Source organism: Zophobas morio, unplaced genomic scaffold, assembly GCF_036711695.1.
Source record: "Zophobas morio isolate AGI-343-1 ecotype UQ-CSIRO unplaced genomic scaffold, CSIRO_AGI_Zmor_V1 ptg000325l, whole genome shotgun sequence".
In the NCBI taxonomy this organism is placed as follows: Eukaryota; Metazoa; Arthropoda; class Insecta; order Coleoptera; family Tenebrionidae; genus Zophobas; species Zophobas morio.
This window is the reverse complement of record NW_026972429.1, coordinates 18,285-86,027: the sequence shown is the minus strand read 5'-3', so window position 1 is coordinate 86,027 and position 67,743 is coordinate 18,285. Positions and strand designations below refer to the sequence as shown.

At 31.8% G+C, this 67,743-nt stretch overlaps 8 protein-coding genes and 3 long non-coding RNA genes across 13 annotated transcripts in view; 6 read left to right on the top strand and 5 right to left on the bottom strand.

Annotated features, from left to right (window-relative positions):
- The first annotated feature begins 5,038 nt into the window (after positions 1-5,038).
- On the top strand, positions 5,039-16,775 carry LOC135119971 (DNA excision repair protein ERCC-1-like). Its single transcript, XM_064044335.1, has 15 exons — positions 5,039-5,110; positions 5,180-5,274; positions 5,600-5,854; positions 5,909-5,960; positions 6,090-6,193; positions 6,684-6,783; positions 9,318-9,394; positions 13,886-13,985; positions 14,101-14,172; positions 14,663-14,731; positions 15,429-15,480; positions 15,538-15,632; positions 16,321-16,396; positions 16,467-16,558; positions 16,670-16,775. The coding sequence occupies exons 3-14, from the start codon at positions 5,640-5,642 to the stop codon at positions 16,481-16,483; spliced, it is 1,029 nt and encodes a 342-aa protein (XP_063900405.1). The 5' UTR covers positions 5,039-5,110; positions 5,180-5,274; positions 5,600-5,639; the 3' UTR covers positions 16,484-16,558; positions 16,670-16,775.
- A 6,496-nt stretch (positions 16,776-23,271) lies between these two features.
- On the bottom strand, positions 23,272-24,485 carry LOC135119982 (uncharacterized). Its single transcript, XR_010278458.1, has 6 exons — positions 24,432-24,485; positions 24,004-24,375; positions 23,757-23,872; positions 23,621-23,702; positions 23,521-23,571; positions 23,272-23,424 (listed from the first exon to the last, which is right to left on the bottom strand). It is a non-coding gene; the product is annotated as an uncharacterized LOC135119982 (long non-coding RNA).
- A 1,189-nt stretch (positions 24,486-25,674) lies between these two features.
- Positions 25,675-26,428, top strand: LOC135119973 (uncharacterized). Its single transcript, XR_010278456.1, has 5 exons — positions 25,675-25,763; positions 25,815-25,941; positions 26,000-26,105; positions 26,157-26,288; positions 26,350-26,428. It is a non-coding gene; the product is annotated as an uncharacterized LOC135119973 (long non-coding RNA).
- Positions 26,359-27,273, bottom strand: LOC135119972 (glycine cleavage system H protein-like). Of its 2 annotated transcripts, XM_064044337.1 has the most exons (6): positions 27,215-27,273; positions 27,082-27,158; positions 26,903-27,015; positions 26,772-26,835; positions 26,588-26,713; positions 26,359-26,532 (listed from the first exon to the last, which is right to left on the bottom strand). In XM_064044337.1, the coding sequence occupies exons 2-6, from the start codon at positions 27,149-27,151 to the stop codon at positions 26,429-26,431; spliced, it is 477 nt and encodes a 158-aa protein (XP_063900407.1). In that variant the 5' UTR covers positions 27,152-27,158; positions 27,215-27,273; the 3' UTR covers positions 26,359-26,428. The 2 variants fall into 2 exon arrangements, with proteins under 2 accessions (XP_063900407.1, XP_063900408.1); XM_064044338.1 differs by having other exon boundaries at positions 27,082-27,243.
- Positions 27,274-28,779: 1,506 nt separating this feature from the next.
- On the top strand, positions 28,780-29,923 carry LOC135119978 (alpha-ketoglutarate-dependent dioxygenase alkB homolog 4-like). The gene is made up of 7 exons (XM_064044342.1): positions 28,780-28,852; positions 28,909-29,016; positions 29,119-29,183; positions 29,240-29,289; positions 29,341-29,476; positions 29,525-29,762; positions 29,827-29,923. Exons 2-7 carry the CDS (start codon positions 28,994-28,996, stop codon positions 29,921-29,923), a joined length of 609 nt encoding a protein of 202 aa, XP_063900412.1. The 5' UTR covers positions 28,780-28,852; positions 28,909-28,993.
- A 6,056-nt stretch (positions 29,924-35,979) lies between these two features.
- On the bottom strand, positions 35,980-39,771 carry LOC135119970 (zinc phosphodiesterase ELAC protein 2-like). Its single transcript, XM_064044334.1, has 24 exons — positions 39,711-39,771; positions 39,568-39,662; positions 39,415-39,484; positions 39,306-39,350; positions 38,725-39,252; positions 38,613-38,666; positions 38,490-38,561; positions 38,355-38,433; positions 38,246-38,306; positions 38,036-38,188; positions 37,905-37,973; positions 37,772-37,841; positions 37,635-37,712; positions 37,524-37,586; positions 37,390-37,451; positions 37,142-37,338; positions 36,950-37,088; positions 36,831-36,888; positions 36,585-36,656; positions 36,465-36,519; positions 36,380-36,412; positions 36,242-36,316; positions 36,117-36,187; positions 35,980-36,056 (listed from the first exon to the last, which is right to left on the bottom strand). The coding sequence occupies exons 1-24, from the start codon at positions 39,760-39,762 to the stop codon at positions 35,989-35,991; spliced, it is 2,319 nt and encodes a 772-aa protein (XP_063900404.1). The 5' UTR covers positions 39,763-39,771; the 3' UTR covers positions 35,980-35,988.
- A 3,592-nt stretch (positions 39,772-43,363) lies between these two features.
- On the top strand, positions 43,364-44,228 carry LOC135119977 (ORM1-like protein 1). Its single transcript, XM_064044341.1, has 4 exons — positions 43,364-43,533; positions 43,613-43,682; positions 43,767-43,915; positions 44,099-44,228. The coding sequence occupies exons 1-4, from the start codon at positions 43,406-43,408 to the stop codon at positions 44,226-44,228; spliced, it is 477 nt and encodes a 158-aa protein (XP_063900411.1). The 5' UTR covers positions 43,364-43,405.
- Positions 44,229-46,214: 1,986 nt separating this feature from the next.
- Positions 46,215-50,741, top strand: LOC135119976 (glycogen [starch] synthase, muscle-like). The gene is made up of 15 exons (XM_064044340.1): positions 46,215-46,247; positions 48,453-48,538; positions 48,604-48,722; positions 48,776-48,862; positions 48,914-48,989; positions 49,056-49,133; positions 49,186-49,255; positions 49,302-49,398; positions 49,453-49,513; positions 49,579-49,638; positions 49,690-49,852; positions 49,904-50,060; positions 50,131-50,298; positions 50,355-50,419; positions 50,472-50,741. The coding sequence occupies exons 1-15, from the start codon at positions 46,215-46,217 to the stop codon at positions 50,700-50,702; spliced, it is 1,551 nt and encodes a 516-aa protein (XP_063900410.1). The 3' UTR covers positions 50,703-50,741.
- A 236-nt stretch (positions 50,742-50,977) lies between these two features.
- On the bottom strand, positions 50,978-51,715 carry LOC135119963 (uncharacterized). 2 transcript variants are annotated; one of them, XR_010278452.1, is made up of 4 exons: positions 51,630-51,715; positions 51,326-51,528; positions 51,105-51,258; positions 50,978-51,048 (listed from the first exon to the last, which is right to left on the bottom strand). It is a non-coding gene; the product is annotated as an uncharacterized LOC135119963 (long non-coding RNA). The 2 variants fall into 2 exon arrangements; XR_010278453.1 differs by having other exon boundaries at positions 51,105-51,245.
- Positions 51,716-60,164: 8,449 nt separating this feature from the next.
- LOC135119974 (pre-mRNA-splicing factor spf27-like) lies at positions 60,165-61,497 on the top strand. Its single transcript, XM_064044339.1, has 7 exons — positions 60,165-60,270; positions 60,421-60,617; positions 60,680-60,733; positions 60,803-60,918; positions 60,971-61,124; positions 61,185-61,318; positions 61,368-61,497. Exons 1-7 carry the CDS (start codon positions 60,165-60,167, stop codon positions 61,390-61,392), a joined length of 786 nt encoding a protein of 261 aa, XP_063900409.1. The 3' UTR covers positions 61,393-61,497.
- A 2,264-nt stretch (positions 61,498-63,761) lies between these two features.
- LOC135119965 (RNA polymerase-associated protein CTR9 homolog) overlaps positions 63,762-67,743 on the bottom strand; it is a 4,734-nt gene continuing 752 nt past the window's right edge. The window contains exons 5-29 of the mRNA XM_064044330.1: positions 67,652-67,741; positions 67,417-67,586; positions 67,239-67,365; positions 67,123-67,176; positions 67,022-67,067; positions 66,891-66,968; positions 66,772-66,827; positions 66,617-66,715; positions 66,434-66,556; positions 66,242-66,376; positions 66,066-66,192; positions 65,910-66,009; positions 65,773-65,843; positions 65,618-65,709; positions 65,421-65,564; positions 65,249-65,359; positions 65,075-65,191; positions 64,873-65,018; positions 64,706-64,808; positions 64,543-64,653; positions 64,376-64,483; positions 64,282-64,314; positions 64,132-64,223; positions 63,980-64,070; positions 63,762-63,917 (exon numbers count right to left, since the gene is read on the bottom strand). Of these exons, the coding sequence (XP_063900400.1) occupies positions 63,825-63,917; positions 63,980-64,070; positions 64,132-64,223; positions 64,282-64,314; positions 64,376-64,483; positions 64,543-64,653; positions 64,706-64,808; positions 64,873-65,018; positions 65,075-65,191; positions 65,249-65,359; positions 65,421-65,564; positions 65,618-65,709; positions 65,773-65,843; positions 65,910-66,009; positions 66,066-66,192; positions 66,242-66,376; positions 66,434-66,556; positions 66,617-66,715; positions 66,772-66,827; positions 66,891-66,968; positions 67,022-67,067; positions 67,123-67,176; positions 67,239-67,365; positions 67,417-67,586; positions 67,652-67,741 (2,517 nt within the window). The 3' untranslated portion in view covers positions 63,762-63,824. The remainder of the gene's footprint in view (positions 63,918-63,979; positions 64,071-64,131; positions 64,224-64,281; positions 64,315-64,375; positions 64,484-64,542; positions 64,654-64,705; positions 64,809-64,872; positions 65,019-65,074; positions 65,192-65,248; positions 65,360-65,420; positions 65,565-65,617; positions 65,710-65,772; positions 65,844-65,909; positions 66,010-66,065; positions 66,193-66,241; positions 66,377-66,433; positions 66,557-66,616; positions 66,716-66,771; positions 66,828-66,890; positions 66,969-67,021; positions 67,068-67,122; positions 67,177-67,238; positions 67,366-67,416; positions 67,587-67,651; positions 67,742-67,743) is intronic.

Here is a 67,743-nt window from a genome sequence, read left to right as displayed (position 1 = left end):
GCCAGGTCGCTATCCGTGCCTATAGTAAAACACAGTTTTGTAAGGTGGTTTCTAGTGAACTGAATGGAGTAGTCATTTAACTACCTGCTTCCCTGGTCTTGATCCGACACGCTATATATTCATCCTAGGACTAATTTTGCAGTGTAGCGTAGTGTTCGGACGCCCGATTGCGGTTTAATCACCCTCTACTATCCTTACCGGTCTTTGTCTTCAGCTAAATAGATTAAAGTAATCTATCGTATATTATTATCTTCACTTTAAAGGTATTATTTCACAACAAGGATCATGACTATGGTTATCGTTATCAGAGTAAACTTGAACCTAGGAGAGCCCTAAAGTAGCTTTTGACGCTCGATTGAAAACAACTGCTCTTGACCTTGGGTGGACGAGATACCTTTGGGAAGCCCTATATTCCCTAGGATCTTTACAAGTAGTACCTTATAGAACTAGCTCCATTGCTCGCGCTTTCATCCAAATGCTTAAGAGTCCCTCTATGTCGCGAGTCTGGGATAAACCTTCATTGTATCTACCTTATCTTAAATGTCTTATTCTTGAAAAGAGGTATCATGGCCCTAGATGAGTTATGTAAAGTTCGCATCTTAACTTGAATAATTGCAGCGAAACGAGGGGTGTCCTTTATCTTTGTATAACTTTATAAGTACTCTTTAGCGAAGGTACCTTGGCGGAAGTAAAAAGCGCTCATTTCTCATAAAGAAAATCCTTTCCCAAGGGAGTATTATTAGAGCATTAAACACATAGAGTTAGTTACTAGTATATTTATATATAAGGGGCGTTGGTCAAATATAGAAATAAAAAGTATAGTAGTCATGCAGGGGCAAGCACGAGCAACGAGAGTATGAGCACAAAAGCACCTGGCTCTTATACATCATTTTTCAAAGTTTAACTAGTAAAATGCTAGGGTCTAACTCGCATGTTGTCTCCAGTGGCTGGCTTCAGACTTCACCTGATGACGTTGTAACACTAATCGTATAGTGCCCAGTCGCCTTGTTCTTTGCTGTGTTGATAGTAAAATAAAATCAGTGACGAAAGAGCTTGGAGATAAGGCACCTGACCCGTGTACAAGGGTTGACTGGCGTGGACGTTGCTCGTAATAGCAGTGAGAGCGGAGGAGCCCATCCTGTTTAGTAGGGCGTGCAGCTTGTTATGGGTAAGAAATATCTTTACACCAAAAAAGAGGGACGCCAGTCTTAGAAACGCAGGAAATCATAATATAAGGTATCTATTCCTAAAAAACTCCTTATCTTTTTAAAAATGTTCATTATAATTTTCATTTTATTATATTTATTCAAGAGAAAATACTTTGCTTCATATAAATTAAAAATAAACTAATTTTTCTTCTAGGCGACGGTCTCTAGCCAGAGCAAGCGGTAGAGCGTCGGAATCTTAATCTGTTAAATTTTTTATCACGCTAAAAAGTGTATACCACATTAAGGACGAAAGAAGTTAATTAATAACTGTTAAACTCCGATATGAGGCGGAAGCGCCAGCCATCCTATTGAAAGTCCTGGGGACCCACGTGCTTTAACAAAAAGCTGCAGCATCTAAAATGTTATTGTAAATATTGAAACTGGAAGTCCTGTAGGGGGTCATCAACGCCCTTCTATAAACGTTTAAATAGCTTGCTTTAACCAGTTTGCTGACTGAAGGCTAATGAGTCAGTAGTTACTAGGCGCCGATGCGTCTGCCGCATTTTTATAAATCGTGACAATCGCCATCTCAGTATCAACTTGAAGTTTTTAAAGGAGTGTAAATCTTTATAATTTGACCAAATTTTGTTTAAAGTCGAACAAAACAAAAATAGGAAAGAGATAAATAGAACTTTTTGAAACCGGCAAGAGGCAGAGGGCAAACCGAATTAACAATGCGGTATAGGGCATCTATAGCCAATGCTGGCATTTATTTTTTCAGCTAGTTAAAGATGTCGACGGTGCTTGGCATCTTTCACCTCGGTACTTGACTCCCCGATTTCTGTATAGCTTTGCTTTCAGTTTTTCCTATTGTGTCCATGTACTTACAGCTTGCGAATTAGCTCTTTTAGCTTCTCAAATTATGTTCACGTGAAGTCATTACGATAGTGTTGCTTCTTTGGTTACCAATGCTAATAAATTAACAGCTCCACAGCTTATCTATTCAGGGGTCTTTATGTGCTAACTACCGTATAAAATAAAATGAAACAATCAAACATAAGCTGTCAAGCCACAGAGTACAATTTTAAAAACATCTTGCTTTATTATTTACTAATTTATTGGAGTTCATGGAGCTCGATCGAGTCAAAAAACTTCGAATACTCGAGCTCAATTTGGAGTGAACACAGACATGCTACATAATAGATTTTAACCGAACTGCTCTCGTTATTTTCTTGACATTAGCAAAAAAAAATATGGGCTTCCGCGCTTCACAAGGTAGAAAATATCATACCCCATTACATAGCTTGTAAATAAGCTCGCTCACCAGCAGGCGATAAGTGTGCCTGGGTATTCTGTCGTAATGGACTGGTATTGCGTTTGGGAGAGAACGTTAATTTTACATTAATAAAAAAGTTAAACAACAAATATAATTTAATTTTAAAACAAATGAAAAACTATCTGCTAATAGCAATAATAAAATAAAAATGATAAATAAAAATTAATTTTTACAAAAAAGTACTATTACTAGGAATATCTAAGGAGCTCAAAACTCCGTATATAGAGTACGGACTGTAACCGTCTCGTTGCTCCCGCACGTCCTGTGCACTCATTTAACTTACACATTTTACCTTGGCGCGGGACGTGTTGAAGCAACCTTTCTAGCGCTGTGACCACAGTAGGTAAGGCCTTTGTTGTTTTATAGTCAGACACCTTGGCAACTGTGTAGGCCGGCTACTTAGCGGGTAGACTAGGCGCGTTCAGTGACTTGTGTCTTGGATTGTTAGTCATATCTCAAGATTTTCGTGCTAGATTGTACGCTCTTTGACGGAGCGAGGTTGGCGACTTTTAGACTTAATTTTGACCTAGACTGTCATCGTAAAGCGGCCAAAAAAGATTGGCCCATATAGTACGTAGTTGATACGTTTGTTATTCCTTGCGTCTCCTGGTACGTGTTTCCACAGATGGATTAGTATTTATATGTAAAGGATCGGAACCTCGGTAGTGTCTAGTATCTATGAGTCCAGCTGAAGGTCCCTGTGAAGAGCTTCATTCGCAAAAACCATGGCACGTTTGTCACCACGCAACAAGTTGTTCAGTCGAAGGCTATTGCAGTGGAGTTGTAGGCCCAGGCAGCAGACGCGTACGTCATTATTGCCTGGATATAAGACTTATACAATTGCCATTTGTTTTTTCAGAGAAAGCTTTCTCTTGACGCATAGGAATGGGTAAAGCGCCTTAGTTGCTGCCTTGGTCTTCGTCACTAGATAGTACACGTGCGGATGCCAGGAAAGTCTGCTGTCAATGATGACTACCAAGTATTTCGTTTGAGAGCACCACTGAAAGGTTAAGGCGTCAACAAGGGGAAGCGTTTCTTAGTAATTAAAAGGCGCTTTTACTTTCCGTCACAATTATAGAAACTTTCCAATTACGGCACCGGCCAGGAAGGGCGTTAAGATAACGCTGTAGATGCTTGCAAGCAAGGCAAGGGACTTGACGACGAGTAAACGGCCACATCATCTGCGTAGAGGGCGATTCGTGTGTGTGAATTTGATGGCAAGGGCTTGCTATATTTCAAGAATCTTACACTATATACAAGAATTAAGATTAAATAGATTCTTATGAATATTATCCTCCTGTAGACCTCTAAATTTTAAACCACCCAATTTCCATCTGAGGTCATTTGGACTCATGTAACCGGCGCTCTTTTAACGGCAATAGAATTGATAAATAAGGTGAACGTTGCTGTCAGGGAGGTGGAATGTGCTTTCCAAATAATTTGGTAAATTATATATTTATATTTCACCTAAACGACTGCTGGAAGGCATAACCCTTTATAACGGGGGTTATAGCACGTCCGTTGTTTGTACTCCTCACCACGTCTGTCAGTAGTTGTGATCTTATGTTAGACGGTGTAGGCCCTAAAGAATGAAAAAAAAAAAATTGGGTGTGCGACCCAGTTGCTTAATGCAGGGTGTTTGCGGCTAATAAATTACATCTTTTGACCGAAGAACAGTTTTTTTTCAGGGAGAACGTAAATGTTCGGTTGCTGAAGCGCTTATTAATAGCAATCGCAGCCACGAGCCCTTGCCTGCCTGAATTAAGGGTAAGTTCTACTTGCTTTACGCTCTACAGAGCTAACCGCTACAATCGGTTCTGTAAGAACACTACGTTTAAGCAGGATAGCAGCGTCCATAAACGCTAGTAAATGCTGGTCATAGTAGCCGGCTGTCGTATTAGAAAAAAGCTGCGTTTTATTGACCACAGTTTTTTAATCTCTTTCGCCTACTAAAAGTTTTCTGCTCTTATTTTCTCTACAATTCAAAACAGTAATCGTATATGGCGACTGGGCTGTAATTTTAAGCCATTACAATTGGATTTCTCGCAGGCTGTAGCATACTTGAAGAGATTCCAGTTGCCACTGCTTCAGTTGTGACCGTTGCTCTTCCTCTTGTCGCTCTAGCTGAGCAGCTGGCATCATGGTTACCTAGTGAGTGGCTTATAAGGTTTGTAAGGAGGTTAACAGGTTTAGTAGGTAAAACCATCAAACCGGGATCAAGAGCTGTCGTCGTAGCTCAGTCGATGCGACTCACTTTTTCTGTCTTTGATGGTCCCGTATTTAACCTTCCTCATAAATTCCAGTAGAGTTCTTCTTTTTTCGTTTTTTGATAAAGGAGAGATATTCAAAATCGTGGCGCGTGAATTGAATGGTCGTCGGAGAAGTGAAGAGGTGTCGTCCCACCATTCGAGTTTGGCAGGTGTGTCTCATACTTTGATGTACTGTGCTAGAACTTTTATACCTTAATAAATTATTTCCTGCCCTTCCGGGAGGGGCGCCCACTTTTTACCGTAATGATATTTTTAACGTTTTTTATAGGTGACTGGCTCATCCACTTGACGCATCGTAAGGTTGCAGCGGAGAAACTCGCGCTGTGCTCAAAATAGGCAACGATGACGCTTCTCCCGTAGTTTTTTTTTCCTGCTAATTTGAAGCTTTTACCGTTGGTATTTTGGGTTTATGCACCCTCAAATAGGAAATGGTTGCTCCTTGCGTTTAGCGCTGGCAAAATATTCTGCGGAGGGTGCATGCTTTAGAGTGGTGGGGTTGCCGGGCTCGCAATTAGATTCCGTAAGTGGACAAACTTCTATTCTTTTATAAAAAAATATGTGCTAAAAATTATTTCATTTGCTTTCGTTTGAGTTAAATAGAGAAAACTTTACGATTATCGTAAACAACTAATATAGCGTAATTTAGTGAAGAAAAAAGGTTAAATTTTAATGCCGTGTTTGAGCCGGCAACTTCTTGGCAGTTGTTTAGCTTTTTTGCCTGCCTTCGTTATAAGGCGTCAATATTTATAAAGTTCGAATATTCTTTTTTATCATCTCATCAACTGTTTTTTTTGTCCGTAACACCTTTAAATTTGTTACAAAGATAATTATAGCTTAACTTATAGGGTAATATGTAAAGAGAAACTTTTTAACTCGAAAATAAAAATGGCGAAACGTATTTCTATACCTACGATGGAAGAAGTTTGTGGTGATTATCCCAAAAAAATGAATCCTCTTCTATTTAATGAGATAAAAGAAGCTAATATTGCTACCGAGCATGTTGAGATTGTTAATAAAATAGATGAAGTCAACTTTAAAAGGAGAACTGAAAACTATAATACTAAAGATGCCAGCATTTCTGAGAAGACGATAAACAACCAGTTAGTAGTAAAATTATTCGTTCTTTTACTTAACATAACAAAGTTTTTTTTTAGACCTTCGTTTTTCCCCGGTACTTCCAACTCAATTATTGTTAATACTCGACAAGTTAACATTTATACTAACCAATATTATAGGATATAGTTTACATTGTTGTAGTCGTCTTCCGCCTTCCTTTTGAGTTAATAATTAGCTTTTAGTATATAATATTTTTTTTAATTGTGTAACGCCTTTTAGAATGGGAATCCAGTGTTGAAGTGCATTCGTAATATTGCTTGGGAGTTTGGCGTAATAGTGCCTGACTTTGTATTTAATTCTTCTTCCTGTGCTTTATTTCTTAGGTGAGTATATTAAAGATTTTATAGAATATAAAAGTTTAATATGGAATATAACTATATAATAAAGCTGAAAAAAATAAGAGAAAGTTCAATAATAAATAATTAAAATTTACACTATTGTACTATATAATATTTTATCTAATATAATTGAGATTTAAAAATTATTAAATACTTGGAGAAATTATTTTTTATATATCTAAAAGTGTATTTTATTATTATTTACGTTAACGCTACAGTATTTAAAATAAATAATAAAAGCCCAAATATTATTAAATTTGTTAAATGGAAAAGTTTATATATTAATAGTTAGAAATAAAACTTTTTCTCACTTCAATACTTTTAGTTCTTTCTAGTTTTTATAGGTAAATAGGGATTTTTTATAATAATTTAAATCGTATAATTTTTTTTAATAATTTAATAGTTTTGCTTATAAGTTATTGTTTTTTATTATATTTTTTAGTTTAGTAAATTTAATCGAATAAATTTATAAAAGTCTCAGATATCATCTTCTCCATAAAGAATATATTTACCAGCGCGTGCGTGAATTAGCTAAACAATATAAACTTCGAGTACTTCTGTGTTTGGTGGATGTCGTAAGTTTTTTTTTGGTTTACTATATATAGCACACATAGGAAGGATAAAAAAGTAATAATTTGAAAAGATCTTTATTATATTTAAACTGTATTTATACTTTATTATTATAGTCAAATCTTTTTATATATTTGGCCTTCAATTTTATCCTTATAAATTAATTATTTTTTAATTTGCATTTGTAAGTATATAATTATTTATGTATTACTTATATACTTGATTTATGTTTTATTAATTTATAACTGTAAATGCTAAATTGAATAAAAAGTTGTTAATTAATTTTGCTATCCTTATAAATCTAGAAAGTTATCAACCTTTATAAACTTTTGTAATATATTCTGATTATTTATTTTTATTTAATTTTTTAAAAATAATTTTACTTTAGATGTTTTTATACAATTTTTTTAAACTAAATTTGACTTTTACTTGCCTTAGATTTAGTTACTGTAGTGATTCTTCAGTTATTAAAAGTGTTTAAAGAATAATTAAAATTTAAACTTTTCTTGTTTAATAATTATAAGTTAGTAAATTATTTATTATAGAATTTTAAAATAATTTAATTAAAATCATTTATGCTATAATTTTCTTTTTTTTTTTCAACTTTACCTTTGCAACATAATTTACAGTTTTTATGAGTAATAATTAAAATTTTTAATGAAAAAAATTTATTAAACATTTGAAAAATTTTAAGATTAATGAAATAATATAAACGTTTTTTCTTAAAAAGTTTTTCATTTTAATTTTTTTTTTAATTTCAATTTTTTCATGCTAATTTTTTCTTGATTGATTATTGGTGCAATTTTATAATATTCTAAGTAACTGGAAAAAAATTATTTACGACTTTTTCTAAGAATTAATACTTTTTTTATCTTTTAAAATTAAAGTTCGTACTTAACTTAATTTATAGTTATTAAAATTATATTTATTTTGCTCGAAAAGGTAATTAAACGATTTTAGTTTTAATATAAATTTATAATAAATTTCAAACTTCAATTTTGCCTTTTTTTTTTTACAATACAAATTTTACTTTTTGTTTTTTAGATAAATTTATAATTTAGATAAAAACTTTTTTAATTTGCTTTTTGAAAATAATTATTATCTTTTTATAATTAATATAACTACAAAAAAAATTAATCTTTAATTTCTATAGCAATTTTACTTTAAAATTTATAAAGTAAATTTTAATTTAAGCAAATCGCTGAATTTTTTTGTATTTCATATTATATATAATTACAACTTTAAAGTAATTAATAAAAGAAATTTTTATTTGATTTTTATTAATTTAACATTTTTAAAAGTTGATTATTTTTTTATAAAAAAATTTGATTTTAATTTTATTAAAAAAACTTTGGCATCTATAAGATTTTAATTCTTTTTATTTTTTTTCACTCTATATACTTATGTTCAAAAAGTTTTCGAAAATAATATTTATAACATATTTATTTTAATGAAAAACTATTACTCGTCTCGATTGCTATAAAATAAATTTCAGTATAATTCTAATTAATAATTTGTATTACTTTTATACTTTCCAATTTTTTTAGTATTTTTCCAAAGGAACGACTTTTCAATGCTTTTATAGATCTCAACTATTTTATGAATTTTTAAATGAAATTTGCTTTTTTAGTTATTTTAAAAATTCTTTCAAGTTTAATTATAATTTTTACTTTAAATTTTTAATTAGATTTTCTATAAAATAATTTTTTTTGGAAACGTCCTTTTTCTTCTAACTATTTCATACTATTTACGACTTTCTTAAAAAATTATTTCTACAATTATTTTTAAAAATTAAGTTATATTATTTCTACCGTCCACTTAAAGTTTCATAATTAATTTTTTTTAAAGACAAATTTTTCTTGCATTTTGAGTCTTATAAAATTACGTCTAATAAAAACTTTAAAATTTTTTATTTATTACAATTTTTTTGTTTTTAATTATTTTTCAAAACTTTATAAATGGAAATTTGTAAATCGCTATAAACTTTTTATATTAGTTTTTTAATAGTTTTTTTTTAATTTGATAATAATTAAATGTTAAAGTTTTTACTAATTTGTTATAAAATAACATTTGCCTGTTAAAAAATGTTTTTATAATTTCCGGCGCCAAATAAAAACTTAAAATTTATTTTGTATATTTAATTTTTTTGTTAATTTCTTATAAATTTAAAATTAAACTTTTAATTTTTACTTTAAATTAATAATTTTTTATTTTTTCCTTAAATATTATATAAATTTTCAGGTACAAACAAAAACATTTAAGATTTTTACTATATTTAATTATAATTTTTTTATTAATTTTTTATTAATTTATAGTTAAAATTTTATTTCGCTCTATTTAATAATTGTTAAAATTTTAATTTTCTTTAAAATTCGCAGTTGCCTACTTAAAATTATTTTGTATCACCAAACAAAAACTTGATTTATTTTACTTTTACTCTTACTTTTTATTAATTTTTTTTAAAATTTATATTTAATTTTCTAATTTTTACTTATTTATTAATTTTTAAATTTTTATTTTTTCTTATTTTTTTTGTTAGAAACAACATTCGCCTGCTTTAGATGATCTATCAAAACTTGCAGCATTGAGCGGCTTGACGCTCATTTTAGCTTTCAGGCTATTACCTTTATTAAAAAATAATATCATATCGTTTTATTTATATTTTACTTGGTTTTTAAATTTTAATTTTTTTTTATCTTTTAAAAATAATTATAACGTTTTGAATAAATTTTTGAATAAATTTTATTTTTTTAAATTTATTTATTTGATATCAATTCCTTTTAAGAATTGACATCTTTATTTAAAAAATTATTATTTCGGTTTAATTATTTTTATATTAATTATAATTAATTTAATTTCTTTTAAATTATAATTTTTTATATTTAAATTCCAAACTTCTCTTTAAATTTTAATTTTATCTTAATTTATTATTTTTTTATAGAATTTTTAAAATTTTCTAAACTTTTTTTAAAAATAAATTTCTTTTGAATAGTAATTATTATTACGTTTTTAATATATTTTTTAATTTATAAATTTTTATTATTTTTATTTTTTTTAGAAATTAATTTTTATAGGATTATATTAATATTTTAAGAAAAGTAATTCAAATTTAATACAATTTTTATATAGTAATTTAATTTTTTTTAAGGATTTAAATTTTTTAAGTAAAAGTAATTAAACAAGATTTTTACTTTTAAATAAATTGTTTTTCATTATAATAAAGATGAAAGCATTTTACTTTTACAAATTAAAAATAAAAAGTGTAGTAAACCTAATATTAAAGGAGATTCTTTACTTTTTAACAAAATTTACTTTTGGTATTAATCAAGATTAATATTATTTTTAATACTTTAATATTTTTTACTAATAACAATATAATAAATAGCGGTTATATATTTTAATTGTAGATGAAAGTAATAATATTTTTTTTTAAGTGATAATAATAATCTATAATTAAACAGATTATACATTTTTTAAAATTTTTTATTTAAATAATAATAATAAAAAATAGATTTATTTGTATTGTTAAAGATGAAAGCACTTGTTGTTGACAAGTTTACACTTTATTAATAATGATAATAATAAAATAAATTTCTTTTATTAATTGAACGCAATTGCTTTTCACAACTTTTTTTTTAGATTTTATAATAATTAAATAAATTTTAAAAGAAGAAGTTTATAAAAGTAATTTATAAAAATTAGAATTTGGATATTTTTAAGATCTTTGAAATTTATTGAACTAAAGCACTTTAAAGTAGTCTTTTTTTTACTATTTAGTATTAAAATCATAAAAAAAAAACTTTAAATCTGAATCCTTTTTTATGCGGATCTGCTCTGTTAGTCCTTTATACTTTTCAGCAATCTCGAAAATTTTTTCAGAATTCGCTTAAAAAAAAATTTATTTTAGTTTTATGGAAAAACTTTTTTTTATGATTTATTATAACTTTGCGAATAATTTTTTTATAAATAATAATTTAATTTTTTAATAATAAATTTATTTTTAAATTTTAGCTAAATCTTCGTTTAAGCTTTTCTTATATAAATTGCAAATCTTTTTTCCATTCTCCGTTATTATTTTTTTCATATTTTTTTACTTTAACTTTGCGGAAATTTATTTTTGTTGATACTAATAAAAATTGTTTCTTAATACATTTAAGTTTTAATTGTAATTTCTTCACTTAGTATTGCGCATCTTTATATAATTATTATTATATAGAAATATAAACAAATTTTCAAATTTTTCTTTAAAATATGCTTTATAAGTTTTTATATATCCTTTAAGAAATAAAGTTTTCATAGATTTACTTAAACTTTGCGAGTCGTTTTACCCAATTTTTACTAATAGAAATTAAATATTTAGTATGAATACTATTTTGTAGTAAAACTATTATTTTTTACCTTGTTTTTAAAATTGCGAGTCTTTATTATTATTAGTCTACTTTTGGCCAAATTCTCGATTTTCTTTTACTGATTTGTTTAAGTTTAAGATTTTTTTATTAAAAAAAACTGATTTTTATGATTTACTTAAACATTGCGAATTATTTTTACAAATTAACACTAATAAAAATTATTTATAAGTATATATATATTGTTACTTTTATAAATTGCTAGTCTTTTGATTATTATTATTTTTTACTTATAAACTTATTCTCGAAATTTCCCTTATGATTTCTTTTAAAAAATATTTATTTATAATATACCTTTACTTTGCGAATCATTATTACTATTGTATTATAAATATAAATAAACTTTTATTATTCTTGTGAATTTTTCCCCCACGTTCAAATTTTACTACTATTTTCAGTAAAGTGTATATTTTATTAACTTCATTTCTACAGTGCGAGTCTTATTTTTATTTCTTTACAAATTTTACTTAATATTATTTTTTTTTCTTTTAAAACAATTCTCGATTTTTTTAAAAAAACTTAATTTTTTTAATTTCTTACAATAAATTTAATTTTTTTACGTTAGCTTTGCGAATCATTTTTTTATTTATTACAAAAAGTCAAACTTTTTTTATAACGACTGATTCATCTTGTGAACTTTTCCTTGAGAATTGCGCTTAATTATAAAGCGGATTTATTTTTATTACTATTATTAAGTATTGCTTTTGAATTTTTAAATCAAAAAAAAGGTGGTCCCTTTCGTTTTTATTTTTCCTTTATTCCGCGAGGTTTTGATGAAACTTTTCTCAAAAGTTGTACACGAAATAATAGCTAAGCGTATTTGATCCTTCAGTTTTTCCTTTTTTCTTAACTTTTCCACTATTTATATTTTTTCTGATCCAACTCGCGAAACTTCCTTCAGATTTACTATTAGTATTTATAAATTAATAGTAAATACTTTTTTTAGTCCTCTAGTTATTTTTTATTTTTTTATTTTATCAAGTTACTAATATTTTTGCTTGCCCTTTTTCTCAATTTGTAGATAAATTTATAGTAAAATAAATTTTTTTTGCAAAAAAGGTTGTGCTTTGTAGATTATGTAGGGTTTAAGTGATATACAAAATAAAAATTCGATGCAATAACAATAAGTAAATAATTAATAGAGCGACTTTACTAACATTATCGGTTTTTTCATATCATTTTTAAATTTTTATGTAAACTTATTTTTCATATTATTTATAAAATTTATTTTTATCGTTAATTTTTTTTTTTATAAATTTTTGAAAATTAGTAAATTTATTTTATATAAATTTTTTGAAATTAATATTTTATGAAACTTATATAAATTTATAATTATTATTTAATGGTTTATTATTTATTAATTAATTTTTTTTAATAAATTTTTTATCTAAATTTACAAGTTTGCTATTAAATATTTTATTAATTTTTAATTTTAAGATTTTTTTTCTAAATTTAAAAATTTATTAATAACTTTTTTAAATATTTCTTTACTCTTATTTTATTATTTATTATTTTTTAAATAATATTAAAAATTTTAATTAATTAATTTTTGAATTTTATAAAAAAAACTTTAAATTTATAATTTTTGTTTTTTATTTTATTAGTTATAATTTATAATTAACCTTTTTTTCGAAAATTTTTTATTATATACTTTTTTTTTATTCATTTATTATTCTTATTTTATTATTTATTATTATTAATTAATTTTTTCAAAAAAACCTCTTTAAATTTATAAATTCATTATTTACTTTATTATTTATTTTTGAAAAAAATATTATTTTGTGTTTATTTTAACATCAAAAAAATTTATTATTAACTTTTTTATAGATTTTATAAAAAAAACGTCAATTTATATTATTTTATTATTTGTTACTATTAGCTATTTTTTTCAAAAACTTTTATACAAATTTACAAATTTTTTTTAAATTTTTTTTTTTAGAAATTTTTGAAAAAATATTGAATTTACAATTCTTAATTCTTATTTTATTATTTTAAATAATTTTATAAGACATTTTATTAAATTTACAATTTTATTATTAAGTTCTTTATTTATTTTTTTTGGAAAAATTATATGTTTATTATTTCTTGTTCTTATTTTATTATTAATTATTTTTAAATTAATTTTTTTTTACAATTTTCTTATTAACTTTTCTAATTACTTTTTAAAAAAATTTAATTTTTTTTATACTTATTGTTTATTTATTATTAAAATAATAATTTTTAATAAAAATTTTAACTGAATTTACAAAGTTTATTATTTACTCTTTTACTTATTATTTATTTGTTATATAACTTTTTTAAAATTCCAACTAAAAATTATAACTTTTTTATTTATATTTTTTTTGCGTATAGTTTTATTATTTATTTATCATTATTATTTTTTTTAATATTTAATATAATTTTGCAAATTTTTTAAAAATATTATTATATATAAATTTATTATATAATATTCAAACTAATATATAAAATAATTATAGAACAATAAAAAGTAGCACGTTTTTTTATTTATATTTATTATTCATTTACTATTTAATTAGTTTTTTATAAAAATTAATTCTTTTTTTACTCATATTTTTATTTACGAATAAATTTAATAGATTTTATATATATATGAACAGTACCTTTTTATTAATTTTTAATATTATGATATTTTATAGATGTATATGTACTTATTCCTGTATTTACTATATTTTTTTATCAGTTTTGAGGAGGCTGGTCGGTACTTAGAAACTTATAAGTCTTACGAAAATAAATCTGCCGAATTTTTAATGGAACAAACCAAAGATTCCCAGATCGGAAGAGTACTTAATTATTATTATTATTACTATTTATTATAATTGTTATTATTACTATTATTATTGTTATTCTTATTACTATTAATATTATTGTTATTATTATAATTATTGTTTTTTTGAGCTTGCGGACTTTTTAACGAACGTCAAATCTATTAATAAAACTGATATTGTTACATTACTTTCGGTGTTTGGGGTATAATTTTTGCGTATTTTTTATATATTTATTATTATTTTATAAAAGTTTTTTTATTATTAAAATATTAGTTATTATTATGATGATTTTATTATTTATTATTTACTAAATAATATATTTTATATAATTATATTTTTATTAATCTTAAAAAAATATTATTTATTTTATTTATATTAATTTATTATTTTCTTTATTTTATTACATTTATATTATTTATTTTTTTACTATTAATTATTTATAAATAATATTTTATATTTATATAATTAATATTATTATAAAATAACAAAAATATATTTTTATAAAATATTTATATTATTTTTTTATTTTTATTATTTATTTCTATTTTTTGTATTATTTTATTATTATTACTATAAAGTTGTATTATATTTTATAATATTATTTCTATTATTATTGCAATTTTTTAATATTTTTAATATTTTATATTATTGTTTATATATTATAAGTTTATTATTATTGTATTATTATTAAGACTCTCAAAAATATTGTGAATGCAAGTTCAGAAGAACTCGCACGATGTCCAGGTTTTGGAGATCAGAAAGTATATTTTATATATATATATATATATATATATATATATTAAGTTATATAAAAAAATATTTTTGTATAGAAAAATATTATAAAAAAAAGTATATAAAAATTATTTTAATAAATATAGTAAACAGTATAATAAAAATTAAAAAATATTAATATAATTAGAATTTATTAATAACTTTTTATTTACTTATAGAAATTAATACTAATAAAAATATTAATACTAAATTATTTTATATAAACTAAATAAAAGTTTATATATTGTATTAAATATTTATGTTATTATAAATATATATTTATATTTAGTGTGTGTTATAATAAAACTCAACACAATGTATAAAGTATATAAATTTTATAGATATTAATAAATAATTTATAATAACGAAAATATTTATAATATAATATATAATATTAATAATAATATTTATATAAAAGTAAATAATGTTAAATGTATTGTATAGATTTTATATAAAATAAATAAAAATATATAATATAAAAAATATAATAAGATTCCATAAATAATAATTATTACGGAAATGAAACAAGTAGATAATTGTATAATTATAAAATTATATTATAGAAAACTAAAATAATAATAAAAAAATAAAATAAATTTTTTTAGTCAATAATAAAAAATTAAAATAATAAAAATAAAATATTAATGAATAATAAACCAATTATCATTCTGGAAACCCTCGGGGCAGGTGCGTCGGCTGCTTGAGGCGTTTAACGAACCTTTCCGGCTTGCAAAAGAGGGTTCACCTAAATCCTCCTCATCTTGACGCTGATTCACTAAAATTTCATCTTTTTTAGTGGATTTTTTAAAAATAAATAATTGTTATATGCTTTTCTTATTGCTACTGTTATTAATATATATTAAAGAACGATTGAAAGGCGAAGTTTTAGCGGTATTTTTCATTATATTTTATATTTTCTTTAATATAAGTAACTTATCCGTGTTAAATTAATTTCTATTATTCGTTTATATTTATTATAAGTAATAGACTTAATTTATATATATATTTTTTTTCCACTTTTTATAAAATTCTTTGTAGAAAAACATTGATAAAACAACATTTATAGCTAGACTTACAATATATAGTTTTTGCCGTATCTTACAGAATTTCTTTTGAAGAATTTTACTTTTTAAAAATTATATTCTTGTAGTTTTGCTCTAATGCAAGTTCTATTAGTGGGTATGACCTATAAACGTAAGAAAGGAGTATAAAATGCCTTCATTCGATTAATTTTCGAAAAAAATACCACTTGCAGCAGTCACTACTAAAAGAATTTTTACCAAGTTTTGACAAAAACAGAATCACTAAGGAACCAAAACATTTAGGGCTTTAGCAAAATTTGTAGCAACTACCATCTTGAAAAAAAATGAATAGTAAAAAAATTAAAAAAGTTTGCGTTAAATAGTGTAAAATCTGTAAGAAATGCGTATTTTCTAAGTATGTGCGAAGACGTTGGTATATATGTTTCTAGAATTTACCGCAGTTTTTTTTTGCTAAGTACTAGCTATTTGCTTTAATATTAAAGAAAAACTTATATTTGCACTGAATATTAAACTATTATTCGTTAATATTGGCGAAGTGCTTGCAAAAACTTAAGCAAGGATTGAGCGATGCTAATAAAAGTAAATCCTTAGACTACACCGAACATGGCTTAGGTTATTATTTATATATCACCATTTACAGCTGACTTATACCTTATGATCGAGCTCACTTATAATAATAAAGAAATATATGCAAGGTGATCCCCAAGAAAATTGATGAAATAAAGCACTGAGGATGCCGTTAAGCAGAATTTACTAGCAGCGTTTGCCTTCTTTGTAAGATTGTTTCCACTATATGGTTTATACAATTTCCCGTTTCTTACTATGTTATATTTTTTCTAAAGAATTTTAGTTTTTTTTATCAATAAACACTAAAATATTTTCAAGGATAGTAAAAAGGCCAACCATAATAACATCAAGGACAGCTGCTAACTCTTTATTCTTGTTTAACCTTTCGAGATCAAAGCTTGTTAACCATATGAGAACACTCAATAAACGATTATTTTAATAACTATAAATATATATATCCGTAAATGGTATTTTTAATAGTTTAAGTAATTTATACTATTTTATTTAATAAACTGCAACTAGTGTTTTCTTTATATTTGATAAAAATATTATTCCTTTCTCTTGAGAGGCTTTTACCCTTCCACCTCTTACTACAGAAAGAGCAAAGTATAGGCAGTAAAAAGGAAGTTTATCCTTGAGTGTAGCATGCCAATTTTATAAGTAGATTAAGAAGAGCAAAATCCAATTATGATCATATCGTATAACACGTTTTTCTAATTTTTTTATCTTACAAGTCAAGCTTTAAAGTGGAGGGAGCAGAAGAGCTGGGTATATAAAAAAAAAATTTATAAAAAAATTTTTTTTGGCAGAATTTTTAGTAAAATTTTATAAACTATTCTGTTACTTTGAAAATAACAAGCACAAATAGAAGAAACGTTAAGGTTAAAGGACTTCAAATTCCCAAAAGTTTTTGTAAAACTATAGTGTGCGTGCAGCATGAGAAAGCCTGGCCTAGTTAGTAACTTACAATATTATAAAAAATTATTTCAAGTTTGAGAAAATTAGTGCATTCTGATAAAGAGGAAATAAAACTATTTTTTAATAAGATTAATCATCATTGTTGGTGCCAAAATTAGTTAAAGGGTGTTTATTGCTCTACGCACATGATGTTTAACAAAAGAGTGTAATAGAAGCAGTTTTCAAGGTCGAGAATTAGTAATTAGTCAAAAAGAGCTTACTATAGATAAACTAAACTATAAGCATGTTATTAATTTAAAATTTAGTTTTTCATACTATTAATTTGCAAATCTTCTGTAATGCAAGAGCAAAGTTGGTTTTTAATAGGAATTACTAAAAACAAGAAAACATCCAAAAGTGTAACAGTTTTTACAAATAAAAATAAACAGAAAATAATTTACTTAAATAGATTACTAAAACAATCAATTTTTTCTGAGGCGTAACTCTTTTGCGTTTTCTAACCCTCGAGTATTTCTTAGTTCTTTGTATATACCTTTTTTCTAACTGCTAAGTTTGCGTATATGAATTGAAAGAAGAACATATACTTATACCTCAAACTAATAAGAATAGAACCCACAAAATTTTAGTACTATGAAGAAATCCCACATATAAATTAGTTATTACGAAATTATTATGAAATAGCTCTTCTTTGCATACCAACTTATATCTGACTTATATATTTCAAACTTCTAAATATAAGTTTGTTAGTTTCTATAGCTTCCAGTACTTTATAGCTAAAAGCAAGTAGAAAGCGTGCCTACGCTAACCACGCTTTTTTATTTTTATTTAACCTCTTTTTCTACTAGATAATGATAAACTACTCTGTGGTTATTGTATAAAGCTTCATATAAAGCTGTGACTTTAGCATTATTCAAGGTCTGAAAATATAAAAAGCAAAGTTAGAAACTCGACATGGTTAAAAGTTCTTTATCAATAAACTTAAATATGTAAATATAAAGTGAACTATTTAAAAAAAAACCTGTATATCGGCACCAACTTCACACGAAGTCTTACAACAACGACATGTCCGTTATAAGCAGCCTAGTGTAAAGGTGAATTACCAAAAAAGTTGAAGTAGTTAATAACTTTCGAAGGAGACAACCATAAAAGATAATTAACTACATTTCATTCTTTTTAAAAAATATATATTTTTTTGATAATATAGATAAGTTAAAAACTAAAATAATTTTTACATCGCATTAAGTACTACAAAAAGCACTTTAAAAAAATATGTATTTAAGGCGAAGCACTCAGATGCTCAGGTGACCATTCGCTGCCGCCACATGCAATGCAGTGTTACTTTGCTCATCTACCAAGTCTACCAGAAGAGTCCCCTTTCAATATGTGCTTTTACTCCGTCTAGACCACCACCGCGAGCATTATTTTTATATAAACAGATGTTTCTTCGTCTATATGGCATATGAAAAAGAAGATGTGAATATAATAATATTACAAATGATGGTTATTTATGATGGCTTACCCGTCATGAAATAAAAACCTGAATTACTTGCCTACGAAGCAAGTAAAAACGCGTGATAAATGGTACTAGCCCAAGTGCTATATATGCACATTGCAGGGTTTATTACGAAAATTAACAGTAAATGAACCTCCGGGATGGGAGTGGTCTGCGCACCTCGACTTCTCTTACTTAGACTTTCCCCTGAAGAAAGGCTTAGAGCACTCATTGCTAACTTACTGCTATAAATGAAGAACTCAGAAAAGAGTTAGATTCTACAAAGGCAAAACTTCTTGAATCTACTAAAATCACTCAAGCACGAAAATAAGTCTAAAAGGCGAAGGGAACCTTTTTTGATAATATATCTAACATTAATAACTTATTTTTGGCTCGGCCTTAAAAATTCTATATCCACCAGATGCTTCTGAAGTGATACTAGAAGCGGGATTGTAAAGGTTACCGGAAAACTATTTACGGTGAAACAGCTAATATTAAGAGTAACGTAGTAGTAGCAATAATCTTATAACTAATAGTTCCCGTAATAGCATCATTAATGATAGTATTACTATTAGCAACAACAGTAATAGCAAGAAAAAAATTCTTACAGTAGTAAAAATAGAAATATTAGTAATAGTAATAATTTAAATAATAATAGCTTTAATATGTGTAACGTTAACCTGAAAGTCATTAGAGACTCAGAGTAGCCCCTAAGAGCTATACACGACACCGCTCACATAGAGTTGGGCAGCGCGTCTAAGACTGCCCCTATTTTTAATGAACCACCCTCTACTGCGACACCCCCCCCCCCTGCGAACTCGTAAAGAGAAAATCCCACCTATTATTCTTTGTGAAAAACAAAAGTGGACCTTGCACAACTTTTGCAATCCAACGGCGCCATAATCACGAGGCCAAGAGCTACGCGTTTTAGAATTAAACTTTTTCCTACACTTTGAAGACAGCGTTATTACAGCGATAACGCTGAGCGGAAGAAGCGTCCGTTACCATTAGTGCTGGTGCGGACTCTGAACCGAACGGCAAATGCTATTAGAGATGAACTATTTCTCCCATCTAATCAAAAAAATAGAATAACTTTGAAAAAGCAATCGCGTTGTCTAGCTTTTGCGCTGAGGCACTCGATGCTTTAAATGCGGTGAAGGTGACTTGTCCGCGGAGTGTCCAATACACGAAACTCTTCTGCTAGATTTGCGAATTGTGGCGAGGTACTTATCGCCAACTACCGGGCTGCCAATGTTACCCATGGAGACCTTTCGCAACCGAACACTCTGTGCGACAGAGACTTCCATTTACCTCCGGATGCTACCTTTGCCCCATCTATATCCTATGCTTCCCGCCTGAGAGCGAGTTCTTACCAAGCGCCCCCTGCGAACAATTTACTAACATTGATAACACTGACACAGTTATCCAACAACAACAAGAACAGCGATTGCAAACCGACTCCAAGACAGCTCTTAGCTATTTTGACGACGAATCTCTCGAGCATGCTGGAGACCGTAGAAAGCTTAGAATTTGTTTGCAATGGCTTTTAAAATTCAAACGCTTAATCACCCAATTACTGTTTTGGACCGTGGAGGGCATCCAAAAGAAAAAACACGAGTGGCAGGAGTTAATGCAACGTGAAAGAATAGATATCTGTGCTGTCAACGAAACACAGCCCTCCCCTAGTGCACCATTTACCAACTGCAACTTTGCGACGTATCGCTAGGATCATTTGTACACCAGTGGTGAAGGGGTGGCTGTTCTTATCAAGCGAGACCTCCTACACCATTTAATGGCATCCTCGAGGGACCGAGGCAGTTGGTAATACCTTAACCTGGCTAGACAGGGGCCCGTTGCTGTCTATAAACCGCCCAATCAGCCGCTCAAATTCAATCTTGACGTTCTTCTAGTGCAGGACTTTCCTGCCATTCTATGTGGGGATTTTAACTGTAAACATCCTGTGTGGAACAGCCCGGGTTGCAAATCGGAACGACTACATCTTTGAGACTTACGCTGAGGAACGCGGGTTGAGGAAACCACATTGCCAACGCACATGGCGAGGAAGACAGGCACAAGGACGTGTTGGATATCACCGTTTTAACAATATATGCCTTCCAACGGCTATTGTGGCGCTGAATGAAAAATTGTCGTCAGGTCATCTGCCTGTCCCGCTCGAATTGGGCGATGATGGGAAGCAATAAGAACATTCTTCCGATCTAACACGAACTGGAACAAATTCATCGAATCACTTGAGAAGGCGCTCCCAACGTTTACGACACCACCCGAAAGTCCCGCTGGACTAAAAACAATGCTGTTGTTAATTTTGAACGCTCGGTGACAGAAGCCCACAGCAAAGTAACGACTACAAGTAAGGTTGTGTAACCGCCTTAAACGCCTTCCTGAGGTACTAAAGGCATTATTATGCGATTGTCGGCGACTATTCCGAGTAGTCAAGGTCTTCCAACGCAGAAGACAAACTAATGCTAAACCACTTTCACTGGGACATCAGGAAAAAGCTAGTGGCGCATATAAAATGCCGGTGGGATAACGAATTAAACGAAGTATCGTAAGCTGATGATATCGGTCGCGCCTCTTTTTGAAAATTTGTTAAGCGAGTTAGAAATCGCGGGCATTTGACTCAATTACCACTTCACAACGGCGATATTGTAGCCTAAAGCGATGAAGACAAAGCAAAACTTGTTGCGGATCACCTAGCTGACTAGTGTTCGCCTTCTACCCCTTTAAACTTAATTTAACAAAAGGTTACTAATATCGCGGGTAAATACCGCCCTGTGAGCAACAGATATTTGATAACAATCTTTCCTAGTGCTACCAGGCTAAACACTTAAAGTAAAGTAGTTATGACCACAAGTACAAGTGGGACGCTCCCCTTGGACTACTTAACTAACAAGCTAGAAGCACTAGCAATGTTTTAAACCTTTTTTATTCAAAAATAGCTAGTTAAGTATTAGTAATAAGCTGCTTCTATATAAGATACTCCATATGCTACTCCGCATAAATCTACTCTACTATGAGACAAATAAGCAACAAATTTATAAAATCATTTTCTTCGACTGAGTACCAAAGCTCCGTGGTTTTTAAAAAACTAGGATCGACTGTAAGATTGAAACAGGGATGCTATTAAAATAACGTAGTAAAATGCTTTCAGCAGGCCAATGCTAACAAATTTCTATCCACAATAACATGCGACTGTGGTTACCAAATAGGGAGGCCATTGCGCCTTTGGCCCAATCAGCTGGTAAACTGAATAATTATTAAGAATTCTTCCCCCTACTACTGCCAATAATAATAATGTTAATAATAACAGTAAAAATATTAATATATGATAACTTAATAAGTACTAAATAAAAAAAATGGAATTAATTTGTGTTTGTGCTCTACTTCTTACTTCTGGAGTTTACTCTTCACCCCTTTACTAGAAGTAAAAAGGGCCTATATCCTTGACTATAGCGCGCCAACTACATAATTGATAAAAATTGAGGAAAGTCTAGATTTCTATTTTTATTTTTCTTTACATATACAATTTTGTATTTTTATTATTTACTTTGTTTTTTGACTATACTTAATACTTTTTATTCATTCTAGATTTGTTCTTCTGTTTTATTTCTGTCTAACTTTAGATCCTGTTACCTTCTACGCGTAGATTTAGATTGCAAACACTCTGCGAGGAGCGGGTTGCAAATAGGAACGGCTACATCCTTGTGGTGAGGATGTCGAACAGCATGGCTCTCGTCTAAAGGATGTATGCCTTACAACGGCTATTGAGTTGCTGGAGGAACTCTTCGTTGGATCATTGCCTACCCTGCTCAATTTGAGGCACGAAAAAAAGTATTAAAATATTTGGATTAATAAATGGGGCCTTATAACCCTTCACTATATGTCATACACTATTAAATGAACATAAAGATTACTGTAAAATCTAAAAATACCTGTGGGCTTAAATAAAAAGTTCTCCTAAGGTTAACCCCCCCCCCCCCCCCCCCCCCGTTGTAAGGCGTGTTCAATTAAAATTTATACACCAAATTACTCTAGAAAGCATTCCTGCCGTTCCCGACACTGCTGAAAACTCCTGCTTTACTGAACATCGACTTTAAACGTGCGGTAACAGAGGCTCATATCACTGCAACGCCTAAGCGTAAAGTTGCTTATGGCCCTATTTGCCTTCCTGAAAAGCTAAAGGCTCTGGTATGCTAGCGGCAGCGCCTCCTATGGGTGGTTAATACAGTTCCGCTTACTTAAATTTATTTACAGCAAAAATGACCCTTCCGTACATGCCAGCTACTAACGCCGTTTTGTCGCAAATTAAAAAAATGATTAATATTCGGTATAGAAACTGAATTAGTAATTTGTGTTGCATTATAGAAGAAAAATATAATTTATCATCTGTATATAACTAATTAAAACTAAAAGTTATCAAAAAAGGCATATTTTATTAATAATTTAAACTGTAAGTGGTTATTTGGACTCGGATGTCAGACTCTTAAAAAAAATTAGTTTCAGAAAGAAATCGAATGCATTGGATTAATAGACTGTGCTCTTTGCGAATATCTTTTTCTAAAAGTTTAGGCAGAAGAGGAGTAGTTGCATTTTTGTTTTTCGTTTCCTTTTTAAACTTTCTTTTTTTTATAAATTTAGTTGAGGTCTACAAATTTTATATAAATAAAAAAACAAAGTAACAAAAGTATTAATAATAAAAATCTTTTAAAAATATCTAAATAAAAAAAAGGAATGTGTTAACTGTTTTATGGGGTTCTGAGGATACTCCAACTTGCTCAGAAATTTTCAAATTCTATAAGGCGAGTAATTATGAAAAAGTTAAACTACAAAAAAGAGGAAACCTTTTTCTCAATGTTTTCTTTAGTGGGATAGTTACGCTTACGCTCGGCAATCCACTTCTCTACATCCTCGGTATCCTCAACCCTTAAATAATTAGTCAATGGGACGAGAAATAACTTTTTTAAAAAAGGAAATGACCTAAATTTTGTAGAGGAAAGGGCTTTACGACGACTGGAATAGGATGTATAATCTTTTCTTATAGAAGTTTTAAAGTTCTTAGAATTATTTGTGTCCACTCTAGACTGAGAAAATTTCTAGTACACAAGTAAATTATTGTATAACAAAAGCCAATAGTTGTAATTATTAGATTATATAGTTCTATATAGTAACATTTCGGGTTTTTTAATAAAAAAGGGCACTAGGAGGTTTGCAGCCGAACAATTACCTTAAAAGATTGGCCGGTTTTCCCCTGACTTCGTTGCGACAAACTATTATCTGGAACAAAATTATGATTAAAATTTAAATTATAGGGTTGCTGAAAATTGCTGTAGTAGTACTGAAAAGATGGTGGGCTATAGTGAAAAGGATAATTGTTATGTGGTGTAAAAAAATTTGGTCTAATAGAAGTAGGCGTGGAGCCAGGTACTTTGTTTATTCCAATGTTTTGATAATATTGAGAGTTGGGAGGACACTGATTCACAGCAGGACGATAAAGTAGTGGGTCATGTATCCTATAAGTTGGCGGATAGCTTGAAAAGCTACTACAAAGATTGTTTCCGAGCCCTGTAAAAGGAGCCGGAGGCACAATGTTACCTTCCTTTGTAACAGAAAAAGTAAACAATCTAAATAAAAATGAGAAAACGTAAGAAACACCTTTGGTAAATTATCATCCCAAATTGGTGGAGGAAGGGCCATGGTAGATCCACGCTGCCTAATATACTAATGAAAATAAAACTAAATATAATATAACGTTTGCTTATTTTTATAGGGGCGAGGGTTTTAGCGTTGCCACCTGAATAAGCTTTTGAAACTAATCTAGCTAATAATAGCGATCGGATGAAGTTTCATGAAAAACATTTTCAGCCTCTTGGCATTTTCACGCATATTTTAATATATTTTTAAATATTTTTTTTAATGAAATTGAAGAATGTCTTATTATTTAAGAATGTATTAACTTTACTTCAATATTAGTTAAAAACTAATTCTACCTCAACTGTCTATAGACTTTGGCTATGTATAATTTATTAGGACAGTTGTTTGCACTTACTGAAGTTATATAAAAGTCCAGTTATTAAATAACTCTTGACTTTGCCTCCTTTTTTTGTATTTTAGTAAAATAGATGAAGGTACAACTAAATGTTTACTTATCTGTTGAATTAGTACAATTCTTTTATGCGTTTATTAGAACGTAGCCTTTAATAATTAAAAAAATTAAAATCAGGTGTAGTGGCATAAAAGATGTATAATCCCAATGAGTTATATTAAAATGAATGCTTCTTCTGTGGACATCAATAACAAATTTATACTTTTAATACAAGTCTTTATAAGTATCTACCTGATTTATAATTTATATTTATTATTCGAGTGTATGTTAAAGAAAATTTGTTATAAAAACATGATTTCTTTGAAAAATTCATAAGAACTAATTCATAATGTTTAGTACGCTGCTTATAAATATACATTTTTGTTATAGACGATAAAAACTAAAAAAACTTAATGAAAACTGAAGGCAAAGATACTATGTGGGCAACCTGCAACCTAAATAACTTAGTTTACAAGACTTTGCGATGATATGTGCTTTAAAAAATTATCAAAACACTCAAAAAGGTTGGTAGAGTGTTAAGTTTTAAAAAGAAGGAAAGTAAAGCACGTTACTTTAAAAACAAAACTTGTTATAGTAAATTACTATTATATTAAGTCATAAGTAAATTATATAATGTTTTATTAAATCAATATGAACCAAATTTCTCGAAAGCTAGTAATTCTAAGCTAGCAATAAGTAAGTTGCAGAAGAAAGTCAGGTGTGCTAAAAAGGGTTGAGTAGCAAAGCCTCCTACATTTTCCCCTCATGTTTTTCTTTAGCAGGCTAAGCCGTTTTTATTATTTAAGAGCTGGACAAACTCTGCGTCTATATGGTAATAAACCTGGATTAGAAGATAGAAGGCAAGAATCGGACGTGGCCATATTCTATCTCAAAAATAATGAGTTTTTAATTATAATCTATTAATTTTTTCTTTTGCTAATTACTTTTAACAGTGGATTAAGGGGTGGCTATATTGCTTATCACCCTCGTAAACTGCCGTCTATTGAGGAAGGGGTTTTATGTGGTAAGCAACCTAAACCAAAAGAACCATGGAAGTTGCTTACAGTAGAGGAGAGCACTGTACCATAATTAAATCTTTGTTTTTAAAATGGTGTTTTAGTCTTTATTATTTGTACAGAAAATTTCTCAACTGCGTTTATCCAACCCTTCATTTTACTCAATTTCGGTTCTCTCAAAATTGTTTAAGATTCCTAAAGCACAAGTTGCCCGAATTCAACCTATCGGTTTTTTTAAATTTACTAAAGTAAACTTTTACGTTGACTTCATAAATTAAGGTGGGAAGACCATTTCTGAGGAAGATGAGCGTAAAGTACTTAAAAATGCCACTCGAAAAGAAAAAAGGCAGCTTTATTTAAAAAAATTTAATAGCGTGCAAAGGCGTGTAGAGAGGGCTAAACCACTTTTAGGTGATTGCAGAAGAGATCAAATTTTAATTTCTTGTTATTATTAATATACCCAATTTACCAGACAATACTCGTGAATCTCAGAATTAAGATTCTTCAGCAAAATTAAAGCAGCTTTTATTATTCAATAGCGTTTGTATTTATTATTGCAACTTATCTGTTTCGTGAATAAATTTAAAGTATTCTTCCTCATTCATGTGACCTTTTAGCTCTTCTTCATTATTCAAGTTAACTTTTAAGAGCCACTCTATAAATTAAATGGCGTAATATTATTTTTGGTAATCTATTTTTTTTTTATCCACCTTTCGAGCCATACGCCAGGCCCGCTGGATTTTGAAGCACTTTTTCGTTTACTTCTGTAATTTCGCCTGTTACAGGAGAAATTATGTCAGTTGCAGCCTTTGAACTTTCGACAAAGCCCAAGCATTCTGTTAAAAAAGTATTAGTAATAGAAATTTCCCACAAGCGGTTTTTTATAAGAGTTACCTCCTTTTTTAATATGTTTGCCAACACCGCCCAGTTCGATGTAAGATAACTCACCTATAAATTGCTTAAAAATAGTATTAAAAAGCTCGTCCTAATTTAAATTTGCAATTTAATTATATATCACAACAAACCTGAGCGTGCTCAGTTAGTCCAATAAAGCCGGTGTTATTTTTTACTTTTATCCACTGATGATTATCGGTATACCAGGTATTGTATAACCGGCCCCAAATCGAAAAAAATTTGACTTAAATTTATGTAAGAAAATAGTAATTATGCACTTTATTATAGTAAGTATTAAAATATACCGTACCGCTTTTATAGAAAAGTAACTTATTTAAAACAATGCCACGCGAAAGATTTTGAGCAGGCAGAAGATTCATTAGGTTTCTGTACCAAGTTTTTATTTTTGGTAGACAAAGGTGTTGCAAATATAAAGTTCATACCCCAAACTCAAACAACTTTAATATTTTGCTAACCCCTGAATTTGAAAAAGACACTAAAAGGCGAGTTCAGCTTCGTCACTTAACTCTAACAAATTACTTATTACCCCCGCATCTCGACTTTTTTGTTCTAAACACTTAAGTTACAGTCCTGCACTTCCTAAACTCAGGATTGGCAAGTTTTCTTTTAGTATGCGAGAAAAGATTGCATGCGCATTACTAATAACTTTTTAATTGATAAGCAGGAATTAAAACCAATTACTCCTTTCGAATTCAAAATTTATTCAATTAATAGCTGGATCATAGTAAGAAGTTATTCGATGTATAGCCGAGAAACATTTAAATATACAATTTTTTTCGCTACTTTTTTCTGGTATATACACTTTTTAATCGAACCTATTAAGTACTTATGCTATGACTTATAACTACCTAAGAACAGATTTCACTTTAGGTGTGCTTATTTAACTAAACCTTTGCTTAACTGTAAAAGCTCCCCTCTTTCTGGTTTTTTTAAAATAATGTGAGCCGAAAAGTAATATAAACAGTGATGCTAATTATTTAAGAATTTAGCGTTATTACTTCTCTGGTCAATTATTTTTTTAAAACGAAGTACAAATATCGTCTATGAGGTAAACCGGAAAAGTAATACTTTTCTTAAGGCTGACTTTACATATCAGTAGATCATTTAGTTAAAGTGTTATCAAATACTTTTGCTAAACCACCTAGAGATTTTTTAATTCTTTTGGTAAATTTACACTACTGTTTAAACCTTTTTGAAGTTTGAATCTTATGCGTTTGTACAATGTATTTTATAATATTATATCATATTCACCTCTTTATTTTAGTGATTAATTAAGGTATTTACAACCTACTGTATTTTTAAAAATCGAATATCTTCAAATTTTTACGTTGGTAGACCTAATCAGAACTGAATGCAAACTTGGTTTCAGGTTAAGGATTCAGAATAAGGGTCAGTATCAAAGGTTTTTAAGCACGTTAATTGAGTAATTCGTGTTTCTTCATCACCATTTGGTTTGTATCAAAATAAAAGAGGCATTCATTTCGGGCGTTACTTCATCTTAAAGTCGTTTGTAGTCGTAGTTTTTGTTATTATGTTGACTCCGTGATCTTTTTTTTAAACGCGTTGTATATTAGAAACCCAACTAAACTTGCACCTTTTTTCGTATATTAATTTTTTCTAAAAGGTGTTAAGTAAAAAATTAATTTTAAATAATAAATTTCATAACTTTACTTTAACTAAAGGTGGGAATCCTATCAACTGTTTTGATAAAACAATATTATTTCTGGTTATAAACAATCTATTTATATATATTGCGTAAAAAGTTCGGGTTTAAGCAGCTAGATTTGTTGGTTCTAAAAGTTTTTTACACGTAATACGTTTTTAAACTTAAAGATGTAAAGCTTATTTCGGCAACTATGCAGCGCCGTTTATAGCCAAGAAATAATTTGAAAAGCGTGCTTGTAGGCAGTCAAGGTTAACTCCTAACTGACCTATAATTTGTATATTTAAAGTTTTTGTAAAAACCTTTAAACTTGTAAGTTTAGATGAAACTAGCTGATATATGCGCCTGCTCTGGTGTGCGCTGCTGTGCTATCTGTCGACCTCATTTATTTAAAAAGGTCCTCTTATACTAGCATTTAGAGAATAAATTCATATTTATAAATAAGAAATGTAGGAAACACCCGCTAATTCTATAACAACAAGCGTTTATTATTTCTGCAACATATGCAAAGCGGCAAATATTAAAAAACATTGTCTTCATGGACTTAATAACTCTAATATAGTAAACCTTCTGTTTTTTTTTTAAGGGTTTAAAATTTAAAAACATTTAGTAGCTCAAGTCTTTTCCCGTTCCTTGTATTAATGTGTTTCCTGATTTTGTAAGCACGGAAGAGGAAAAGAATTTAATAGAACAACTTCATTGCCAGGAGTGGACTTTATCACAGTCAGGTCTCTTTCATTTAAAAAATATAGAAGTCTATTTTCATTATTCTTATAAAATGAAGGCCGGTTGAAGCAGGACTTTTCTCCTCAAGTAAATTATAAGCGTAGAAAGGTTTTTCTTCCTAATAGCAGCAGTGTTATTCCATCTAATTCAAAGCAATAGATCAAGTTTGATAACTACAAGGGCTTACCGGCATACTCAAAAGCTCTTATTAAGCGTATGAGAGAGCTAGAAATTTTAAAAGATTTTATACCAGTGGCACAAACTAACTTAGAATACGACCCTTTAAGAGGCGCTGGTTCGCTTTTTTTACTTGAGAAGCATTAAATTTAAAATATCCATCCAGGCATCGACCGTCATAAAGACGATGATTGGATTTGGGGGGATAGAATTTCTGTGTTAAGTTTGCGTTCGGACACTGTTATTCGATTTTATAATAGCGAAAGATCGATTCACGATTCTTTTGTTCTCCTTGTTCCTTTGCCCTCGCGGTCACTGCTAGTCTTTAGCGGCTTAGCTCGTTATGATTGGGAGCACGCAATCTTCTACTCCGACATAATCCAAAAACGGATCTCCATCACTTGGTTTATATACGCCAAATATTCGTGTAGTTTTAACGATCTCATTTATTATTTGTGTACAATTCAGGAGAGAACTGGGACCTCTGTTTAAAAATGGGGGCCCCGAAGAACACATCGGTTCTATTCTAAAACATAAAGTATTACCTACTTTGGACCTAAGCTAGAAATGAATATAATAATTTAGCTAAATGTAAAAATAAATAAATATACTTATATGTGAAGTATTGTATTATATTTAATTTAAATGAAAGACTGACAAATTTATGTTTTGGAATTAGCAATTATTTTCTGAAATTTTATTTAAAAAAAGTCTTCTCTTCTCAAGTAATTTAAAACTACAGCGCCTTAGAAAGGTTGCGAAGGTTGACCGTAGTTGCGCCGCTCGCCAGATATCTATAGAGATATATAATAACTAAAAACTCCACCTTTCCATCACGCAAGCCCAAGCACACATCAAACTCCCTTGTAGGGCCTCAGCAGAAAGTTATTTATACTTATTTACAAAGCATCTTAAACATTCGGGAATCTTCCGTGAACGTACAGTTTTGATAATCCTACCATTAAAATTTTTGTCTATTATCTATAATTTTAACGACTAAAGGAAACACAATCAGGCGGCCAGACTCTAAAGATTTGGATGTAAGCAGAGTTTTCGTATTAACGATTTAATGTCAATTAGTTTTTTTTTAAAAAAATATTTACTGGTTAATTCTTACCGTGGGTGAAAGTCTAAGTCCTCTCACTTTGTGTAGAGTTCAATATTTAAACTAACAAGTAACAATAAAATAGGCAGAAAAACTAAATAATATAATTATTTGCATGTAAACCAAAGTGTAATAGAACAAGTAATTTATACACATAAAAAAAGTATTTCAGGACACCAACAACGCTAATTAATAAAAAATTTAACTATGAAAAACGCTTACGAAACGTTAAAAATTAAAGTTAAATAGCTATAAAAGGACATGATTAATTAGTCAACTTTTTGTCGTCAAAGTTTTACAATAATCACTCAAACGAACTTAATTGAGGCCAAAATAGTATTTTGGTAGTGTAGAACGTATTTTACATAATCAATTCTCTCCATTCTTTAAGCTGTTTTGCTTAAATAAGTAATAATGAAATGGTGTAAATCATCCTATTTTTTTTTAGTTCTGCAAAAAGCCTTTCTTTCGAATACTGTGGTTTTTCAAGCACTTTATAAACAAACATTGATAACAAGTCAAAAGATCATCCTCATACACCGCAAAAAAAAATTTATGCTTTCAGCTATTTTAGTTTGAAAGTTCAGTTTTTATCTAATTTCTCTTAAGGAAGAAAGCTTTTATTCGCCCACAGCTGAAAACTATTAAATTCCATTAACGGGAGATCAAAATTTTTAATATACCGAAATGATTATTAGCTAACGGTGTTTTTTTCCTCTAAGATTAAATAAACACGCTGAAAATTTTATAAAAGTATTTGCTTAGTCACAATATTTAAAATTTGCTGGAAACCTCGAACATACTGTAATAGTGTGATCCACCAAATATAAAAAAAAGGAAATTTACGTTACGGCTATAATAAAAATCCACCTTTAATTTCTTTTTTAACTAATTTCAATAGTAAAAAACAACCTTGATGATATCTAATACTGTCTTGTAAAAAGTGTAAAGATTCAGATAGCTGGAAAACTTTTTTTTCAATGTTTATACTAATCGCTGACCATCGGGATTAAATAAGGCGGGCGAGGCTTGATAAGAAGTGTTAGAGGATCTCTATCAGAGCATTTTTAAAAATACAATACTATAGCAGCGATTTCACGAGTTGCCATACTTCTACAACTAGTCCTTACTAGACTGAAAAAGTGGGCATATACTGTACATGTATGTAATAGTTTACAAAATTACAAAATTATAGCTAACCAAAAAATATAAGAATAGGAGGATTTTATAAATATGCAAATAAAAATTTTACAACACTCAATGACTCACCCAGTGGTCATTATGCGGACTAACTTTTTGATTTAATAAATATTTTTATACAAAAAGCTCTAAGTTATGTTACCTTGTCACTACCATAAAATATAACCCACATGTTATTATGAAACACCAAAGTTTGCTTGATAAATTCAGTAGAAAATAGTGCGATCGTTTTATATTTTTAAAATATACATCATCTTAAAAGCAAAATTTTAAATTGGACAATTAAAAAATTAGAAATTAATTCATTTAACAAAATTAAAATATTTAAAACTTTATAATAGTCTACAGTAATATTTTATTAATTATGGGGGTTCTTTAAACACTATTAATTTTAGTAAATGTATATGTATCTTTTTATGGTAGACAAGTTATTCCATACAATCTAATAGTACAGAACCAAGATGTGAAAAGGCTACTGTTTATTGGTTATCTCTTAATGCTTTTATAGATGACTAGGCTTGCTTTCTTCTTCTCATTACTGCAACATCTAAATTAGTAAAAGTTAAATCGTTACTCAATATCACGTAAACTAAAAAAAATGAGTAGAAAGTTCTTTCACCCTTTTAGTAGTAAATATGAAAACAACAAGTCAATGACAAGTATTATTGACCTTCATGATAGTTCAGAATTAGAAAATGAAAAAGACTATGAGGAAAAGAAGATGAGCAACGGAAATAACAATTCAGGTTAATGTATTTAGTGGTGGCTGATAATAGTTTTTATAATAATTTAAGTCTTGTCTTTTTGAATGGATTATAATAGATATCACAATTTCTATTAATGGTTATGAAAAAACTTTTGAAGCTTACAAAATTTTATTTTTATTAATTGAAGCACTTTTCACGTATGGGATGCCAGCACACCTTCTAAAACAATATCTTAAAAGCATTAGTGATGTACTTGGTTAACATTAAGTTTATAATAAGTTCAAGTTATTTGGTTAGTTATATCTACATTAAGGTGTTCAAGAAGCCAAACTTATAATTTATCCTAACGGATTCTGGATAAGGTTTGAATATGGTGGCTATCCTAATAGTGATTTCGTTTGTATCCAGAAAAGCGGTAATATGGAGAAACTATCAAGGGTGATGACCTTAGGCAAGAAAAAATTAATACATACTGTTATAAGAAGAAAATTGATAAAACCTCCTTTCTTAATTTATTTCTACATGTATAGTAAAAAATGTTATCAAGCAACATGAAAATAAAAGTTATGAAAACATATATACTAAAATTCAGAATATATACCAAAAAGAGGACTATTATCCTTGGTATTACGTTGAAAAAAGAACTTAAATTTTTAGTAACCCTTTTAATATACAGGTACTATCAGGTTATTGCTAGTGTTATACTCAACGCGGGGTTCACCGGATTTTTTAATAAGGGAAATACGAATGCTATTTTGATAGCTATGGCAATAGGCCTTGCTGTAGGTAAACACAGTGCAGTAAAGTGTATTGAAAGAAAATAAGTACTTAAAGAAATTTTACAATGTTTACATATATTAGGTCTTTTACAACTTATAAACTTTAGAGAAGATACTTATCAAATACTTTGGTCAAACTTCTCCGTCTTATTAATTACTTTCTTTATTGGTTGGTTTGTAGGGTATACCTTTCTTAAATAATTATGTTATTTAACTAAGATTCTTATTTTTTTGCCATAAGCATTTTTATGATTTATGGCATGATTGATAGCAACTGTGCCACTGCTGCATCTTTCGGCTCTGCTTCCAATTGTAAAAAGTTAAATTTTTAAAATTAAAAGCACTTTAAAAACAACGAGCAGACTTTCCCGGTACCATGCTAGTGTTTTCAGTTATGGAAATGTTTGATGGATTATTAATTGTGGGTATATAACAGTTGTTATCTTGTAAATTTTTTTTTCGTTGTGTTCATATAAATATTTAACTCGTCATTAATCGTTTACTCGCTTAAAGGGGCTGTTCGATATGTTTATGCTATATTTATCGGGAGCGTTATTGCAATCGGTTTGACGACAGGTAACACACATCGCAATGCAAATAGCTCCTCTACATACTTTTAGGGTTTAGGTCGGAACTCATGGTTTTATCTGGCCCCTGAAAAATTCAAACTGCTAGAAAACGTTACTGGCCCTTGCGAGTCGATTAAAGGACTCCATCCGGACTTAACGGCTTTTATTTTTTACTTAGTAACGTATTTGGGTATGTAGCAAAACTACAACTATGAGAGGTTACGGCTAATAATTATTCTTTATATATATATAAAAGGTTCCTTAATAGCCTTTCAAATACCCATACGTTTGGCCCTCCCTTTCTTTATGTGCCAGTTTCTAGCATTCTTAGTACAATACAACTTAAGTGCTAAAACAAATATAGGATCGTCGTTAAGCGCTTTCCTTACGGTTACACATTGCTATTATATTTAACAATAACAGCCACAATTATTCAAAATCAATGCTTCAAAATGTAGACTTTTGCAATTTGTTTTTTATCAACACTCGTTTCACATCCAAAAGTCAAAAAACTTTTTCATCACATGACGCCTTTAGTTGGTATTATCCCTTCAATATCTTTACTGGTGCCTGGTTCGGCTGTGGTTAGACAAGAATTAGGAAGAGTTTCAGGAATCAATAATTTAACAACGGAGTCCTCTACATACACCGTGATTTCCCTTTCAATAGCGATCGCCTTATTCATAGGTTAAATTTTGTCCATTATCATGCTTAAAGGCATAATTAATTTCCTCCCTCCCCCATTACATAAAGGAAACGTTGTCCCAAAAATAATATTCCCCTTCTTGCGAGACGTTTTTTATATCCCAAGCTACGAAGGCCCTGTAAACTTGGTAACAGGTAGAATCTTAGTAATAAAAAATTAAAATTTTTTTTAAAAAAAATTGGTAAGAGGGCGACTTAGCCGATTTCTTGGCAAGCAACAAAGTAAGAGACCTCCTACCACCAAGTGGCCTTTTTTTAAAAGACAATAACTTAAGTCTCATTCTACTTTTTTACTTTATCAGGATGTTCAGAATGCGTAGTAATCACCATAAAAAAAGGTAAACACTTGCTAAGCCTGAATTGGAGTGGAAAACCTGATCCGTACGTAAAAATTAAACATGAAGGGAAAACCGTAGCGAGAACAAGTACACTAATTGAGACGATGGTAGCTTCAATGACTCTTACAAATTTCATAATCAAACGATTTAAACTATCGCAGAACCCATTTTGGGATCAACTCTTTGTGATCCCCATGCACAACAGTGACTCTATTATGAATATTCTCGTTCGGAATTTTAAAAAAGAGGCTGTGCACAAACATCTGGGTAACAATTTAAATTTTTTTAATCTAAATTTACATAATAAGTTTATTTTTCTTTTACACAAGGTTCTATTAAACTCAAATTTGTGACTGTTAAAAAATCTAGTTCCACAGGGAAAAAATCAGGAAGACACTTGTATGTTGGCGAACAGCTCATAGCATCTTACAGCGATCTAAAAGATGATGCACCTGACAAAGACACGAGCGTCTGCTTCGACGGCTGGCTAGATTTAGACGAGGGGACGGGTAAACTTTGCCCGTACACCATAAAAATCGCAACGCAAAGTTTTTTGTTGATATTAAACGCACGGCCTGCACTATAAAAAAAATTTAAAAATTCAAGATGACTTAACAGCATAGCTTAAAGGGTTCTTAGGGCGTAAAAGATTTAAATTTTTAATTATACAATATAATTTTTTTTTTTAGCCCGAACTCAAATATAATTAATAACATTAATAAATCTCTAAACAAAATCTACTAAGCAATACTTAATCAACGTAATGAGCCTCGCAAGTAAAACTTTAAAACTAATTAAATCTCTAATTGTTAACTATAGGAAAAATCCTTGTCAGCGTGATATGGAAAAAAATCAGCGAGCCGGAAAGGTCGGAGACTGAAATGGCAACGGGTCACATAAAGCGCAAAGGCAGTACAAAGGAAAACAATCCAAATGCAAAATACAGCAGAAAATCAATTTCATATATAAATAATATAAGAATGTAAGAAAAAATGAAATTCAAAATAAATTTAAAAATAAAAATAAAATGTTTCTAATTTGTATAACATAAATTAAGGTAACATATAATTATAATTAAAATTTCTATCTAAGAATACAATTAAAAAAATTATCTGTAAAAATGATTAATTCCAATTAATAACTTGATTACAATTAGAAAATTTTTAATTTATTATCGTAATTAAAAAATTTCTAGTTGATAAATTTAAAATAAATTTAATTAATTTTCTATTCATCCGAAAACAAACGGCAGAGGGAGGCCCTATACGAGGGCAAGCGCTGCGCCTGAGCAAGATCTGGTTATAATGCAAAAGCTTCAAAGCAAATTAATAAAAAAATTAAAAAATGATGGAAACCAAATCGCATATTATCGAATGCGACAAACACGTTGGCTGGAAAATCCCTGAGATCTATTAAATTTTTGATTCTGCCGAATTCAGTGAAGCGCAAGAAAAAGAGAACTAAGCAGAATCCCGCTTACCGTTGGCTAAAATGGCTGAGCATAACTACTTTAGCGTGCATATCTTGTCCAACCTTTACTGCCTCCAAAGTAGTGCTACAGAAAAATTGGAAAAAAAAATTAAAAATAATTCTGAAACAAAATGAAAATGTCAAGTACCTGTGCTTTTTCTCCTTGGCATCTTCCACAAGCCTGATGGTAAGAGGAATTAATATATATAAAAAATTAAGTATGAAAAAAATACTCAGGCAAAAAAGTTGCTTCGTGGATCAAGAGATCAGCATTTTTTCCATTCACAACTAAATTTATATAATTAAAAAAAGGAATAAAAGAGAATAAAAAAAATTAAAAAATTTAAAGGCACCCAAGGAGTGGCAGGGGCGCGTGTCTCCGGAATAAACTATTTTCCATCCGCTTTTGTGCGACACTACACATCCTTTATAGAAAAAAAACTGCAGTAGCAAATGGCTTAAATTAAGATGACGAGTAAAAAAGTTTCATTATGAAAAGTTAAGATAAGCAAAAAAATTATGTTCATTAAAAATTAATTATTTATAAAAAGGTTTTGTACAAGTAAAAATTGAATGTAAAATTGAAAGCAAACACTTACCAGTTGCTTTAGAAGAATGCACAACAGGAACACAAAGAAAATTCAGATGGGGCAAGCCCTTCAAAAAATTAAAAATTCAAAATTACCGAAATGCTCAAAAAATTAATAAAAATTTTAACGAGAGGAGTGAGCTCCACTACTTCGCAAGATTCAAAATTGGGACTAAACACGAAATCAAAATCGTAAAAATGCTTCATCTCGTCTAAATAAACGTGCAGTGCTTTCGGGCCGACCACTTGCACGGCAGGCGAAAGACAACTGCGGCGCGGCCGCATTAAATTTAATTATTGAAAAAATCGTATCGCAGCAACCCGCAATCGGACTGGCTGACGTGAGCCTTTTTTTTTTCGATCAAAATTCTTAACAGACCCAGGTGATGGTCAGCGTGCATGTGCGAAACATAACAACATTGCACAGATCGCAGCATCTGCGGTAGCCTCGCGGAGCCATAGTGGCGTAGCATTTGCCCGTACGAGCCCTCTCCGCAGTCGAGAATCAAAAGATCACCCTGAAATTAAATTATGAATAGCGTTAACAGAGATTGTAGAGCAGAATGGACCATAATTTCAAGCACATAGCAGCTGACATTTCTTAATTTTCCTGGCAAAGAAGAGCCTGTGCCTACGCAAAAGAAAAAGGAAATTAAAAAATAAATTGTTGACTGTGACCAGCAAAAACGATGCTAAGTAAGACCTAATGCTACAGCTACCACAGAATCTTTAGGCGAAGAGTCCATAGACGACACTGAAGAATCAGCTGAAAAATTATTAGTAATTATAAATTAATTCGAATTTTCTTTCGTACTCAAGCCCAGTGCATCACGTGCGGAATCTTTTTCCTTTTGAACATCGACGGGTTTAGGGATGGCGCTTTTTTGAAGGCCTGTGCGATTATTTTAAACATTCAAGCAAAAAAACGGCTCAGTAAGGGCCCTAATGAACCTTTTCGGCGCACAGGAACTAAAGTAAAGGAAAGCAAAGGCTCGCCGATGCAACAATCCCAATTTCCATACTGCAGTAAAAGAAAAATATTAACTATAAAAGATATCAAGAAGAAATAATCGGCGCATTATACAAGTTTCTTTACTGCATCAAGAGAATTTTCAACAGAGACAATCCCGTCTCGTAGGGGAATTTTATACACCTATAACGCCCGACGCATGCATTTTTATTAACAATGAAAAAAAAATAAAAAAAAGAACCAACGCTCTCGTCCAGAACAGAAAGTTTGCACTGAATGCGCAGTAATTTGTTAAAAATAATCCGATCATCACAGAAAGTTTCGTTAATAAATATGTGCTGGCCTCTACCGGGCGTGTCTGTCAGCCGCTGCATGATCTCAACGTAACGGGAGTCTAACTAGCGCAGTTTTACTCGGATGTTGCCAGATTGATTATATATTTATAGCAAAGATACAATAATTCCCCTCGGGCTTAAATGAATAATACACTCAACCGGGCCTCCCGTCTCAAGGCTGCTAAAAATAAAATAAGATAAAAAAACGAGGCGAAAGAGGTGTAAATACCCTTCAAAATAATTTCTATCAACAAACGTGTTTAAATGCAGAAAGTTTTTTTTCTTTACTAACTCCTCGAGATGCGCTTCTATACAATAATATAAACGCTTCGCATACATATATATATAATATTAACAAAAATACTTGTGGGGCAATCAATAACAAGAAAAACGTGGCCTGGATGCCCGGGAGACACGCACTGATCAGGAGTTACGACTATCATAATACAAACTGAGAAAACTTTAAATGAAAAAAAAATAATAATACCAGTGCCATTTGCTAGTGTGATGGAATCACCGTTAGCAAGACGCCCCCTACAAACTGAAAGAATCAAATTTTCATAAAATTCATATAAAAATATATTTTTAAGGTAATAAACCGCCGCGAGGGATAGAGAGTGCATCTGCCTTGCTGTTGTCTAGATTTCCGCGATGGGATTTGGTCTTTACAATGTAGCAGAGCGAAGGAAGCGAGCCGTTAAAAGGGACAACTGTGCTCGGTGAGAAGATCTTAGAAACTCGCTTTTCAAAACTATGACACTGCCTTCGCGCTGCATTGGGTAGCACAGCGGCCTCTTGCAGTGACGATCGAGTTGGGTCAAGGAGATGAGATAAATGCATTCTCCTCTCTTCTAGCGGCGTAGTATATACAATATTTTCATTAAGAGTATTGGAAAGAGGCGCGAGGATAAGAGGGACAACTGTAATGTTTTCATCTTTGTAGAATCCCAATTGCTCATGGGGCGTAACTAAATCGTGAGCGCTGTCTAAAGAAAGTTGTTTAGGAGGCGAGAGTGATTCTCCAAACTCCGTAACATTTAGATGAACGACTTCTCGTTCCATATAGTATCTAGACGAGTAAAACCACCTACTTAAACCGGGTGGGCCAAGTACATCAAAATTTTTTTCTAGTTGATAAAAAACTTTAAGTAATGAAAAATATATATAGAGGAAAAGTTACCAGTGGTAAGCTGTGCGCAAGTCTGGCTAAAAGTTAAAAAAAGGCCTAGTAATAACAAAAATAAAGCCTACCGGCTTGAACATTACTGTCGTACAAGTCAAAAAGGTACCAGGAATTCCCCCCACGGAATCCCAGTTGAGCGAATTAAGAAATATTGCTTTAATATTCATAAATTTTTTCTACTCACGATAATAAAAATGAGAACTACTTGTTAAAGAAAATGAGTTTAATATAAAAAAATAACAGGTAAGAAAAGTAGTACATCACTTTCAGATAAAAATCTTTGCATTCCTTCCCCACAGTTAAATAAATATGAAGCAGAGGTCGAAACCAATACGAAAGAAGGAGTAATTTCGCCTAAAGGTTTATGAAAAACACGTAAAAGCTTAAGTGTTAAAAATTAACCTCCTGTACCCAAAACTTCGATCTTAAAACTATCTATGTTATAGCTAACCATTGTTGCTCTCCATCTGTATAAAAAAAAACCAGAGAGAAAGCGAAAAGTGCTGGCAGAGAAAGTGCCGGCAAACTTAAGCATACGCTAATAACGCTATGGCTCCTACTCTAAGCGGGGGACCCTACATTTGGACTTTTAGTCACGTGAAACAATTGGTTCCCGGAATCGCCTTTAGTTTTGTAGAGGGAATGTTTAGTTATATATACTGAGCACTTTAGTATTAATGTAAATACGTATTTTTATAAGAAAGTCATTAATTTATAATACAATGCGGCATGAGATGTGTTCCGTTGCTACGTATAAAGTGAATATTTCGATAATTTTTATATTTATTGTTCTTAAACCTTAAACAGTTCAATAATTTCATATTTTAGTGGCTATTAAAACTAACTTTATTTCATAAAGTTATTTGAGAAGCTTTATTTAAGTTCTCATCAATAATACTTGTTGTTACGTATAAGAAAGTGATGAGGTTCTTGGCCTTAGCAGTGTAGTCATCAATGTAGATAACGGAGCGCATAGTGTCTATATTTTTGTTATTAAATATGTTTGAGTTGAGTAGAACAGCCTTACTTAAGCTATAAGGTTATCAAACTATTATATTATTAACTACCGGCGCTTAGCCCGGTATTCAAAGCTGTCTGTAGCTCCTTATAATTGCTACCGGCACCACTTTAAAGTAACTCCAGGAAAATTAGTGATAAGTTTGAACCCTTTTTAGCTCCTATTTTGGTTAGAAGTTGACATCCAACAAAAGCGTCAACAATAATATTTTTAATAATTTTTAAATTTATTTAATTTTTGGTTTATTCTATTCTATAGTTTATGACCTTATCTGCTAAGTACCGAGAACGCGAACATATTAGTAAAAAATGTGTCTACACTAAAAGTATTATTTGTTCATAATGATCCTTAATCCTACACTAAAACTAAGCTGGTCTTAACCTTAATATTGCTTTCTCAAATTAAACTTAAACTGCTTAGCCAATTATCCACCCCAAAATGGGGTTTAAGGCTGACCTAGACTCGCAGAAAGAGTTCCGCCTTTCTCCTTAATTGTTTCTAGTCTGACTTCGCGTAGTCTTTAACCTTTAAAGTTAAAACTCTGGAGCTTAAAATGAATTGGTATTTTTCTGCGAAATTACTAAATTGAACCTAGACGACAAGTGGTAAACATAGTAAGCAGTAACTGTAAAGGTTTAAGGTTATATCATAGCGCTTATAGTTAAATGTAAAACCCAAGCTGAAGGATACTCTCTATAGAGTAGTTTCATACCTGCACCTGGAAAGTTAGCCTGGACTGAGAAGCCTTGATTTACCAGAAAACTAGATTTTGACATCACTGCCTTTTTATATGTGTAACCATGTAGACTGAGGCATTTCACTACCTTACTTTAAATAATGGTTACCATTGATTAAAATTTGTAGTATATACTTCAACTTGTCGAACTATAACCATGTTAACAATAATGCTTTTTAATTTTATAGCTCAAACAACCTTATATTGTATAACCCAACTTTAATGCAGTACTGTATTAACCAAACTAAGAAGACTACATAATAATATTTAATAAAAACAAGACTTTATGAGGTAGTTAACTATTAGTAACGCTATAGCTCTTGAGTCACCCTTAAAAAGTAGTAAAGTGGAACTTTAGTGCTGGCCTACTGTTGCTCGCAGTTTCGGCCTTAATAATAGACCCCCAAGGAATCCTCAAAACTTTATACAACTTTAAAACCGACATGAAATATTCTTTTTTAAAGCTCAAAATAACTTTTTACAGTTTTAGTTTGAAAACGTTTTTTTAGGTAGGCCTAAAGGAAAAAGAAACGACGTTGAAATATATTCTGCCTTTTTTTTTTGAAGATACATCAATACCTTACACAAATTCTATTTATTAGAGACGCCGTAAAAAAGGATGCAAGAGGCGCTTGGTGGTATTTTAGAATATAAAAACTGAGCCCACAATTACATCACCCTACCATGCTCCGAACCAGCAAGGAAACAACCCTATTAACAGAAGAAATTGGTTCGGAACATAACAGCGTCGAATTTGAAACTGAAACAAATTATTTAAGGAAGCCTCAGCTTTGTACTGTTATGGCACCCTCTTAAGAGCCATCGAGAAAAATAATCTATAGAATAAGGAAGAAGCGGTTGATAAAACGCGGCAAATCCTAACAACAATCACAAAGTGGACACTACTGAACGATGAAGGAAAACAGAATAAAGGGAAATTTTCTGTTGTTAGAAACAGGTCGAAAATTGGTCTTCAGTACTTGTAAAAAAAAAACTTTGATTTATTAAATAAGGTTTTCACTGGACTACGGATGGAACATTCAAGACTTTGCGTACTCAAAACTTTTAAAGGATCAAAATGAAGTAGAACAACCTTAAATCCTTCTATAGCTGTCGTTAAATTAAAAGTTGCGTTGATAAATGCAGTTAAAAGAGTTTTTATCGAAAACAGGCTTTCGGTTGTGCATTTCGTTTAGTTCCAACTGCATCCGACGCAAAACTATAGAGGATTAAAACTTTATAGAATCCGGTGCAAAATGCTTTTTGCTTTCTCCTACTTCCCGAAGAGAAATGTACAGTTCTCTCTAGAAATCGTTGCTGAACAAAGGGCACCACCTCGTAGAGCACTAGGAAAGGAAGTATGTTGGCCGAGGGACATAGGTACCTTTTACAATCTCTATCTATTAAATCTACCAAAAACCATAATCCTTCACGCCTATTTTATACTGTCATCATCTACCACATATCTATTAATTTCTAAATCAGCAGAAAAGAGAACGGAGTTTATGTTAAATATATATAACCTGCTAATAATGGTGGCGTAATGCGCTTAGAAACCAGAAATTCCTAGTTGCGTACACGTGAGTCTTGCTTAGTAATATAAGGACTCTTTTCGGTCCTTTCGCTAGAATGAAAACCAAGATCATTGGAGATTACCTGCTTTTTGGTCGAAAAATGTAAACAAATTAACGTCCTCTGTTTCCAACGGTTAATAAAGAAGAATACTTAAAGGCTGTTGCACTCAGTTCATTACCTTAAGCGTTGTGTTTTTTTGTTTTAATTAGTAGAATTTTCTGTTTGGTAGTGTTAAATAAGGATCCTAATAAAGAACAAGTTACACAATAGTGTACTTGTAGTATATATCTGTGTTCAATTATTACGTCGCAGGCTGCTCTGTTGCCGCGCTGATATTGTGTAAAATTCTTGAGTCTTGTGATATCATGTCGTGCGCTACATTTTTTTTTCCATCGCGATTCCTTAACGGATCCCATTAACCTAGCTTAATCAGAACCTGTAATCACGAACCATGAATGGCTTTGTAAGCTTTTTAGACTTAATATACTAATAGTCAACAACACTAAGTTATCAGATATTCAATAATTTTTAATTATTATGGTATTTGTACATAACTAAAAAAGTTACAAAAGCTCTAAAACTAGAAATTAAGCACAAATGAAGCAGCGTTGGCATTCCCTTGAAAATGCCCTTAAAGAAAGGTTGCGCAATCCCTTGGTGGCTACCACACGGCGTTTTCTTGGACTTTGTTCTGGGTGTATAACGTTATTAACGTATTCAGTTTGTTCATTAGGGGGAAAAAAAGTCTCTTGCCCCTTTAAATAATTAATGAGACCTGAAAGTGAAAATCCTAAATCTTATAACGATTTAATTTCGTTAGAACCAAACCAAAGCATCTCTTTATTATCTCAAAAAGGCTCCTACCTTACATATGTTTTATTTATAGTCGCCTTAAGGTTTCATTTATTAACATTATAAAAAACGTTCAAATATTATATAAACTCTCACTTTTTCTAAGCAATTATTTTATATTAGAATTATTGTGGGAGTCTTCGAGGATGACCCAGGAAACGCTTGGACCATAACCAATTCCGTTCACAATCTGGTTAAATGTTTGATTTGCCTTTTTTTCATCTCTATTTATTATATTAGACTTTATTGTTTAAAAATTCAATAATTTTTTTAACAGGTGACTTATATTGTCTTTCACTGGATCAAAGGCGTACCCAATGACAATCAGCAGAGTAGTCTGGCGCTACTAACTTTATGGGAGCAACTGGATAACGGAAAGCAAAACACTATAACTAGGAAATTTTACACTCTCGTGCCGATTTTCTTGTAATTTTTTTAATAATCGTTTAAATTTTTTATTATATGAACTATAAAACAATTAAACTTTAAGCCTAATTTAACCTTTAAACCTTACTCAGTCGAATTTTCTATATAATTTATATTGGCTTTAAGTTATATAGCATTTTTATGTAAGCAAAATTTTCACTAAACTATTTATACAACTAATAGAATACTTATAGCTAACCACTACTGCGTTGGAAAACAGTTCTGGTTCAATTTTGCTCAGTTTTGTATTATTTTGGTAGCTAAATTTCCGTTGATGCATAAAAAGAGAATATTTGGGATTGGTAAATATTAAAATGGTATTTTTTTTAATTTTTTTTTTGTAATATAAATACTTTAAAAGAAGAGTTACTAAAAATACATTTAATTTTTTTTTTTTACTTTAAAAAGTTAGGCTTACCAAGGCTTGGTCTTACATAATAGCTCCACCCCTTGCAGCAGCTATTATTCTCATTAAGCTTTTATAAATAATAAAGGCGTAGATTAGTATACTTCACAAACGCTTGGACGGAGATTCGCTTTTACTCTGAGCTTGTGGTTAATCTTTATATTGCTCCGGTTAGGGAAACTATTAAAGAGCAGGGAAAATTAAGGCCTTACAGAAGAAAACGAAGTAATTATTTATGGAGTTGCCGAGGAAAAATTAAAAGTTACCTTTAACCAGCTTTTATTTACACCGCCACCTTTAAAATTTTACCGCCAATTTGAAAATGCAGGAAATTAAATATAAATATTATTGACCTTTTTCAGCAACGTGCGCCTTTCAAAAGGTGATATATAGTAGGCATGCTTATCATACTCCTTTAAGTTAATTATGGATTACACGTAACAGTAAGAAAGATTTTCCTTAATGTGTAAAAGTTAACCCATTGGCAGATTCTTAGCAACAAAGAGCTAATTAAACATTGATAACATTTTTATTTACCAAAAATATATAAAAAAACGTTCAGAAACCCGGGCCGTACTCATCTATTATCGAGTCGATTTGCACTTTCAGAAGTTCAGGAGCTCTGTAAGTCAAGAAAGACTTTGTTGTTATGTCTTTTGCAAAATTCGTAAAAAAATTATTCTACAATATATAAACAATAAAAATGGGAGAGGAGGTGCATTAAAGTTGCCTGTAGACCGTTGCTTTGCATCTATTTAGTTAATTTTAACTCTTATTTTTAAAACTGAATTAAAGTCTATCGCAACAGGTTCGTTGTGTTCGGTCAACGTTATGTTTTCAGTGTTTACATCGGGTATATAATAGGCGTAACTTCCCTTCCATTATGTTGGTAAAGTGCGGTTCTTTGTAATTTTCTAGCCACGAAGAGATCTATAAAGCAATAAGTTATACCTTAAAGCGCTTAAAATCCCTTTAAAGTTAGTCAAAAAATCTTTTATAGAAAAATGTTTGCTAGATGCTTTAGAGAACCTCTCTACGATGGCCAAAAAAAAATTATATGTTTAGCCTATTTTTTTGCATTTTATTAAAATAGAAGTGCTATTCTATATAAAGGAAAGGCTACATAAACAACTTCACAAGCTTTTGTTTTAACAGAAAAGTGCAGCTGCCGACTAGTTTTTTTTAATTCTTTGTAAGTAATTTTACCGCATGCTTTTACCTCCGTTAAAGTCTTAAAATAGTACTTTGGCAAAGACTGAAAACTTTACAAGAGAAACATTACTTTTTCTTAAACTTTAGTTTAATATTACTTACAGCCTCCCAGCAAAGAACTTTTTCACTGCCTGCCGACCCTCAGCTAATCCGAATGTTTTGTAAATTTATTAGTTACACGTAAATATTTGGAGAATTATTTATCAAAACCGAATAATAGTAAACTTAAAGTTAACTGTTAGTATAGAACTTAGAAAACTTATCCTCTTTATATATTTTTTAATTGTAACGTTCGTTCTTTCAATAACAAAGCAAACTAAGTAAAAGAGTCAATTTTAAGAAAACCAGTGGTATGAAGAAAAATATCAGGAAACATATCGTATTTTGAGGAAAAGGAGTTAAATTTATATATATTGAGTTAAATCTAAATAGGATAACTAAAAATTTTTCTTAGAAGGAGAATAAGTCAATTATAAAACAGTCTACACTTTACTTTATTAGGTAATACCTCTCGTCTGTACAATCACTGAAAATTTTGTACGGAAACAAAGAAAAACATCTTAAAAAAACCCTATAAAGTAACAGCATATTCGAATATTGTTTAATAAATAAATGGCTAACTATGCGTACAAAGTAATTGTAGTCTTGCTTGGCTTATTATAAGCAAACTCAAATAAAAAGATGCGGCCAGCTAAGGCCTGTGAAGGAATTGAGGTTGGTGTTTACTTGGATCTTTTCTAAAGAGAGAGCAAATTCTGACTAGCTACCGGTTTGGAGTGTAATAAAAACTATTTATTAACCTATGCAAGTGCCTACATAGATTTAACTAATCTTTAATAAACTTAGTTTGTAATCTGATTTAGGGTAACAACATTGTTTTCTAGTTTAGGGTCGTATTTTGTGCATATTGAACACTTTTAAATTATAGGGGCTCTTTCTAAGTAATATCGTTTCTATCTCCAAGGTGAAAGCAACACATACTTGTAAAGTGTAGAAACCCTACTTCTGAGTTCATCAGGAATGATTTTTTACGATAAAAAAAGGAAAAATCGCACATGCCACTTCTATTAACACCATCAGAACAAATAACCACAAAGCCTTCTTATATCTTTGGAATAGGATAACGTTGGCATTAAAAACCTTTTCAATGAGAAAGAGCAGAAGATAAATGGAATAGGTCTACATATCTTAAATAGCTGGAAATGTTTGATTATACAATTAACAAGAGTATTATCCATCTTGATTTAATAAACTTTAGTTGAATGTTAGGGTATATGTTAATTTTCTATATAGAAGTTAATTTTCACTCTTTAATACATTTAGCTTATCTCACATATTAGTAAGTATTTTTATGTCGAAATTTTTATGTAGCTGGATACGGAGTTTTAACGGAAGACTATCTCTTTATCTTTGGTTAACTCAAGAGTAGCGCCTCAGTCGTTATTGTTTAGAAAATAGATAAGCACTTAATTTAAGGGTCTCGCCAGTTCATCCATATTGTAAACTCTAGAAGTTAAGCCGAAAGGCAAAAAAGTTTAAGTTAAACCAATATTGGAAATTCCCCAATTAAAGAGAGGAATAGCTAGTTATTAAGAATGTACCTACGAAGCCTGCACTGCCATAGCAATAAAAATATAATGGTTATAGAGCTCTGGCTGTTAAAAATAGAATACTTTAATTAACTATAGTTTTTTCTATTGACCAACATGTAAAACTTATTCCTACTTTAGATGAAGGAATCTGTAAGTTAATGATAAGCTGGCTCCCTTCTCCGCTTATAGAAAGAGTTATAGATGGTATCCAAAAAAGGTATGTTCTGGTAGTAAGCATAAATAAGCTTCACCACATTACTTTCTTTATCTCTTCAAATACTTTAATCTTAAATTTGTAAAGGGTAAAGTTTTTAAAAAACTTAAAGTGACAAAGCTGTTCTTTACATGTAAGATATCTATGGCTACGGCAGGATTGTATACTTTAGTTTAATAATTATTCTAGCGAATGTTTTTCTTATATCGACATTTTAAATCAAAAGAAAGCTTCAGAGAAAAAAAACTTGAACTTGTAAAAATGTTTTATGTAGGCTGCCTTCAGTTTTAACTAATCTTTCTCTTTAGTACACGATATTCAACAAGTTTTTAAAAATAAAAATATGAATAAAAAAAAATCACTTGTTTTTGAAGTATCATGGGAAGTAGCTAATAAAAGTTATTTTTTTAACCCATTGTTTGAAAAAAATTATTAAATCATTTATAAAAGTTGGTGGAATTTATACAGTACTTCGTTCAAAAGCGGCTTCTAGCGTAAAGTTTATAGGAGCTGAAAACTACTACTGCCTAGGCATTTGGAATAAAAACTTTGCCTCCCAGGAAGTAGAATTTATAAAACCGGTTGAGCCTGCCATAGAAAAAGGTTTTGACGGCAAAGCGATGTATTATTATAGTAATTCAATCTTTCATAAACTAAGTTCTCGACAAAATGAAACAGCATGGAGCGATATCTGTGTATGGAAACTGGCTAGTGGAGGGTAAAATAAGAAAAAATTTAATTATGAAAGTAATTAAGTTTATATTAAAAAAACAGGAAATCCAAATATCATATTATTTGATTTACTCTCTCAGGAACACAAGCTGAATGAGTGGAAATACGATCTTTATGAGAAAACTCACATAAGTTTACCTTTTAATGTTATTTCCAATATGTTTCGTATATTAAGTATTACAAATTAATATTTATTTCATTAATATTATTTGGAGCTTACAATTTTAGGATTTAGAAGTAAATAACCCAGTTCTCTTCGGATACGTAGTAGCTTGGTTCTTTGAATTGGTAGGCCTTTATTTATGTATTGTACTGAGCGGAATCCTCCCGAAGATTTTATAATATCCCATCTTGCTTATCTTCTAAAAGTTATCTCTATAGCTAGTAAAGGAACTGTCTACTGCTTTTATCGTTGCGCACTTTCACGAATGGCTTACCGGAATAGGATTAATTCTTTTGCGAACAAGGTACCTTAAATGCAGAAGTTTAGTTGATTTATAAAAATAAACATCAGCTAACTAAGAGCGTAAAGACAGATCAATATCGCTACTGTATTTACCACCCACGCAACGGTCTTGGGAAGGCGAATTTGCGCAAAGGGGGGGGATTTTTATAATAATTTAAAATGTATTAACAGTGACAAAGAGTCAGGTACAAAAAAGTAAAAAAGTAAAATACTGTTCATGCTCATAATTAAATCTTAGGAGATTTAAACATATTTCATCTTTTCTGTATTGAACGTGCTGCTGTTCACTCAGCGCATGTTTTTACTACAGTAAGCCACGTTACCGGTATCTTCGTGGTATCTTTAATAAAATATGAGCTAAGAAGTCGTCCAATAGGACTGGAGACTCAATATTTATTAGGGAGAATTCCAGAGGTTATTTTGCCCAATGGTTTGAACTTATCGAAGTTTTGGTTGGTTTCAGTAAATAGTTTCGTATAAAAAAATTAGCAAATTAATAAAATTTGACTATCGTTAAGCGCTTTGCACGAATTTCAAAATCTTCATTCTCAGTACAAGGCCGTGTTAAATAAATTTACACAGGGTCATTTCTACGGGTAACAATTACTAATATTATTCAATTTAAGAAACTCACTGCTTGTGTAAAAGTCACTTGAATTTTGATTTGAATGAAACGCTGTACTTTTTTATAGCCGGGCGGAATGAATACTCCAATAAGGCTTGTTATAGGACATGTGAGTTTTTAAACTAACCATAAAAAATAGGGGGTCGATCTTTATCTTGAAGCGCTTGCACGCTTGAATTACCGACTGAAGAAAGAGGAAAGTGAGAAAACTGTTATAGCCTTTATCATAATGCCAGGTACTTCATTATAACAGCTCTTAAAAATTTAATTCTTTTTCTCATAATGTATAGGAACTACAGAAAACTTCAACGTGGAGGCGCTTCACGGGCAAGCAATTATTAAACAAATCACGTAATTTACTAACCATACTGGTAACAATTCTCAAAGGCAAATAAAAATTGTTATTTACATAATAGAGACACCGTCGCAGAGGTAAAAGAGAGTATTGGGAAGAAAATTTATAATGACGTCTGCTGGTAAAAATCCAGCAATAAAGTATCTCACGGCCATAAACCCAAGTACTTTAGCGGACTTGTGCCCAAAAGCGAAGAGTTGCTTTCCGGCGAAGACATCCGCAGGTTGAAGCAAATGCTATATCGCTCACAGCGCACCAATCTGCCGCCCGTCTGCACCCACAATCTGAGTAATTCAGAAGAGGATAAGATAATCCTGAGCATCCGGGAAAAACAGGTACATCGCGTATCACGTGGTATCGACAAGAGGCCGTCACCCTCGCTACAGCTGTTCAATAACGAGTGCGACAGAGTCAAAGTAGTCTACCATCCGGAGTTTCTGTGCTCTGCGTCCCCGCTGTTACCACTGGAATACGAACACTTTGTTCGGGGCTGCCACTTGGGCGTCTTTCCCTCGTACTATGAGCCGTGGGGGTACACGCCAGGTATACTGAATCCTGACAACCTCAACAGCAGGAAATTTTAAAACAGCGTGACCTTTTTTTTTTAACCCAGCCGAGTGCACAGTGCTCGGAGTCCCTTCAGTTACTTCCAACCTGTCTGGCTTTGGTTGCTTTATTGAGGAAATCGTCAAAAGCAAAAATGTGGATCCAGCAGATTTCGGTATATATATCGTGGACAGAAGATTTAAGGCCCTTGATGAAAGCCTCGAGCAGCTCGTTGGTGCTGCTCTTGTAGTTCATATTCAACTTTTTACTCAAAACTTAGTATTTTTTTAGATTACATGCACCGCTTTACTAAGCTCAATCGAAGAGAAAGAATAAACTTAAGATATAGAAACGAGGTTGAGTCATACAAAATGACAGGTTTTACAAAGATTTACTTCTATTAAATAGAGATTGTCGCAGCTGCTTAGCTGGACAAAACTTTGTAAGTACTATAAAAAGGCACGAGATTTAGCTCTTCGAAGAACATTCAGCGATTACCAACCTGATAAGGAGCAAAAAGAGGACTCAAAAATAACAAATCTCAATGATGCACTGAGCCCGAAACACACACCCTTGTACAACTCAATCGAACGCAGGGCACCGAAAAGTTGTTCGTCTAAAATAAAGGCGGACCATTAAATACTATAACAATGGTCTTAAACAAAATCCTATTTTAAAATTACCTTCAATAAAAAGTAGCTCAAAAGGATTGTGAAATTAAATCCTTAATCTGCCTTCTAGACTCTTCTAAGTTGGCACAATTTTTATTTACAACTTTTTTATCTTAAAAAATTAATTTACAGTAATAAAAACATGAATTTTTACCAACAAAAATAAAGACAGCAACAACTTTAATGTTAATTAGTTACTAATTTTAATATAAATTGTTATAAAAATTTTACAGAGCAACCTAAATTTTTCGGTTCTTTTGGTAATTGAAAGTTAATTTCTTTCAAAGCAAGAGTTTTTGCTTTTTCAAAAGAGCCTATTTAAGTAAAATAAATTACATTCTAATATAAAAAAAAACTTTAAAAAAAAAACCTGAAACACCAATAACAGAAACAACACAATCACACTTGGTAAGTCGATTAAGTAAAGTTAAGGCACTTCTGGTTTCTTTATGAAAATTCCGTGCACATCGAAGTAAGCAGATTTTTGCAGCATTTGAATCTATAAACTTAGCTATGAAGGTTAACTTTTATATGTGTTTATAATAAATAAGATATAAGGCCTAAAAAAATGTATAATGCTCTAATTTTAACCTTGAAGCGACGACCCCAGCTTAACTAACTTTACTTCACCGTGTAAAACCAGAAAAGCTTCTCGCAATACCTTAAGGAATTCCTTAGCGTCACAAGATTCTGCAAATTTCGTACTGGATAACCTTGCCACTAAATATCTATTCTTAAATCGAGGCATATTTATTTTTGAAGCTAAAGCGCATTTAACGGCTGCGTTTTTTCTTCTATGAAGAATATTCGCAAAAAATATAAAGTTAGAGGTGCAAATAGTTTACTGAACGTATAAATAAAAATCTGAAAGAGTTAAAAATGCTAAATGAAATACCGATAGATGCTTGATATGCTGATATCGACGGCATGGTAAAGTTTTAATAAGGTAACGCGGACGGGCCTTAAATTTAATGTTCAAAATAGCCTTCGCCTTATTGGCAATAACGTCCTCGCTTCAAGTGCGACAAAATAAACTGATGCGCCTTTTAACAAATACGCCGTGGTTTGCGCGCAATGATACACTTCACCACGAACTACGGTCGAGCTGCTGACCACACTCTAAAAATGATGCCGTCGCCCTCTACGAACGGATAGCTGGGCGCGCTAACCGCCTACTAGGGGAAGGAACTTCCTTAGGAGTTGGGGAACGGCGCACAATACTGCCGTCCCCTCGACACACTCTTAGCAGGACAAATGCAAGCTAAGTTTGGTGGTCTAAAATGAATTTGAAGGACACATGTTAAGATAATATTTTTACTTGCGCTCGTGGGTAACTAAAAACCTCTTTGAGTGCTCGTGTATTCGAAGTTGTTAACTCGACCAAGCACCAGGAAACGCCATTAATAAATAAATAAATATAGGGAGGCATGGACTCCAGTTTTTCGCCATCGCAGCGAAAGTCAAGTCCGGTATGTCCACGCTACCTCTTGGGATAGTCATGACATTCCTTTAATATAAGTAGCATTAAATAACACTTGAGGTGCTTATGCTCCAACTAAACAGTCTGTATAAATTCCTCGAAAACTGAAAAAGACAGTTGCGTTGGTAGAATTCGGACCCACGGCGACGCTTCATCCCGGGGGTTTGTCTTTAAGCCGTTTAAAAAAATTCACTGGTGCGGCTCTCATTACGATTTTTTAAAGGATTTATTTTTTAATCTGTTGGTCGGCGCTTGTAGAAACCGAGAAGAGCATCTGTAAGAGTCAATAAATAAAATTAGCAATTTTTTCCCTTCTCTCGACCGTTTCCTAAGTTATAGGTTTTGTATGCCTAACTAGTTGGATAAAAATGTATACATAACAGTTATTTGAGAACAGCTCTATGATAATTTTTATTTAAATATATTTTAGTGACTAAGAAATCTTTCGTATGGGTATACTAGTTTACCAAGTCGTCTATTATTGATCAAAGATAGCTTGCATACTGAGAGCAGATTTAAGCCATATATTTAATAAAAATTGTCTTTTTTGTTTTTTTCTTCTCTTTGTTATTACAAGCATAAATTATCATAAGCTCATTCTTAGTTTTCAAAGTCGCGAGACAGTGTTTATTCGATTCAAGTAACTGTAAGTAACTACGAGCAACAACTTATCCTTACATAACGTTATTAATTTTGTAAGGTTCTAAAAATACTTTAAAGGATTCTTCCTATTTTTGCTATAATTACTGGGTAGAGGGAGGAAGAGATGGAATAAAAAAAAATTAAATAAAATTACTGTATATCATCAAAAATTTTATGTTGTTTAAATAATGGTACAAGGGGGAAGATAATGATCTTTTTTTTCCAGTTTAATTATAAAGTTGAATGATTTGGTCGTAATTATATAAAAAGTTATCTCTAATACTATTAATATAACTATTACTATTATATGTATTATTATACTTACTAGAGGTGACCATTTTCATATCTAGAATTTGTAAGGTAGAGTAAGTAATAGCGTTTGTAGAGCCCAGAATAGTCTTTAGTCCTTGGGAATTTTTTAAAATTATTTTTTCTTTTCAGGAAATTAACTTTCGATTTTAATATCTCTAACTCCTTTTTAAAGCGGCGTCCGTTGTTCTGAAGTAGCAGAAGAAATAACCATAACCACCTTAGAAATAATATAGGGAATAGAGAGGTTTATGTAAAAAAGATATATATATATTTTTATATTCCTCAGTAAATTAAGTAAATTAACAAACAAAATAAATTAGTAAAAGTGATATAAGTACTGATAGTAAATTGTTCAAAACAAGAAAAAAATTAAACAAGAAATATATTTATGCCAAGTCCTTTTTATATAACCTTTCCTTCTCCTTTGAAAAAAAAAATTGTGGGTTTCCAATAAGCTAGTTACAATTATTTATTTATAACTCGTTTATCTCATATAACTTAAACTGCTTATTCTAAATTTCCTCGCTGATTCTGGAGAAGGTTGAGCCCCTTGATTCCCTCAATATAGTTTTGTTATATAAAGCTTACACTGTAGATATATACACTAAGGTTATAATTAATTAGGTTTTTATGATTATCTTTTCCTTGTAAGACCTTGAGTTAAATACTCCGGCCTCCATCATCAATCTCTTTTTCTTTTTTTCTCATGGATTATCAATGTGAAGTATCTATATGAACTGATTTAACTAGGTTTAACAAACCACCAATATTAATGATTATTTTAACATATATATGCTGGTATTGCATTAACTATTAATCAGTAATAAATTCTAAAATAATAAAACCTGTTAACCAGTAACCATGGAGGTTTATTGAGCTTAGTTAAACTACCTACTGCATTGGTAAACTCCGAGAAAAAGGGCCCAATGAACTCTTATATGGGGCGGTTCAACTTAGAGGTCTTAAAGATAATAATCATAAAAATCCAATTAATCTTAATTCTTGTATAGCTTTATAGTGTAAGGTTCTTATAGTAAAAGGACATGATTTTAGAAATTGTACTTTATTGTCTGATAGCCTGTTTTCATTGGTTTATTTTACCTTGAACTGTAATTAGTATATAATGGTCCCTGAACAGATAAACTGTTAAACTGTTATTCATGAGCATAGATAACTCAGTCTCAGAATTATTACAAAACCTTTAAAAACAAAAATTTTATTATTAAGTAAATTTGATAGCACAAGGATTCCACTTAATTAAAAGCCTTTTTGGGTATAATACCATATATCCATCCTATACTTAATCATATACATATAAATTAAACTGAATACATATTTTAATTTAAAAGTTTGTAATTCTTTATTTATTTCTCGTGAGAACTAAATTTATGTAGAGTAGCCTAACAATTACCGAATATGAAAGAAATTTGAGAAAATTACCTTACGCATACGTAGTTTTATTAACTAATTATCCTACTGTTTTTGGTTTCCCGTTTCTTTGTTAAATGAGCTGCTTAAATTTCTAATTTACTTTAAAAAATAATTTTTTTGGAATTTTAAAGCAAAAATTTGGGTTAAGGACTTTTGCATGTGTTATATACTTAGTTCCATCACACTCATGACTTTTTTGAACTGCTGATCTCGTAAATTTGATAACTTTATGTTGAATTTAGCCTCTATTACTGTGACCTCACTGCTTAGTCCACTCTTTAATTATATATATTTGTTAATAAAATAACGTTAATTATAAGGTCAATGCTCCTTTAAATTTTATCAACTACTTAAATGTATTTTATGATTTATCAAGATAGAGCACCATCTAAATTTGCAGTGCAATGCTCTTCTACAATAAAAAGTAAGTTATGAACCATGTAGTTCTATGCATTCACATGTGTATCTTATTTACAAAATAAGTGTTTGTTTAACATTAAAAAAAAAGTAAATTTTATAGGAATGATTCACCTATACCTGACCATACTGAAGTTAAAAGGTTAATAAATGTGCTGGTAAACCCTCTTCAAACAAAATGACACAAGTCAAAGGTTAGGAAGGAAAATAATAATACATATATGACAAGGTTGATTAAAATTATGCGCAAGGGCTACGCCCCTATCAGCCTGGTTGCTATATAGCAATTTTGGCATAAGTAATGAATTATTCCACCCTTTGTTTTACACCCAACTTCCATAACTTATCAAAACATGCAACTAAACTTGCATAAACTAAGAAATCTTAGAACTCGCCTTTTTAATGATATAAAAAAATAGTTGACTACCATTGAAACCGAAGAATTCTGCTAAGTCCTTCACATAATACTGTGAAGACTGCTGAAAACTTTACAATACTACGGTTTATAAGCTGGTAAATTTTGGACTCTTCTAAGAATGCGATGCACAAGATACAGCTAACAGCAACAATACCGCGGCGAACCTCAAGATTACACTTCATTATGTTGCACCAACCAAAGTACCCTGAGTTAAATAACAGAAAATTCACTAACGCAAATAAAATTTCCGAAAAAATAAAAACGTGAAAACAAAATCAAGGTACCAATTTTAGTTTTCAGTCTACAACATATCAAGCAATTGTTATCGGGCACCTTAATAAAGTTAAAGAAACCTCGACAATGTAAGATTTGAATATATAGGAGTCCTAATCGACTTCAAATTAATGAAAACCGATAACCTCTACTGAAAGGAAATGCGTCCCTTATAATGTATATATAACGATGCATGAAGAGAAACTTCTGTAGTTAAGCTCGCAAAATACGTGGATTATAGTAAAAGCATTAATCAACAAAATCTAAGGAACACAGTTCAACCGTTTCAAAGTAAAAACGGGCGTTCCGAGCCTGAAGCAGATTATAGGGCTATCAACAGCGTCCTGTCCGACTGTTATTAAGCTTTAAACTTCGTTATTTTTAAAAAAATAGCCAGACTTACGATGTCCTCAGACTAAAAACGGGTTGAATTAGTTACAAAATGTTTTTAAAAAGTGCCTGATAATTAGTGATTATCGTCCCCTCAGTTGGTTGTCATTTCTTAAGAAAAATTTTAAAATTCTAAAATAATTTGTGCTTCAAGAAATGTGATAGCTCTTGACCAAAATGGCTTTTAGGGACAAATTTTCTACAACACTACAAATACTACGTGTACTAAAAAAGCTACCAAATTCTATAATCAAAAAAAAGGACCTCATACTACTTGATATAGCAAAGGCCTCTATTAACGTATGTCATGGCAACCTTTTTACAAACACACTCTTTTTAACTGTCCCCCAGCTATAATTAAGATTTTATTAGTTTTCTTGATATAGAAAAGTTATGAACAAAACGCAATGACTCACTACTATGCGTGCATGAATTTTAAGGAGAGCCCCTAAGGCTTCTTGTTGTTTTCCTATACTTTTTTCCATATTTATGGAATACCTTTTAGTCACTAAAGGCCAAGTATAGCACTTTTTGCGGGTAATGTGAATCATACATTCTATTAAAATTATACACAATACACAACTACACATAAAGAACATACACATAATCAAATCACAGGCTAATAGAAAATTTTCACACTTTATTCTAGCATTAACCACTAATATTTTAATGTTTAAAATCCACAGATGAAATAATAATTACAATATAAACATAAGGATGACCTAGTTGTTAGTTAAAAATATTTTACGTTGTCCTTTTTTTGTTTTGGTTTGATTTTTTATAAATTCAGGGCATCGAGTTCTATACCTAAGTTCTTTGTTTCTTTAACCATTGTAACTAGACTTTTTCAACTTCTTCATACTTGTAAGACCTTCATGCATTCAACATTTTTTTTTGATTAAGTGACGCTTGATTACTTTGATTTTTATAAAAGGATCCGTGAATTCTGGTTTTCAAGGGAGAAATTAGAGTGATTTTTTACGTTTTTAATGCTTTCTATCAAAGCTAATTTTACATTGATAGTAATAGTCTCCCATTTTGCCATTTCGACCTGAGTTATGAAAAGAAACCAACGCAAAGGTGTTTTTCGAAAATGAAGATTCGAACAGTTGGGAGGGGGAAGAAACTTGTTTAAGGTGTACATCATATAAGTTTGTTGTTCGATTTAGAGTCAAATCCTATCACTGCAATTTTTTTTTTAGAAAAATGCAATATTGTATTCTCGAATTTTATGTCATAAATAAAGCTTTTCTAAACTTATTTTTAAAATATTGACCGCGTTATAACCGGACTCGTTATATTGGAGGTTGACTGTATTTAACTTAATAGTACTGACTCCCTCCTGATCTCGGTAGCATTAATGAAGAAGAGCGGGTTGGTTGGTCAATGCTTTCCATGCAAATTTTTGACGTAAAATCTATGTACCTTAAAACATACGTAAATGTATTAAATGTAAATAAGATCTCGACTTTAAATTAATCCCCAGCATATTATAGAGACTGTAAAAACGCTCTTTAAAGAAGAGCCGCTGATTACGCAAAACTGAAGACAAGGTTAAACCTGCTGTTTCGTATGCTCAAAGTATACTGTAAATTCCTCTGATAAAATTTAACAAACTCAAGTAAACTCGACTACTATTGAACTTACAATGGGCCTACTAACTAATACGCTAATTTCTCTCATATGTGTGATATATTTGATAAATTGGCAACGGACCTAGGCCCTTATGGTACTAGTTGAAGTAGACTTGGTGGGTACAAAGTTCTGTACTCTATCTTTGAAGCGGATTCGCTATAATAAGAGAGTGTTATCTACTCCCAATCTCTAAGCTGGAACTGGTTAGCGTAGAATAGCGCTGTTACAATGCTATTTTCTAGTAGTACCATCTTCAAGCATAATTTTCAAGATTGTAAGGTTTACTCGTACGAGAGCAATTTAAAAGGCGCTAAATATACTAATATAGAGTTGTTAGATGCTTAGACTAGTTTCGAGGCTAGATTGAGCAGTTCTTTAGCTCTAGGATTAGTATCTGGGAAAGGCCTCGATGTACTTATAGCAAAGTGCACATGACGACCGCTTCTATATTATTCGTTAAGTAGAGATACAAAAATAAATATACTTCAGGATCCTAATTTTATTATAATCGCTGTTTTATTACTTCTGTTTAGCTGGTGGCTGCTTGAATCAAAACTATAAACTGTCTGATCATTAATGTCTTCTCAAATATTTCTTATCCCAAGTTGCTTGTACTTAGAGGGTAAATCTTCCCTAGCCGTCATTTTCACTGAAGGCGGCATCGTGGAATCACTTGTAGTACTGAAAAGTTGTTGTCCCTGTAAAAAAATTTATTATACTTCAAGAGAGATTGGAGGAGGTAATAAGCAAGAGTAAAGGAAAAGTTGTCTTCAAAACATACTATCTCTCTAGATTTCACAATTCTCCCCGTTGTCAAATTAAGTATAGTGTTCTCAATAGAATCTGTCGGTTTGGAAAAAAGAATGCCCTAAAGTGGTCGATCTTCAGCAATTCTTTTTAAATCTAGGATCATGAAATATGCTTTCACAACCCAGAGGTTTAAAGTAATCAAAGTCCGCTCGATGTAAATCCAAAAACTTCATTAGGCGATTTTAGTTAATTTTTTTTTTCATGTTAATTAACATGTTGACCGCGTCGCGTAAAGCCTTACTTTATCAATACTTCTGGTAATTTAGGCTGTCTAGTATACATAGAGTCATGTACACATTTTCTGAATACTTCTTTCACTTAGCATGTATTGTGGTATATCTTAAGATATGTTAATTATATAACATCCGCATTTTCTCAGTTTTTGGACGTTTGTCATCATGTATTTACTGCCCTTATCGGTTCTAATTTCCTCAATTATAGCAGCTGTGGTAGTTATATTAAGTTTTTATATATTTATTGTATCCTTTAACCCATTGAACGATTAAATTTTTTAATAACTTTACATAGTTAACTTATGGCTTTGTTAATTGTTATTATGGCTGCTAAAGAGAGTATTCCAGTGTTTTAAAGGCACTTTAAAAAAAAAGATAAAGGTGAGACAAAATATACGGCTTATGGAGTTAACAAGTTATCCAAAGGTTAACTTAATTATCTATAATGTGATAATTTTTATGCTCTTTACTGAGAAAAGGAGGAGAGAGAGATCAATTTATTATCCCAAAAAAGAAAGGGTATTCATATCTTTAAGGAAGTAAGCAAAAATGTGGAACAGGAAAACAACGTATTACACGTGCAGTAACAGCTTTAACTCAAAGAGGGTAAATAGGTAAAAGCCTACCGGGATAGGGAGTTGTCGCCGTAGCTCAGCGGTTAAAAGCATATGAAACGCACACTTAAGGTAGTGGTTATGATTCCCACCGTCGCGGTTTTCTTGGATTAGCCTACGCTGGCCGTCCAGTCTCCAAAATTGGTTTCTTATTTAAAAGATTACTTGTATAGATCAGGGCTCTATCATATTAAACAAAATAATTCTCTAGAAATGCTAGTTAATTAATGTGCCCTACTGAGGTCAAACGAAAGAAGAGAGAAGGTTTTCTTTTCTTCGACTAATTCTCTCACCCACACTGTGGACGACTTAGGTGGCAATTTTCATACAAAATGACGAAAAATTCTACGCCAGCGGGCCCTTTTACTTAGGCAGCAACTTTGGAACCGGTGACTAGCGGCTCTAACCGGAGTTTTCATAGTAAAGCATCTATTTGCAGAATTAAGTTGTGCAAAAGCTTGTTTTGTCGAACGTGAAGTAAGAACACTACTGCTGACGAGTTGTAGGCCATGGAAGCAAACGCACATTTTTGATGGGTCGGATACCATACTGTACCGCAAAGAGAGTTTGTTCTTAGCATAAACTAGATCTTGACCTTCGTGCAGTCGCCATTAGAGGCTGTTTACCTCACTAGAGTACTTTGATTTTTCGCTGAATCTCTAGTTAAGCTACGAGTTGTACTAATGGGCACGAGCGTAAAACAGAACTGCCGATACTTGTCGGGGGGTGGCGGCCGTGCTTTGATCACACGCGTTCCAATGAGGCAGCCCTTTACATGATTTTTACCGACGAGGTGGCCACGAGAGAAGCCTTTGAAGTACAGCCTGCGAAGCAAACTTTGTGGCAAACTCAGTCAGTGCCTTTGGAATTTCAAGAAAACAGTATTCATTGCCTTCTTGAAATTAAAGCTGGACATTGAATATCGCCCATCCAATACGGGGTTTCTGGGAAGAACGCATTGGGAGCCACGTGGTAAGATTGGGGCTCCAGGGAACGCCTTTGCAAACATAGCTATAATTGATTATTTGAAGCTACTCACTCTGCAGAGAGAATGTCAGTTTATGAGATTTGTGAGCAAGTTACCTCCTTGCCGTATTACGATGATGAGTACAATCATCCTGATGTTGCTGAGGCGGTTGATGCTTTAATCACCGCGGAAATGGCAACTTTTGCTCCAAGTTCAAACTATCTCGCTTACTTACCTTCAATCAACAATTTGGGACAGAACGTTTTTAACTTATAAATATTTAAAACTTTATTTGTTAAATAAATTTTTATAACTTTTTCTAGATAACTGAGTTGCTTGCTAATGAACTGTCTAGAATAGAACAAGGGATTCCTCAAGTCTGTTAATATTTGTCCCTCCTTTCCTTTAGTCTTTATCATTTCTACTGACTCTTTGTTTTCTTATAGGAAACCTTTGATTTTGGTCGTTACAAAACAGTTAAGTTAGAAAAAAATAGAAATATAGAAGCTATCAAGAAAAATATTACACTAACAGAGATTTTTTATGAACACAAGTTGAATAAGTAAGAGGTTTATTTATAATAAATATCAATATGTTATAATTATAAATTTTAGAGTTCTTAATCTTGAGCTTCTATTACGTTTCGGAAAAGCTTCGTGGTTATCTTACATTGGCCAACTCGAAGAGATTTCACAGGGGCTTAGCTCTAAATTAGAGTCCCTTCAAGAGGAAATCCGTTTAGTAAATTTAGCTAGAATGGAGGAGCAAGTACTAAGTCGATCTTTCTAAAAGAGTTGCAATCTACAAGGATTTATTTTCTTTACGCAGACAAGAGCTGGTGCTAAAATGAAAGAGTTAGAGGAGGAGTGGGGAGATCTCCTCTCTAAAAATTTAGAAATTAAACAGGAATGCAGTTCACTTGAAGAGGAAGTCGAGTTTTTAAAGCAGCAAGCGTCTGAAAGGTTTTTTTTTAAACTTTTTAATTAACCTTTTTTAATGCGTCAAGTTTAGGGGCATCGACCTGTCCGGGCTATAGCAAGTTCCATTTAGGACCGTGCTTTTATGTTTTACGCTTTTGATTCCTTTATTTACATTTAAATTGTATAGTAGGACTTATAAATTTATAGGGCTTTTTAGAAAACTTTATATGATTGTACTTTTATAACAAATTAAATTCTTTTATGATTCGTCTAATTAATCAACATGACTAAGAATGCAGCGAATTTTTTTTCTAGTCATTTATTTTTTAGGTTTGGCGTGGTGGATGCGTATTAATTAAGATGCTTTAGTAATGGCGTTATATATATTATAATAAAGTTACTTGGGTTTAAGACTTATGCTGATTTTCGCATATGCCCCTGTAGAATTCTGCTGCGTTTAAAAGGGAAGCCGAAATAATAAAATAAAAGCTTACAAGCATGAGGAATTGCATTAGCTTGGCGATATATAAATTTCATTTCCTCATTATTTACGTCCGTTTTTATTAGCGTTAGTTACTTAAAAGATTTTCAAAACTTGCCAATTTTATTATAACTAAAATTTAATTATTTACGTCGCTGTTTAAAGTTGCTCATAGGAGCTTAGAGCCGCTCTCATCCACCCTATAATCAATAGTTATAAAGTTGTTTTTACCGTAAACATCGATGAGATACTCTGCTTATCTTGCAAAACAAGCTCTATTTTAGTTAGATCCTTTCTAATTGACTGCCTTGTTTATTAACGAGATGCCCCCCCCCCCCCCCTAGTGTGTGGTAGGGTGCTTTCAATTAAAAAAATACGAGCATTTCTATATTCTGGAGATAGAATACTTAAGAGAATTAATTCGTAATAAAGTATTTTTTTTTAAACAGTTCAGGTTTATTTAACTGACAAACATTCTTTCTATAAGTACTTCCTTTTCTTCCACTCTTTTTATTTAATAATAATAAAAATATATAATTTTGCGTTTCAAGTTTTAAAAAGTTGGTGGTAGACTAGTAGAGGCATTCCAATAGATCCACACATTTTACGCGTAAGTATATACCGGTCTAGCCAGGGATTGGAATAGCATTAGCTTAATTTTGAGGTTCAGTTTACTTTTTTGCACAAAAAGAGGTCGAAAGCGCTTCTCTTAGCTTTCGCCTTCTAAATTCTTTACCTGGTACTAATATATGAATACGTTGTAAGCTGTGGGCTTGGACGGGTGTAACCGTGCGGATTTATGTGCAACGTTCGTAAGGTAGCTCATTGGATAGACCCTTGTTTTATGAACTACTTTACTCAGAATTTTTTGAAGTTATATAAAAAACTCTAGAAGAAAAACTATTTAAGCTCACAGTTTATAAAACAGATATACGTTCGTACCAGTTAAAGGGTTCATAACGTAGGTATTGTATCCTAAGTTAGAAGTCATTTATTATACCGGGGTATTAAACGTGAGCACTAAGGTGTCTCCGTTTGTAGCACGGTAGGGTGGTAAGATCCTTTACGTTTTTTCACGATATAAAGGGGCTATACTTTTCGCAACTTTAACTGTATCTTGCAATGTGTTAGACCAACCCAAAAAAAAATTCAAGTATAGCTGGAGAAATTTTATATTTGTAGGAACTAATTTTGGGATCAGTGATGCGATGACTTCCGCGTGTTGTGTACATAAAGACATTGATAGACGTAAGGATATCATAAAGGTAGAGGACAAAAGACGTAAAGAAAGAAGAGTTTTTTTAGGAAACTCCACCGGATCTTTGAGTTTGTTTTGTTAGAAAAAGTTCTTCTATGGAGAAAGGATTTGATTATAAGTATAAAAGAATTGGGGATTCACACTTAATTTAAAAATAACGTTTTTCTCCATCCCTTATCGAAAGTTTGCTCGACTACCGCTGTTGGTTTTCATTACTCTCTTTTAAGGAGTGGTTATTTACGCCTAATTCTAAATGGCAAACTGGTGCTATATACTATTTTTCAACAAAAGCTTGTAGTCTTAGTATTACAGCTTTCAGTACTTTGACTAGGACTGAAAGTAGACTAACTGATCGGTAGTTTTATACCAAATTACTAGAGTGGAAACAACGTCAGCGATTATTTATTGTCTAAGAAAATAAGAGAAGTTAATTTAAATAAACAGTTTTGTTGTAAATTAAAGTGTGAAATGTTCAAGCATGTTAGCTTTACGGTATGAGTGACTAGATAATGTGCAAATTTTTGTATACTAGCAACTTTTCTACATCTTGTGTATAATTCACATAACAGGGACATCTCGCCCATTTTATACCAACTCAACTCCGTATATGTCTGGGCGGTATTGTAGTAGCAGTAATAATAATAATAATAATAATAATAATAATAATAATAATAATAATAATAATAATAATAATAATAATAATAATAATAATAATAATAATAATTTTGTTAGGTAATATGGTCTGAACTGAGTTGTAACAATAACAACCACTTTGTACGCAAAATGTGGCAGAGTGAAAAGGTCCAATCCTAACCCTCGTCCTCTGTCTTGTCTTCGCGAAGAGCTTCATTATCCGATTCGAGCTCGGCGTCCGAGTTTGTGACCTCGTCCTTGGACTTGTACTAGCGATCACAGCCTTAGCCAATCGGGGGAGAGAAGCGGACCTCCGTGACCAACAGCAAACCTTCTCCAGTTTAGGTCTGTGCTCACGCCGCTGCCGTTTACCGGGAGGTGACTTCCGAGTTCTTCGTTGCTCTTCAGTCTCTTCAGCGTCACTATTCACAGCGTGCAAGATACTGATAGCAAGGCAGGGCACACGCGGCCAAGCAAAAGTACGCTCGCCGCCTAAGCTTTCTCTTACGAGGTGTCCGCTCAACTTTTTCGGTGTCGGCAACGTCGACTATATCCTCATCGCTATCGACTGTTTTCTATTGGAATAGTAGAGTACTAAGAGAGTCGCTTTTGGATTGTTTTAATATTACGTGCCTTAGATTTGATTCGCTTCACCAACTGCTCGGCCTAAGCAAATGAAACATCGTCATTAAAGAAAAAATTGGTGATTGGTCCTACAACACTGCACCATTTTTTGTGATTGCTCCTGAAGAACGCGCTGTTGTTCTTCTAGAATCTTATTTCTCGCTTCTATAAGAAAAAGTTCGTTTTTCTCTTGAAGCTCTTTACGGCGTTTCTAATGGTTTAAAGAAATATAAAAGCTAACAAAAGAAGCAAGTAGGCAAGATAACAAACCTCTTCTTCTTCCTGCTGGGCCTTTTGCTGCTCTTTTTTTTTCTCAATGGCCCTCTGCAGCTCCCTTGCTGCGTGCTCACGTTTCTTTGCTTTCACATACGAAAGATTCGCCTACCAACGCACAAGGTAAACACAAGTACCAAGCAACTCTACGGAAGCATGCCTTTTTGTACAAGTCTCGAGACAAGCGGAACTCCTCGGCCGCTCTCTTGGGAGTGTGCAAGTACTTAGACTGCTGCTTTGTGGACGCGAGAACTGTGAAGATCCTACGTATCCCAACAAAAAAAAAGGTTATGCACAAATAAAACTAAAAAGTCTAGCAAAAAGTACCGAATAGAGTGCTTTATTTCTCTCTTGGCCGTCACAATATCGGCGGGCTCAACTGCGCCAGAGCGAAGTAGTGACAAGCACCACTGCTGGTGCGCCAGCGCGAGGTTGAACTGCAGATCTAAATTCTGGGGCGAAAGATGTAAAGCCTGCAAACAAATGATTGGATAAAAAGCATGCGAGTCCGGAAGAGGTACATTAGGACCTTCGTCAGCACGTGTCGGGACTCTTTAAAGTTACCGTGCTTGTAATGAGCGCGAGAGAGCAATGTCAAAAGATCAACGTTATGGGAAAAGGAAAACTTCTTCATACAATTTTCATACTACAGTTATAAGTATTAATTGATTGCATTTATGAATACAATATCGCGCAATATAACCAATTTGACGGCCTGCACGTACTTTTTCTGAGCCACATAGACATTAGCAACCACATAGACATTAGCAAGGTTGATCCACACGTCGGGAAAGTCGGTAGTGGCTTCCCGGACCTTAAAAAAACGCAGACCACATCAAGCCTCAGTAAAACATGCGCAAAGCACAAAGACCAACCTGTAAAAAAACGTCTCCCGCTTCATCCAAAGCGCCCTGTTCAGCCAGAATGGCTCCTACGCCGTTTGCCGCAAAGTAGTTCCTCTGGTCCGCCTTCAAAGCCCTCTGAAAGCTTTCCAAGGCGCTTTTAAAATATCTCTGTTGCTGTGGCACACGTGAGCAGGAGAAGCGGGCGGACGCTCGCGGGTGTAGAGGACCTTCTCACTCTTCGACATCAGCGCATACGACAAGCATATGTTGCCGATGGCAACCCAAGAGTACTGGTCCGTTGGCTTCAAGGCTTGAATGCCTGCGCGTCGACACTTCAGCCACGGCGAAAAGGTGTGTTGAGAATAGCTTAGACGATATGTACCTTGGAAGGTTTCCAGAGCGGCCTTCCATTCTGAGCGCGCGAGGTGCAGGCTGCCCATCAACGAGCGCGTTCTATGCGAAGAGCGAAAATTCGGGATACTCAGCAAAAAACGCATTACAGAATGTCAAAAAGAAAACAGAAGATTCTCGCTATTAATGGCGTAGGAGTCTTTGAACCACTCAAAAGCGCCAAAGAGCTTCCCCTTATCCCTCGCCATGATGCCGAGCCGCAAGTAGCCTGAGGCAGGTGCACGTGGACGGGCGCTCGAAGCTACGGTAATAAGTAGCGTATACAGTCCACATAGTTGGGGTGCTCTTTCAGAATCTTCTTGTAAAGATCCTCCGCCTCCTCGTACTTCCCTGCAGCCTCGTAAGTACGTGCCAGGTTGAAAGTCATGGTCACCGATATCAACTCGAAATACTTTTTTTGCTTTACTAAAAAAACGAAAAGAAGAGGTGCACAAAGCAACTGTTTTTCCATCTGATTGGTCCTCTTCAATAGCACGTAAACCCAATAGAAGACACTCAACCGACTTTTCAAAGTTTCCGCGGTGGAAGTGCAGAACACTCATATTGTTTAAAAGTTCAGGAATTGGCTGGATCCCCTGCAGCGCCAGTAGAGCACTAACCATGTGCACAGGGGAACAAATCTAAACTAAAACTTGTATCTCGTATATTTTTAAGGCCGTTGCGTAGGAAAGAAGGGCGTCCTCAATATCGACATGCTCGGCCAGAACGGCCCGGTCCACCCACGCTTCCGCGTCGTTTTCAAAGGCTTCAGTGACCTAAAAAGGCCAGAAAGGGGTTAACGCTATATTTATTCCCATACTTCAACAAAAAAAAACTTTTTTAATAAGTTTGTAAGCTTTTCCAGGGCTTTTCGTAAAATATAAATGCGCAAGAAGTTTAGTGCACTCGTAATTGTCCTTGCAGACGTCCAACACCTGAAAAGTTGGTGTACTTAAGAAGCCATATGACCCCTTTTTATAATAATAAAAACCTTCTCTAAATAATGTCGAGCGTTGTCGTGGTCGTTACGATAAAGGTACATCTGCCCTTTAAAATTGTATAAAGCAGCTTAAAGCAGGGATAAGCAACATTGAAGAATGCGAGACGTACCCAAGCCATACTGGGCAGGAAGAAGATGACTGTCCAGCGAGCAGGAGCGGTAAAAGTGCTGGAAGGCCGAAGTGAAATCTACAAAACACCAGCTAAGGCGAATCTCGCGAATCTGAGAATCAGAAATTTACCGCCGTGAAGCTGGAAAAGACGCCCCAAGTAATAGTGACTGAGCGCCTACATGCAAACGGGTTGCTACCAGTCACGTGAAAAACAACTAATTAACGCTTACTTTGACCGGCAGAGCTTCGGAATTTTCCACGGCGGCAAGGGCAAAACTGTACGACTGGAGAAAGAGAGGCGTGTGAGGGAATAACGGTGTGAGTAAAGTATTGCCTACTTATTTACTTTGCTGTATTCCTTTTTGAAAAAAAAATGATCCGCCAAAATGTTCAGCACAAGCGAATTCTTCGGCTCCAACTCATAAGCTTTTTTTATATGCCTTAAACCTTTTAGAAGGCCATCTTTCTCGTTACTACCAATTATGAATGCAAACTTGACACCTTGTGACTCAATAACGCTCAACCTGTTAATTTCTAAAGTTCCGAGAGCTACGAGGGCACCTGCACAGTCCGGTTTTAAATTCAACGTGCGCTGAAGGGCTTTTCTCGCGAGATCTACTCTGCCTAACTTCAGTAGACACTGGCCAATACCCAACCGAAGCTCAGCGGGGCCACCCGGATTTAATTTTAAACACTTCCCAAAAAAAAAATTTGAACTACAAAAATTGAATAAAATGAATTTGTAAGAAAAATTAAAACCTCTCGATAAATTTCCAACGCTTTATAATATTCACCGGAGTTATAATATATACAAGCAAGACCTAATTTAGCAGGCACGCAAGCAGGATGCT

Coding starts and splice junctions, on each gene's coding strand:
- LOC135119971 (XM_064044335.1), top strand. CDS start 5,640: ATGGCGAAACGTATTTCTATACCTACGATGGAAGAAGTTTGTGGTGAT. Junction 5,961..6,089: donor TTATTGTTAATACTCGACAA/GTTAACATTTAT, acceptor AACGCCTTTTAG/AATGGGAATCCAGTGTTGAA. Junction 15,633..16,320: donor TGAAAGGCGAAGTTTTAGCG/GTATTTTTCATT, acceptor ATATTGGCGAAG/TGCTTGCAAAAACTTAAGCA.
- LOC135119972 (XM_064044337.1), bottom strand. CDS start 27,151: ATGAATCTTCTGCCTGCTCAAAATCTTTCGCGTGGCATTGTTTTAAAT. Junction 27,016..27,081: donor GTTACTTTTCTATAAAAGCG/GTACGGTATATT, acceptor CATAAATTTAAG/TCAAATTTTTTTCGATTTGG. Junction 26,714..26,771: donor CAAACATATTAAAAAAGGAG/GTAACTCTTATA, acceptor CTTTTTTAACAG/AATGCTTGGGCTTTGTCGAA.
- LOC135119978 (XM_064044342.1), top strand. CDS start 28,994: ATGGACTTAATAACTCTAATATA. Junction 29,017..29,118: donor GACTTAATAACTCTAATATA/GTAAACCTTCTG, acceptor TGATTTTGTAAG/CACGGAAGAGGAAAAGAATT. Junction 29,763..29,826: donor AAACGGATCTCCATCACTTG/GTTTATATACGC, acceptor TGTACAATTCAG/GAGAGAACTGGGACCTCTGT.
- LOC135119970 (XM_064044334.1), bottom strand. CDS start 39,762: ATGGTTAGCTATAACATAGATAGTTTTAAGATCGAAGTTTTGGGTACA. Junction 37,587..37,634: donor ACGTGATGCACTGGGCTTGA/GTACGAAAGAAA, acceptor ATAATTTTTCAG/CTGATTCTTCAGTGTCGTCT. Junction 37,339..37,389: donor GCTATGTGCTTGAAATTATG/GTCCATTCTGCT, acceptor ATTTAATTTCAG/GGTGATCTTTTGATTCTCGA.
- LOC135119977 (XM_064044341.1), top strand. CDS start 43,406: ATGAGACCTGAAAGTGAAAATCCTAAATCTTATAACGATTTAATTTCG. Junction 43,534..43,612: donor TTATTTATAGTCGCCTTAAG/GTTTCATTTATT, acceptor ATTTTATATTAG/AATTATTGTGGGAGTCTTCG. Junction 43,916..44,098: donor ACTCTCGTGCCGATTTTCTT/GTAATTTTTTTA, acceptor TACAACTAATAG/AATACTTATAGCTAACCACT.
- LOC135119976 (XM_064044340.1), top strand. CDS start 46,215: ATGCGGCCAGCTAAGGCCTGTGAAGGAATTGAG. Junction 49,256..49,301: donor GGAATGAATACTCCAATAAG/GCTTGTTATAGG, acceptor CATAAAAAATAG/GGGGTCGATCTTTATCTTGA. Junction 50,420..50,471: donor ACTTAAGATATAGAAACGAG/GTTGAGTCATAC, acceptor TCTATTAAATAG/AGATTGTCGCAGCTGCTTAG.
- LOC135119974 (XM_064044339.1), top strand. CDS start 60,165: ATGATTTTTACCGACGAGGTGGCCACGAGAGAAGCCTTTGAAGTACAG. Junction 60,271..60,420: donor TTTGGAATTTCAAGAAAACA/GTATTCATTGCC, acceptor GATTATTTGAAG/CTACTCACTCTGCAGAGAGA. Junction 61,125..61,184: donor TAGCTAGAATGGAGGAGCAA/GTACTAAGTCGA, acceptor TTCTTTACGCAG/ACAAGAGCTGGTGCTAAAAT.